The sequence below is a fragment of the Eschrichtius robustus genome, chromosome 14 (genome assembly GCF_028021215.1).
Source record: "Eschrichtius robustus isolate mEscRob2 chromosome 14, mEscRob2.pri, whole genome shotgun sequence".
NCBI classification, from domain to species: domain Eukaryota; kingdom Metazoa; phylum Chordata; class Mammalia; order Artiodactyla; family Eschrichtiidae; genus Eschrichtius; species Eschrichtius robustus.
The window spans coordinates 77,466,114-77,538,202 of record NC_090837.1 but is presented as its reverse complement, the minus strand read 5'-3'; the positions used below and the strand labels follow the sequence as shown (position 1 = coordinate 77,538,202).

The 72,089-nt window shown below is 39.6% G+C and overlaps 1 pseudogene; it reads left to right on the top strand.

Annotated features, from left to right (window-relative positions):
* The first annotated feature begins 12,007 nt into the window (after positions 1-12,007).
* LOC137776216 (uridine diphosphate glucose pyrophosphatase NUDT14 pseudogene) lies at positions 12,008-35,361 on the top strand (annotated as a pseudogene).
* The last annotated feature ends 36,728 nt before the right edge of the window (positions 35,362-72,089 follow it).

The window sequence follows — 72,089 nt, the reverse complement described above, 5'->3', positions numbered from 1 at the left end:
GGTAACTTCTTGATCTCAGCTCTCCTCTCTCTGTTCTAAAGCTGTAACAACTTGATTGGCTTCCAGATTGCTGATGCCCTCAGAGTTCAGGGAAATGTATGTGATCGGATCTAGCCATGAGGCAGATGACTTGAGCAAACTTTTCCCAAGTGAGAGAGGATTCATTGGCACTTCTGTCCGATCAGTACTGGGGCTGGGTGCACCGCAGCTACAGGAGCCGTCCTCATAAGCAGAGTGGTTTACTTGCTATAATTGGGTTTGTAACCAGCTCAGAGAATCACGAGGCAGGACTCCTCAGGGCCATCTGCTTCCTGCCTAACGTGCAAACCCTGATGCACACGTTTGCCTCCTGCTTTGCTAGTGCTGGGGCCAATGCCACACTCCTCCCCCTCTCACAAAGCACTTCCCCTGAAAGCCACTCAAACCCCACGCCTTCAATTGAAAGTTTCTAAACCCATTCTCAGAAAGGGTGGCTTGCCAAGACCCTGGGACTTTCATTCCTGTAACATGCCCTGTAACTAGATGAACTAGTTACAAGTAGTTTATCCATTGATTAAAGCAGATTCAAAGAGTCTCTTTGCAGGGGGCAACCTATTAGTCCTAAGATTTGAGTGTAACACACTGCATATTTCAAATGTGTTTCCTACAACTGATCCCTGCCCCAAATCAGAGTGACTTCACCCGACGTGTTGAGATGTGGATTCTCACTTGAGTGTCCACTGAACTACGTATGTGCTTCCCCCGCCCCCGGCCCCCGTGCTGTACTCTCTGTGAGACCAGGGACAAGAGGTATTGGTTTATTTACGCTGTACCCAGCACATCTTAAAACTCAAATATGTGATGGACAAAGAATAAATGCTTTGACGAATGAAGCAATAACCTGAAAACGCTAGGTTGAAATACCAAGTTAGGTTTTGGCGGCTGTTTGGTTTTTGTCTGTTTTGGTTTTGTTTAGAGGTTTGTTTTGGTTTGAATAGGTGATCCTCAGGCAGAACTGTACTGAAATGGAAGTTCAAGTTTAGGAGGGAAGACGGTTGCAGAACTGAGGCCCGCCTGACTGCAGCCAGTTTGCCTGCCAGAAGCAGAAGTCAAAGACGTTCTCCTTTGCTTCTTTCTGCCTGAGAACACACCTGAACATAGTTACTCTGCAAGGGTCCCGCAGAGCCTCGGATGCTCCCGCAGCTGTTCTTCATCAAAACACCATGACTAGCCGTCATGCCCCTCCCTGTGAAGGATTGTTTCTGTGTCCTGTATTCAACTGCCAGGGAGTATATTCCTCGAACTTCAACTTCAGCGGTTCTCTGCCACCACTTCTGTGGCCGGAGGCCTGGGGTTACTGGTCAAGTCCTCAAAATAGCCTTTTCAGCCTTTCACAGTTTTTGATTGTTTTGGTCAGAAGATGGGCTGTCCAGAAAAACCACGCGTGGGTCAAGCCCTCCATCGGAAAGGGAAGTTCAGGCATCCTTTCACAGTCGTAGCACCCAGGCAAGTGCAGGCTTGGGCCAGCTGTTCCTCCAAATGCATAGCTGGTTCATGGCCCCAATTCATGTGCTACAATCAGAGGAGCGCAGTGTGTGTGGGACACAGAGAGGAGATTGGACTCGTGAGCACGGGGCAGCAGGTCAGTCGCAGTCTGCCCCCTGCCCCGTGGTGCACAGCTCTTTCCTAGCACGTGTGCAGGGAGACAGAGGTACATCCATCTGAGGTTTACTTTGCAGCCCAGCTGGGCAACTTGATACGGGCAATGATCGATGTTGACAGAAAATACATAGGGAGGGAAGGAGAGGAAAAACATGAGAGGGGTCGGGATGAGTGAGTAGAGGAGGGGAGGTGGGAGAATGAGGAGTAGAGAGAAAACGAAAGGGAGTTCTAAATATCAATCAATCTTCCCATCTGGTTGCTTTCCCCACCCACACTGCAGGCTCTAGGGGCACGCCCCACCCGAAAATGGACCTGAGAAAAGTCACTACCGAGTTACAGTCAGGCTTATTTTGTGAACGTTCCCAATCAGCATCCGCAGTTTAACCCTGGGTGAGCCTTGTTCCCTTTCACCAACATTCATGATAACAGATACTTTAGATGTGTCATTCTTTTTCCTTTTTTAATGAAGGATAGTTGCTGTACATTATATGTTACAGGTGTACAATATCGTGATTCACAATATTTAAAGGTTATAGTCTGTAGTTACTATAAAATATTGGCTATATTCCCTATGTTTTACAACATATCCTGTGTATAGCTTATTTTATACCTAATAGTTTGTAGCTCTTAATCCCCTAATCCTATATTGCCCTTCCCCCTTCCCTCTCCCCACCGGTTGTTCTCTATATCTGTGAGTCTGCTTTTTTGTTATATTAACTAGCTTACTGTATTTTTTTTTAGAGTCCACATATAAGTGACATCATACAGTATTTGCCTTTCTCTGGCTTATTTAATTTAGCATAATGCCTTCCAAATCCATCCAGGTTGCTGTGAATGGCACATCTTCTTTATCCATTCATCTGTTGATGGACACTTAGGTTGCTTCCATATCTTGGCAATTGTAAATAATGCTGCTATGAACACTGGGGTCCATGTATCTTTTCAAATTAGTGTTTTTCTCTTTTTTCAGATATACACCCAGGAGTGCAACTGGTGGTCATATGGTAGTTCTTTTAGTTTCTTAGAAACCTCCATACTGTTTTCCATAGTGGCTGCACTAATTTACATTTCCACCACCAGTGCAGGAGGGTTCCTTTTCTCCCAGGTGTGATATTCTTTATAGTCAGTGCCTTCACATACATTATTTCATTACGCTCCCTTAACAACCTTATAGGTCACACAGAGAAGAAAAATTGTCTTCTGTTAAAGATGAAGAAACTGGGAATCAGAGAGAGAAGTTCTCACCAAGATCACACAGCTGTGGCAGAGGGAAGAATAAAATCCAGGTTTCCCGGCTCCATTCGACACCTGTCTGCATAATGTTTATATATAGACAAGGGGACTTACTGAATCAATGCAGGAATCCTTAAAGGATTGTCAGAGTTCTCAAGACATAGTCCTCGGTTACTATCATTTGTCTCATTTTTTGGCTTAGACCACAAAGGTACCCGCTAAATCACTTGTCACCTTGCAAAGGGGAGGACAAGGAAGATTAGCCACTTCATCTCTGACCCTCACCTTCTAACACCGATCACTCTGTAGACTAGTTATGTTGTCACCTTGTGTGCTTCAAAGAGTGAGAGATACACACTCCTTCACCAAGGTCTTGGGTAAAGGCAGTATGGGGGTCTATCACAAAGGAATACATTGGGGCTACATCAGAGGTAAGACCCCAAAGACGGATGGTCAGAGAAGGACCCTGTTTTGAGCGAGGGCCAGGAGAGGGTAAATGCCATAGTAGAACCTCAGCATTCTCTCTGATCTGTGAACAACCCTGTTGGGGAAAGTTCCAAAGTAAATTGTAGACCTTCTCTCCCCATCCCCAGGGCCATGAGCATAAGTTCTCTAAATATTAAATTTTTATATTTAATTCTATTAGTTATTACCTATATTTGTGTGTATGTAAATATTTAATATCTTCTTACAGAGGTAGCACCCAAGAAACAGAGAGGTTAAGTACCTTGTTCAGGTACATTCAGCATATTCGGTGGTATAGCAATAAGGACTTCTGTGCCTAGCAACATTATTTATTATAAGTTGTTTATATTATTATACTGTCTCCCCAGTGATCTTGCAGGTTCTTTAATGCCAGGGTCTGGATCGTATGCATCTGTCCCATACTGCCTTGCGAGTTATTAGACAAAGAAGAGATCTCAGTGGAGTTAGAATAACTAGGCTCCAATTGTGTCCATGGGCCAAGCAGGTCCCCCTGTGGACCTCCGCTTCATCATCTCCAAAATGATTAGACTCAGTTCATGGGACCTCTTCCAGCTCAACGATCCTATTATGCCCCATCCCTCCATTCCTACCCGACTGCAGAGCACAGCAAGAAATAAGCTTCCTTCCAAATAACGACTTGGGGCACCTCCACCCCTGTCAGCAGGCAGCCCCAGCACAGTGCTCCGGTAGACCAGGAGAAGGTTTAGGCCCCTGCCTCCCCCTCGCTGCTCCCTCTCCCCCCCCCCCCCGCCCCCCACTTTCCCCCTACACACCTGTCTCCAGACCTTGGCTTCCTGGGTCACAGTGGGAAACTCCCACCTACCAGCTGGGTTGATTTTATTCTTGAGAAAAGAGAACAGCTGGGTGATTTAAAGATGGAACTTACGACCCACTTAACTAGTCAACTCTAGTTGTCAAGCCCCGAAGCTGCATTTAAGGATTGGAGCTGTGGATGTGACATGAAAGCCAAGAGGCCCAGATGCTTTGTTCCCAATCCTCCCCCGCCAGCAGGAGGGACTGCATACTTTATGAGATTTTCTCCAAAGAGCTTCTGCTGGGTTGCTTTGGTCTTTTTCTTCTCTTTATAAAAGGTATTTACTAGTGTATGGTCTTTTGAGCCTTTTGGCTTAGGGAAGAAAGGGTCAGCACGTTAACAAATTAGACATGTTCCCCCTGGCCAGGCCATCGAAAGCTAATTTTTACTTGGTCTCAGCATAACCCATCTTCAGCTCCTGACAGTATCTAAATGATGGAAAGCTTTGTTTGAATTCATAAAATATTTTACAGAGGAGTAAAACAGATCTTACAGACCCGTTTCTCATTAAAAAGTCAATGCCGGGAACATCTGATGCTATAGAACTGTCTGATTCAACTTGGCAGGTCAAGCCTGACTAATCCTATCTTCTGACTGGGATGAATTTATTTCCCCTGAAAATGATTTTCTCACAAGCTGCCAGATTATGTACTCTAAACTTATATTTTTATAAGACATTACTAGAATGTTGTTCAAACCTAATTCATCCATTAAACAAAATGCAGGGAAAAAATCTACACTGCAAATTAATACTTAGAAGCCATAAGCAAGGAATTCTAAGTCTTATTAGAAATTGGATGGTGTCCTCAGCCAAAGAGCAGAGTCAGAAAGAACACTTGGAAGAAAACCTTTTTCAAGTTTACATAGTCTGAGTCCATAGCTGTTATAGTTGGAAAACATGAGAACCTACTTTTTCAAACTTTCCTTAGAATCAGTAAATTAAGACAAATACTACTATATGACATAAAGACCACTGGACCCAGAATCAGAACTGGGTTCTATGTTTAGTTCTGCCTCTTACTCATTTTGGGATACTAGGGGGAAAAAACACTTCCCCTTTCTGGGCCTCAATTACTTCATCTATTAGTGTAGGTTTCAAACTTGTCTTTTTATTGCATCCAGCAGTTTTATTCTTTGGCTCTCAATTGAAGTGTTAATTACATAGACAAACTTCTAATGTGGGCCCTAAATATTTAGGCCTCTTTCCCAAGGTCAAATCCACACTCACCTTGTTAACCCTCACTTCATCTTTAAGAATGCCTGATATGGTCTCTCATTTTAGAGTGCTGCTTTCAGAAATGTGTCTTTAGCTAATGTGTCTTTTTAGCTATTTTTATGTGTAATTCTTAGTGTTTTTTCTGGGTAAACTGTTATCCTAATACCCAAAACGCGATTTCCCATGTGTTCTCCAAATGTCCCCATTTTTCTTTCTGGGCAGAGCTAAGATTACATGTCTCTGCCACATTTTTTTTTTTTTTTTAACATCTTTATTGGAGTATAATTGTTTTACAATGGTGTGTTAGTTTCTGCTATATAACAGAGTGAGTCATCTATATATATATGTATATCCCCATTTCTCCTCCCTCTTGCGTCTCCTTCCCACACTCCCTATCCCAACCCTCTAGGTGGACACAAAGCACCGAGCTGATCTCCCTGTGCCATGCGGCTGCTTCCCACTAGCTATCTATTTTACATTTGGTAGTGTATATATGTCCATGCCACTCTCTCACTTTGTCCCAGCTTACATTTCCCCCTCCCTGTGTCGTGAAGTCCATTCTCTACATCTGCGTCTTTATTCCTGACCTGCCCCTAGGTTCGTCATAACCAATTTTTTTTTCTTTTAGATTCTATATATATGTGTTAGCATACGGTATTTCTTTTTCTCTTTCTGACTTACTTCACTCTATATGACAGACTCTATGTCCATCCACCTCACTACAAATAACTCAATTTTGTTTCTTTTTATGGCTAACATTCCATTGTATATATGTGCCACATCTTCTTCATCCATTCATCTGTTGTTGGACACTTGGGTTGCTTCCATGTCCTGGCTATTGTAAATAGAGCTGCAATGAATATTGTGGTACATGACTCTTTTTGAATTATGGTTTTCTCAGGGTATATGCCCAATAGTGGGATTGCTGGGTCATATGGTAGTTCTATTTTTAGAATTTTAAGGACCTCATACTGTTCTCCATAGTGGCTGTATCAAGTTACATTCCCACCAACAGTGCAAGAGGGTTCCCTTTTCTCCACACCCTCTCCAGCATTTATTGTTTGTACATATTTTGATGATGGCCATTCTGACTGTCGTGAGGTGATATCTCATCGTAGTTTTGATTTGCATTTCTCTAGTGATTAGTGATGTTAAGCATCCTTTCATGCGTTTGTTAGCAATCTGTATATCTTGTTTGGAGAAATGTCTATTTAGGTCTTCTGCCCATTTTTGGATTGGGTTGCTTGTTTCTTTGATATTGAGCTTCATGAGCTGATTGTATGTTTTGGAGATTAATCCTTTGTCAGTTTCTTCATTGGCAAATGTTTTCTCCCATTCTGAGGGTTCTCTTTCGTCCTGTTTATGGCTTCCTTTGCTGTGCAAAACTTTTAAGTTTCATTAGGTACCATTTGTTTATTTTTGTTCTTATTTCCATTTCTCTAGGAAATGGGTCATAAAGGATCTTGCTGTGATTTATGCCATAGAGTGTTCTGCCTACGTTTTCCTCTAAAAGTTTGATAGTGTCTGGCATTATATTTAGGTCTTTAATCCATTTTGAGTTTATTTTTGTGTACAGTATTAGGGAGTGTTCTAAGTTCATTCTTTTAAATGTACCTGTCCAGTTTTCCCAGCACCACTTAGTGAAGAGACTGTCTTTTCTCCATTGTATATTCTTGCCTCCTTTATCAAAGATAAGGTGACAATACGTGTGTGTGTTTATCCCTGGGCTTTCTATCCTGTTCTACTGATCTATATGTCTGTTTTTGTGCCAGTACCATACTGTTTTGATTACTCTAGGTTTGTAATATAGTCTGAAGTCCAGGAGCTTGATTCCTCCAGCTCCATTTTTCTTTCTCAAGATTGCTTTGGCTTTTTTCAGGGTCTTTTGTGTTTCCATACAAACTGTGAAATTTTTTGTTCTAGTTCTGTGAAAAAAGCCATTCGTAGTTTGATAGGGATTGCATTGAATCTGTAGATTGCTTTGGGTAGTATAGTCATTTTCACAATGTTGATTCTTCCAATCCAAGAACATGGTATATCTCTCCATCTATTTGTATCATCTTTAATTTATTTCATCAGTTTCTTATAATTTTCTGCATACAGGTCTTTTGTCTCCTTAGGTAGGTTTTTTCCTAGATATTCTTTTTGTGAAGTTGTAAATGGGAGTGTTTTCTTAATTTCACTTTCAGATTTTTCATCATTAGTGTATAGGAATGCAAGAGATTTCTGTGCATTAATTTTGTATCCTGCTACTCTACCAAATTCATTGATTAGCTCTAGTAGTTTTCTGGTAGCATCTTTAGGATTTTCTCTGTAAAGTATGTCATCTGCAAACAGTGACAGTTTTAATTCTTCTTTTCTGATTCGGATTCCTTTATTTCTTTTTCTTCTCTGATTGTTGTGGCTAAAACTTCCAAAACTATGTTGAATAATAGTGGTGAGAGTGGCCAACCTTGTCTTGTTGCAGATCTTAGTGGAAATGGTTTCAGTTTTTCACCATTGAGAACAATGCTCGCTGTGGTTTTGTCATATATGGCCTTTATTATGTTGAGGTAAGTTCCCTCTATGCCTACTTTCTGCAGGGTTTTTATCATAAATAAGTGTTGAATTTTATGAAAACATTTTTCTGCATCTACTGAGATGATCATAAAGTTTTTATCCATCAGTTTGTTAATATGATGTATCACATTGATTGATTGGCGTATATTGAAGAATCCTTGCATTCCTGGGATAAACCCCACTTGATCGTGGTGTATGATCCCTTTAATGTGCTGTTGGATTCTGTTTGCTAGTATTTTGTTGAGGATTTTTGCATCTATGTTCATCAGTGATGTTGGCCTGTAGTTTGCCTTTTTTGTGACATCTTTGTCTGGTTTTGGTATCAGGGTGATGGTGGCCTCATAGAATGAGTCTGGGAGTGTTCCTCACTCTGCTGTATTTTGGAAGTTTGAGAAGGATACGTATTAGCTCTTCTATAAATGTTTGATAGAATTAGCCTGTGAGGCCATCTGGTCCTTGGCTTTTGTTTGTTGGAAGATTTTTAATAACAGTTTCAATTTCAGTGCTTTCAAATTTCAGTGCTTGTGATTGCTCTGTTTATATTTTCTATTTCTTACTGGTTCAGTCTCAGAAGGTAGTGTTTTTCTAAGAATCTGTCCATTTCTTCCAGGTTGTCCATTTTATTGTCATATAGTTGCTTGTAGTAATCTCTCATGATCCTTTGTATTTCTGCAGTGTCAGTTGTTACTCCCCCTTTATCATTTCGAATTCTATTGGTTTGAGTCTTCTTCCTTTTTTTCTTGATGAGTCTGGCTAACGGTTTATCAATTTTGTTTATCTTCTCAGAGAACCGGCTTTTAGTTTTATTTATCTTTGCTTTCCATCATTTCTTTTTCATTTATTTCTGATCTGACCTTTATGATTTCTTTCCTCTGCTAACTTTGGGTTTTCTTGTTCATCTTTCTCTAATTGCTTTAGGTGTAAGATTAGGTTGTTTATTTGAGATGTTTCTTGTTTCTTAAGGTAGGATTGTATTGCTATAAACTTCCCTCTTACAACTGCTTTTGCTGCAACCCATAGGTTTTGGGTCATCGTGTTTTCATTGTCACTTTTTTCTAGGAACTTTTTGATTTCCTCTTTGATTTCTTCAGTGATCTCTTGGTTATTTAGTAGTGTATTGTTTAACTTCCATGTGTTTGTGTTTTTTCCTATAATTGATATCTAGTCTCATAGCATTGTGGTCGGAAAAGATACTTGATACAATTTCAATTTTCTTAAATTTACCAAGGCTTGATTTGTGACCCTAGATATAGTCTATCCTGGAGAATGTTACATGAGCACTTGAGAAGAAAATGTATTCTGTTGTTGTTGGATGGAATGCCCTATAAATATCAATTAAGTCCATCTTGTTTAATGTATCATTTAAAGCTTGTGTTTCCTTATTTATTTTCATTTTGGATGATCTGTACATTGGTGAAATGGGGTGTTAACGTCCCCTACTATGATTGTGTTACTGTCGATTTCCCCTTTTATGTCTGTTAGTATTTGCCTTATGTATTGAGGTGCTCCTATGTTGGGTGCATAAGTATCTACAATTGTTATACCTTCTTCTTGGATCGATCCCTTGATCATTATATAGTGTCCTTCTTTGTCTCTTGTAATAGTCTTTATTTTAAAGTCTATTTTGTCTGATATGAGAATTGCTACTCCAGCTTTCTTTTGATTTCCATTTGCATGGAATATCTTTTTCCATCCCCTCACTTTCAGTCTGTATGTGTCTCTAGGTCTGAAGTGGGTCTCTTGTACATAGCATACATACAGGTCTTGTTTTTGTATCCATTCAGCCAGTCTATGTATTTTGGTTGGAGCATTTAATCCATTTACATTTAAGGTAGTTATTGATGTGTATGTTCCTATTACCATGTTCTTAATTGTTTTTGGTTTGTTATTGTAGGTCTTTTCCTTCTCTTGTGTTTCCTGCCTAGAGAAGTTCCTTTAGCATTTGTTGTAAAGCTGGTTTGGTGGTGCTGAATTCTCTTAGCTTTTGCTTGTCTGTAAAGGTTTTAATATCTCTGTCAAATCTGAATGAGCTTCTTGCTATGTAGAGTAATCTTGGTTGTAGGTTTTTCCCTTTCATCACTTTAAATATGTCCTGCCACTCCCTTCTGGCTTACAGAGTTTCTGCTGAAAGATCAGCCATTAACATTATGAGGATTCCCTTGTATGTTATTTGTTTCCTTTCCCGTGCTGCTTTTAATATTTTTTCTTTGTATTTAATTTTTGATAGTTTGATTAATATGTGTCTTGGCATGTTTCTCCTTGGATTTATCCTGTATGGGACTCTCTGTGCTTCCTGGACTTGATTAACTATTTCCGTTCCCATATTAGGGAAGTTTGCAACTATAATCTCTTCAAATATTTTCTCAGTCCCTTTTTTATTTCTCTTCTTCTTCTGGGACCCCTGTAATTCGAATGTTGGTGCATTTAATGCTGTCCCAGAGGTCTCTGAGACTGTCCTCAATTCTTTTCATTCTTTTTTCTTTATTCTGCTCTGTGGTAGTTACTTCCACTATTTTATCTTCCAGGTCACGTATCCGTTCTTCTGCCTCAGTTATGCTGCTATTGATTCCTTCTAGAGAATTTTTAATTTCATTTATTATGTTGTTCATCATTGTTTGCTCTTTAGTTCTAGGTCCTTGTTAAACGTTTCTTGAATTTTTGCCATTCTATTTCCAACATTTTGGATCATCTTTCCTATCATTACTCTGAATTCTTTTTCAGATAGGTGGCCTATTTCTTCTTCATTTGTTTAGTGTGGTGCGTTTTTAACTTTGCTCCTTCATCTGCTGTGTATTTCTATGTCTTCGCAGTTTGCTTAACTTACTGTGTTTGGGATCTTTTCGCAGGCTGCAGGTTTGTAGGTCCTGTTGTTTTTGGTGTCTGCCTCCAGTGGGTAAGGTGGGTTCAGTGGGCTGTGCAGGCTTCCTGGTGCAGATGACTGGTGCCTGTGTTCTGGTGGATGAGGCTGGATCTTGTCTTTCTGGTGGCAGGACTGCATACGGTGGTGTGTTTTTGGGTGCCTGTGAACTTATTATGATTTTAGGCAGCCTCTCTGCTAATGGGTGGGGTTGTGTCCTGTCTTGCTAGTTGTTTGGCATAGGGTGTCCAGCGCTGAAGTTTGCTGGTCATTGAGTGGAGCTGGGTCTTAGCATGGAAATGGAGATCTCTGAGAGAGCTTTCACTGTTTGGTATTACATGGGGCCGGGAGGTCTCCCGTGGACCAATGTCCTGAACTCAGCTCTCGCACCTCAGAGGCTTAGGCCTGACACCTGGTCGGAGCACCAAGACCCTGTCAGCCACTCAGCTCAGAAGAATAGGGATAGAAAGAAAGAAAGAAAGAAACTAAAATAAAATAAAATAAAGTTATTAAAATAAAAGATAAAAAAATATTAAAAATAAAAAAGTTATAAAGTAATAAAAAGAAAAGAAAGAGGAGAGCAACCAAACCAAAAAACAAATCCACCAATGATAACAAGCGCTAAAAACTATACTAAATAAAAACAAAAAGGGACAGACAGAACCTTAGGTCAAATGGTAAAAGCAAAGCTATAGAGACAAAATCACACAAAGAAGCATACACATACACACTCACAAAAGAGAAAAAGGAAAAAATATATATATATTAAAAAAAAAAGGAAGAGAGCAACCAAATCAATAAACAAATCTACCAATGATAATAAGGTCTAAGTACTAAACTAAAATAAACATAAAACCAGAAACAAATTAGATGCAGAAAGCAAACCCCAAGTCTACAGTTGCTCCCAAAGTGCACTGCCTCAATATTGGGATTATTCGTTGTCTATTCAGGTATTCCACAGATGCAGACTACATCAAGTTGATTGTGGAGATTTAATCCACTGCTCCTGAGGCTGCTGGGAGAAATTTCCCTTTCTCTTCTCTGTTCGCACAGCTCCTGGTGTTCAGTTTTGTATTTGGCCCCGCCTCTGCGTGTAGATTGCCTGACGGCGTCTGTTCTTTGCCCAGACAGGATGGGGTTAAAGTAGCAGCTGATTAGGCGACTGTGGCTCACTCAAGCCAGGGGGAAGGAGGGGTATAGAATGCGGGACGAGCCTGCGGCGGCAGTGGCCAACGTGACATTGCACCAGCCTGAGGCTTGCCGTGTGTTCTCTCGGGGAAGTTGTTCCTGGATCGTGGGACCCTGGCAGTGGTGGGCTGCACAGGTTCCCGGGAGGGGAGGTGTGGATAGTGACCTGTGCTTGCACACAGGTTTCTTGGTGGCTGCAGTAGCAGCCTTAGTATTTTATGCCCATCTCTAGTGTCTGCGCTGATAGCCGCAGCTTGTGCCCATCTCTGGAGCTTGTTTAGGTGGTGCTCTGAATCCCTTCTCCTCATGCATCCTGAAACAATGGTCCTTTGCCTCTTAGGCATTTCCAGACTTTTTCTGGACTCTTTCCCAGCTGGCTGTGGTGCACTAGCCTCCTTCAGGCTGTGTTCACACAGCCAATCCCAGTCCTCTCCCTGGGATCCGACCTCCGAAGCCCGAGCCTCAGCTCCCAGCCACCCCCCGCCCCAGCGGGGGAGCAGACAAGCCTCTCGGGCTGGTGAGTGCTGGTCGGCACCGATCCTCTGTGCAGGAATCTCTCTGCTTTGCCCTCCGCACCCCTGTGGCTGCGCTCTCCTCCGTGGCTCCGAAGCTCCCCCCCTCTGCCACCTGCAGTCTCCGCCCGCAAAGGGCTTCCAAGTGTATGGAAACCTTTCCTCCTTCACAGCTCCCTCCCACTGGTGCAGGTCCCGTCCCTATTCTTTTGTCTCTGTTTTTTCTTTTGCCCTACCCAGGTACATGGGGAGTTTCTTGCCTTTGGGGAAGTCTGAGGACTTCTGCCAGCGTTCAGTAGGTGTTCTGTAGGAGTTGTTCCACATGTAGATGTATTACTGATGTATTCGTGGAGAGGAAGGTGATCTCCACGTCTTACTCCTCTGCCACCTTGAAGGTCCCTCTCTGTCTCCTTGAAATAGGCATGATCTTACAACATGCTTTAGCCAGTGAAATGTGACCAGTGATGACAGAGCTAGTCCATAACTTTCTACATTATTTTCCCCTCTGCCACAGATACTGACAATATTGTTGACAGTGGCTGCTCTAATGCCTTGAGTTTGGGAGTAGACAAAGCAGAACAGAACCTAGTCAACCAACAATCAACATGGTCCATGAGTATGAAGTAAACATTTGGCTGGTTAAACCACTGAGATGTGACTAACAGAACTCCACTATGATAAAGACTATCATTTTGGTGGGCTGGTTAGAAGGAGTAAAGGACTAGGCAAGAAATGTATATTCTAATCATCTGAAACAGAGTACTGTGTTATTAAGGGAGTATGTTATGATATTGCTTTGTAAGTGTTTGCCCAACAGCAACAAGGATGAAGGCTTTGGGTTTTGCAAAATCAAGTACCTGAGAGAGATCAGGCTTGAGTCCAGAAAGGATGACAATTAGGGAGACATCAAACAGTAAAACCATAGTAGCTGAGTAACAAGAAAAAATTTAGGTACAAAAAGAACTGATTCTAAGATGCTCAAAAGGCAAATTACAAAGGGAGGCCCAGAATGAATGCTGAGAACAAAGAAATCCCACCGTGGGTTTGTTTCACTGTTCCATTCCACCTGTGTGCAGCTTTGCCATGCCTCAGTAAAGTGATCATAATTTTTGGTTCCTTTCTGTCAGCTGTAACCCACTGGGCAGTCTTAGGAAGCAGCCATGCATAAAACTAGCTAAAAGGGGGCAAGTCAAACTCATCAGAAGATATGTTCTTGATTACTAACCTAAATATTTCTTATCCTTACTTTGTGTTTCATAACAATGCAATAGCATTAATTTTCCCTCACCAGTGTAAACACCATTAATTTCTGTAAGTTAAGCAAAGAAACACCATTAATTCCTAAAGTCAAAACAGAGAAATCAACAAGATGTAGAGGCACTGCTTTCCTTACCAGAGTCAGCACCAAGGACAGTGCAATGAAGAAGGATATGGGCTGCTTCTGTCAGCAGCTTCCAAGTTACCAGCCTTCAGCATCTGTGGTCTACTTTGTATTTACCAAGCTGTGGATCCTTGTGAACTATAACCAGGGTTATGATACAGTTTGTGAGAGGGAAAAACTTGGGGCAGGTGTGTAAGTGATATTCTTGCATCCGACAAATGAAATTAGTACCAAGTTCCCCGGCCTGCAAAACGAGGCCATATGATCTAAATTGCAGATTTCCCCACCTGCTTCCCATGCAACACTGAAGGTGTAACTTTCCATTACTGCCATGCATTTTCAGTTCCTAAAGAACTGTTCTATGAACCAGAGAATAAGGACACTGCTAGGACTGTGGGTCTCAAAGTTGGCTCCATATTAGAATTATCTGGGGAGCTTTGAAAACTCCTGCCTTCCAGTCACACCCAAGGTCAATTACTTCAGCATTTATGGGAGTGTGATCCAGGAATCAGTACTGCATTGCTTATATTATATAAGCCTCATCTGCCAAGTGATTACGGTTTTAAAAATCTAGTTCTGGGTCTTTTCCCCAGAGATTTTGCTTTAATCGGTGTAGGGAGCAGCCTAAGTATCAAGATTTTCTAAAAGCTCCACTGGATGATTCTAATATACAACCACTTTTGAGAACCACTGCTATGGAAGACAGAGACAAAGAAAAGTTGGAAGTGTTACCTCTCTAACCCTTGCTTCTGAAGGTGAGGGATAAAAGGCCCTTGAAGTGGTTACAAAAGCAGAGTGTTTGAATTAACTCGTTGGATAAATTTATTAATTCCAAGCATTTACCAGGATATAAGTATGGGCCGAACACTAGTCCCAGGAGATACAAAATACTTTTAAAGACCAAATTCCTGGAGCTCAGAATCTAGCTCAAGTATTATAATAATGTTTAATAAGTGTGATAGAAGGGGTAAATAATAGGTATCATAATGAAACACTGCCTCTACCTGAGAGGAGAGTCAGGATAAGTTTAACCCAAGCATAAGATGCCTAGATCTCTAGAAGAATCAGGAGCAAACCAGTTAGAGTATGGCATTCTAAGCTGTAGGAACAGAGCGTGCAAAGTCATTGAAGTATAATTTGGCCGAGGCAGTTTTGTTTCCAAGTAGAAAACCTGATTCAAAAGTAGCTTGAGAAATAAAGGAAATATATGGGGAAGGAGGAATATAGGATTGAATCATGAAACCCAAAGAAAAGAAGAACTTCAATAGTCTCCTGTCTCTGTCTAAACCAAACTATTTTCTCTATTATTCTTGCATTGGCTGAACTTGGCTATCCCAAAATGGTAGTTTGCTCCTGACTTGACATGTTCTCACTTCTAGCAATCAGCTCAAACCAGCTGGTATCTTTGAATCTCAGGTCCAAGTTCCTGGGAAAGAGGAAATGACTGGTCCAACTTAGGTCAGGTGCCTACTGTTGGTCCAATCAGCTATAGCCAGGGTCATATAGTACAAACATGGCTGTCAAGGCCTTAACCCTCTTGGGAGAAATGAGGATACAATTCTTAATGAGTTGGGCATTTGGTGGGCTAAGAAAACACCCCAAAATTTGTCTGACAAGATGTGAGGCAGTAAGTCCAGGTTAGGAAACTAAAAGCACTGCAGAAAGACCAGAGGATGGATTGCACAGTGGAAGACAAAATTGAAGAGGAGTTGACCTCAAGCAAGTATTACTAAATTAAAGCTGGGAACATCAAGGATAACACATCATGACCAAGTGGGTTTTATCCTGGTAATGTAAGACTGATTCAAGATTCTTTTAAAAAAAAAATCAGTAAATGTAATTCATCATATTATCACACTAAAGAAGAAAACCATGTGATCATTTCAAATGATCAAATGATCAGAGACAAATGTTCTGACAAAATTCAATAAACATTCATGATTAAAAAAAAAAATCTCTAACTAGGGATTAAAGGAAACAATCAACTTTATACAAGTAATATACAAAAAATCTACAGCTAACATCATATTTAATAGTGAAAGCCTGAATGCTTTTCCCCTGAAATGGGAAACAAAGCAAGGATGTCTTCCTTCCACTCCTATTCAGCATCACATTGGAGGTTGCAGTCAGTGCAATAAGAGGTAAGAAAAAGAAATTAAAAACATACATATTAGAAAAGAAATAAAACCATCTCTATTAATAGATAACACAATTATCAATACGGAAAAATCGCAAGAAATCTGCTAAAAACTATAAAACTGAATTTGCAAAGTTGCAGGATTTCAGTACATAAAATTCAATTGTATTTCTATCTGTTGGCAATAACTAATTAGAAATTGAAAATTTAAGAATACCATACCATTTACTAAAGCATAAAAAATATGCAATTCTTAGGGATAAATGTAATAGAAATATGTGTAATGTTTGTATTCTGAAAACTCCAAAACATTGTTGAGAGAAATCAAAGAAGATCTAAATACCATGTTCATAAATTAGAATACCTACTGTTGTTAACATGAGAATTCTTCTCAAATTGGTCTCTACATTAAAAGCAATATCAATCAAAATTCTAGTAGGCAGAGTTGTAGAAATTGACAGATTCCAAAATTTATATGAAGAAGAACTAGAATAGCCAAAACTATTTCCAAAAAAAAAAAAGGAAAGTTGAAAAACATCAACTGCCTGATTATGAAGACTTTTTTCAAACTACCATAATCAAGAGAGTGTAATATTGGTGAAAGGTCAAATACCCAAATGCATGGAACAGGATAAAGAGTCTAGAAATAGAACTGTGTGTGTGTGTGAAGCTGATTTTTGCAAAGGCGTAGTCTCTTCAATGAATTTTACTGAAATAATTGAAATTTGTAGACAAAAAGGAAAACTTGACACATGCATTGTACCTTGTACAAATGTTAACTCAAAATGGATCAGAGATCTAAAAGTAAACCTAAAACTATAAAACTGCTAGACTAAAATATAGAAGAAAGTATTTGTACCCTTGGATTGGGCAAAGACTTCCTAGATATAACATCAAAAGCATTATCCATAAAACAAAAATATTAAGTTTGATTTCATCAAAGCTAAAAATTACTGATATTTGAGAGACGCTGTTAGGAAAATGAAAAGTCAACCTACAGACTGGGAGACAATATTTGTAAAACACATATCTGTTAAAAGATTATATCCAATATACATAAAGAACTCTCACAACTCAATGACAAAACTTACTATTTTTTAAAATGGGTAAACAATTTGAATAGATACTTCAAAGAAGAGATGATGGATAGAAAAATAACGACATAAAAATGCTCAATATTAGAGCATTGCAAATGCTCTAGAGAAATGCAAATTAAAATCACAATGAAATACCATTATTTACCTATTAGAATGGCTAAAAGTTTAAATATCAGATAATTCCAACTGCTGATGTGGATATGGAGCAACTAGAACTTCATACACTGCTGGTGGGGATGTAAAATAGCACAGCCACTTTGGAACACAGTTTGTCAGTTACTTAAAAAGTTAAACTAACCATATGACTCAGCAATCCCACTCTTAGATATTTATCCAGAAGAAATAAAAATATAGGTCAATACCCACACTTTATTTGTAATCACCAAAAACTGGAAACAACCAGCCCATATTAGTTTTCTATTGCTGTTACAACAAATATGACAAGTTGACACAAATTTAATGGCTTTTAAAAATGCACATCTGTTATCTCAGTTTCTCCGGGTCTGGAGTCCATGTATGGCTTAGCTGCTTAGGTTCTTGCAAGGCTGCAATCTCACTTCAAGGCTTGACTGGGGAAAAATTTGCTTCCATGCTCACTTACACTGTTGCACCCCAGCTTTTTGCTGCCTGTTAGCTGGAGGCTGTCTGTAGCTCCTAGAGGCCACCCTCAGCTCTTTGTCATGTGGACTTCCTTACTTAGTATGACTGCTTACTTTCTCAAGCCAGCAAAGAGACTTTCTAAAGTGAGTTTTCTAAGACAATCTTATGTAAGGTAACATAATCAGTACAGTGACATTGCACTACCTTTGCCATATTCTATTGGTTAAAAAGAAGTCACGGGTCCCACCTGCACTTATGGGGAGGAGATTAATCAAAGGCATGAACACAGGAGGCAGGGACCGTGGGGACCACCTCAGAGTCTATCCACCACACCATGCGTCCATCAGCTAGAGAACAGATCAGCACACTGTGGCATATGCACACATGTACTCATGAAGTGTGAAATGCAAATAGAGAAATATACTACTCAGCAAGAAAAAGGAATAAAGTAACGTGTGCATGACGTGGGCAGCTCTAAAATGCATCACACCAAATGACAGTAGCCGAAGTCAAAAGACTACCCGCTGAATTATCCCATTTATGTGATGTTATAGAAAAGGCAGTATAAGAGCAGACAAAAAGATCAGGGGTTGCCAGGGCCTCGAGGTGTGGGGAGGGGATTGACTACAAAGAGGCATGGGGGAACTTTTCTGAGTAATGGGAATGTTCTCTACCTTGATTATGGTGAGTAGTTACACAAATGTACACATCCTTCAAAACACATGGAACTATGCAACTAAAGGGTGAATTTTACTGCATATAAATTATACCACAATAAACCTGACTTTAAAAAAATAAAGGGACAGAGTGACAGAGAAGCTGGTAACAGATAGAAAACGTCCCTTTGATCTGGTTCCCAGTGCATACTGCCCTGGGAGAAATTTCTGGAAGGCCAATAAAATAAATTATGTATTAGTACTATTCTAAAAAGTTTACTAGTAGGAGAATTGCTTATTTTAGGTAAGATTCAAATGCTTTCATTATTAAAAGCACATTATATACGGATGGTTTGACGTTGCCTAAAATGAAAGGGTTGATGTCTGATGAGCCCAACTATTAAAATGAAAGTCAATTAGACTACCAAGAAACAAAACTATTTATTGAGAATTAACTTCATCATACAAGTTACAACAGAGGCAGACACAAAAGAGCCTCAACTCAAGTCATCCGCATGGCATCCTATCCCTGTATGCAGGGTTAAAAACTCTAACCCTGACTAGCACATTTCTCTACCAGGAGGGACAGGAAAAAACTGGGGTGGAGGCCTTATGTTCCTGGACTCAGATCATCCCTCTGATCAAATGTCTGTTAATAAAGCCCTGAATTTGGAAACAATGTTGAGAATTTACCTATTCTATCAGCTACAAAACAAACTGAGACACATCAGAGAGAGGAATTTTGACTTACTCTGAAAAAACAATGATGGCCATCAAAGGCTTCTAAACATGGGGATGGCAGAAAAAGGTTTGTGTTTTAGGAAAGATGACACTTCAAACAGGATGGATGCTGGCCTTCAGGGGGCAACACCAGAAGCAAGGAGGGCAGTTACATGACTCCAGAAAAGAAAAGATAAACAAAGGTTGTTGCAACAGGAAGAGAAAGGAAGGGATTTTTGCAGCATTACTTGGGAAGTAGAGTTAGGAGGCGATAGTGAAAGAGAGATGATGAAAGCTTATGTGTATGGCTTGAGTAACTTCATAGATTCTAGAGGAATAAAAGGGAATGAGGGATTGAGAAATTCATGTTGGAGGCTCTGAGTGTGAGGTGCATTCGATGAAAGTTTCTGGTAGGCAGGCGGATATGGTCTGGAGTCCAGATAAAAAGACTGGGTTAAAGAAAGTCTTGGTGCTAATGTACAAGGGGAAGTGGAGACTACGGGAGACCACCTATCATAAAGGGCACAAGCTATACTGAATAGATTAGGTAGTGAATGTAGAATAAGGAAATGGAAGTAATTGTGAACAAAGGAGAAGGGCTCTGCTAAAAGCCTTCTTCATCATTTCACTGAATGTTGGCAGATTTTTTTTCCCTCTTGATTTTTTTGATTCAAGAAAACACAGAAGCACTGAGGAAAAGAGGAGAACATATGATAAGAAAGTGCTGTTCATATCCAAGTGGAGATAGAAATTACTCCAACTGGGAGAAGGTAGAAGAACGATCCAATAAGAAGAGACCAAAGGTCCTTACTCAGAGAACCACAGCACAGGGCCAAGAGGACCTCTGCTAACAGGTCAGAGTCACACCTTTGCCTGGTGGCTGTAAGAATGCTAACGTAACACTCAAGTTAACTAAAACCTGGAAGTCATCTAAATATCTCTAAGGTGATTAAAGTTTACTGTTGGTTCTCTTTCTTTTGTAACCCTGTGGTACTTGCTTGCAAGTGTGGGCACTGCTTATTTACTGGTGAGGAAAATGACAGGCTTTGCAGAAATTTTCCAGCTGGCCTCAGCCCCCTGTGCCAGAAGGGGACTTGATCAACCATCCCTTTGTCTCCAAGGGAAAACAGCACGGCTACCAAGGCACGTGCAACACAAGTCAAGGGTCAGAAAAACTGCTGGGAAATGCTGCGTGGTGGGTAAAGCACTGATCTGATAACCTTGAGGAGTCCTGTGTGGTCATCACAGGTCTGCCACTAGCTGGGTGAGCTTGAACAAGTCGCTAACCTTCTCTGGCCTCAGATTCCACATCCACTAGGAAGAGGCTTGGCTGGTTTTGATAATAACTAGTTTTTTTCTGGATCTAAAATTTAATTACTTGAATTATTTTTAGTTGCTTGCCTTCTTATGGGTTTTAATATCTCCACCCTTAAGATGACTGAAACAGAGGAGATCTAAATTCCCAGCCTCCCTCTCTCTCTCTCTCTCTCTCTCCCTCTCTCTCTCTCTCTCTCTCTCTCTATATATATATATATATATATATGCCAAAATAGCTTAAGGGTGTCGTTTGGGAAACTTTCATGATATCTAAGCTAATAAGCCAGGGTGGAATCAAAAAGTAGGAAGTAGTGACCCATGCATATTTTACAATGAGAACAGCCAAGAGAACTTTGCATTACCAGTGATTCATTAGGAAAAACTGGTTCTTAGCTGGCCCACTTTGCAGTATTCATATTTGTTAATTATGCATATTATATCATATCCACTTAACAATAATGTTGCAGGCATGGGACACTGTGATGGAGTATTTCTAGTAACTGAATAGTTGTGTATAACAGTTCCCTGTGGATTAGAATAAAATTAACACCAGACTAAACACAGAGATACTATGAGAATCCAGAAGATTAGGATTCTGACAAAAGCCTTCTGAAAAAAAGATTGATTTAGCAATAAATATTTATTGAGTGTTAAATACACATATATCTTTGTGGTAGGTATTACAGGGTTTCAAGTTTTTAGTTTGTTTGATCTCGAAAGGACAATTTTAATACATTTTGACTTTTCAAATTGGGACCATCCCTATGCCTACCATGGAAGGTAAATTCTGTTCCATTATCAAGAAGTACCATCAGCAGTAAGGATCCCCTTATACTTAGATTACTCTTTGATAATATGTTAGACATTCTTATCCAAAATACTAATTTTTTTTTTAAACTCAGCAATTCAATTTCTATTTATTCCTGTTTCCTTTTTTTTCTATAAGCATATATAAGTTTTAGATGACTGTAATAAAAATATAGAAAAAACCTGCATTCTTTCCAAAAGGACTTCATGTTTAAAAATGTTCTTTATCAGCAAAACAAAATAAAAACAAGCACTTCAAATTTCCCCTTGAATACTTTCTCCTTGAACCAACATTTTGCGCCTGTGCTTCCTTTTGGGGTGGCTTCACTCTTCAGGGCTGTGCTGACATTTGCTTTTCATGCAGTGGGCAAGCTTCACTTGCTAACTGTCTGGTTTTGCTGCCTCCCATCAAAGCCCTGCAGGCTGACGCCCATGAAAGTTATAACCGCAGTTAAGTAATTAGACAGATGCCACTGCCCAGGCTCCTGGCACCACCCCAGGGACAGGCTTCTTAGCAACTGCCTGAACTTTCTGAAATGTTTGAAAATTGCTCCTCGGCCTGGCCTCACTGGTGACTCCCCAAGTAGAAGGTATTGCTCTGAGCTTAGCGGTGACCCTTATCCCTAGGAGGCCTCCTCCTCCCCCAGTCAGGTTTAACCCCTTGTCAGCCCAGCCTCACTGCCCAAGGCTGCCCAGGGCTCTCAGCGGCCTCCATCAACCAAGGCTGCAACCTCCCCTCCCAAACAAGAAGGCAATTTCATGCATGGATAAATATTTGGGGAGTAGGACTTTCTCTAAAGAGCTGTACAAGATTCTAAACTGCTCTTTTTAATGTTTGAATCCTTAGCGCATACCTGAACAAACACCGGCATAACCGCTTTAAAGAAACCACAAAAACCAAAGACCTCTCCTTCAACAGAACATTGCTCATTCCTTATGCAACTATTTGAAACTCTGAATGAGTAAATAAAATCTTCTGGTCTTTAAACCCCCACTTCTTGGCATTTAGATGATTACAAGTCTACTTTGGGGAAAGCATAAGTGTTAACAAGTCTTTTCTAGAGTTAGTTCTAATAAATGGTGTCGTAGAAGGAGGATCAGACTTGGAATCTGAAATACCCAGGTGTGATTCCCATTCTTATTTCTTGCCAGTTGTACGTATGGGTGAGGCTCAATTCATCTCTCTGGGACTTGGTTTACCCAGCTCTAAAATGGGGACAGGGCTGCTGTAGAAATGAAGATAATGCCAGAAGCATAGTAAACCCTGATACATATGCCAAGTCAGAAAAAACATTTCCTGACCAGCCCAGTTGCAAGGGAGCTGCGTAGCCCTGGTGTCCTGCCACTCTTCCCCTCTCCCTCTCCTTTGGAACTCTCTCTGGGGCCTCACAGGTCGAGCGTCACTTTATGTGTGTGTGTGTTTCTCTTCTTCCACTACATTGTGATCAGTTTGATCTTCTTTGTTGTTGTTTATTTCCCATAGCACCAAGTGCAATCCTTGCACCCAGCAGGCATTCAATAAATAGTAATTGGCTGATTGATTAAACTTGAATTTTAACACCTTCTCAGCACCTTCCTCAACTAGAGAAACCCTTATGTAAACACTAAAGCCATTTACCCAGCAAACGAGTTTTTAGGAAAACTTTGCTTCTGTACAAAGAGCGTTGACTCTGGAAAGGAAAACACTTGGGTTGACATTCTGGTTTTGTCACATACTGAGTGACCTTTGCAAAGTTATTCAAACTGAGTCTTAGTTTCTTCATCTTAAATGGAGGCAATAACACCTATTTCACCAACTGTTGTAAGGATTAAATAGAATAACCTATTGGAAAGTGCCTGGTACATCACTGATGTTAAAAATTGTGAGAGTCTATGAAAAATATCATAAATAAATAATATGTAAATGCCAAAAAGAAATTGCTTCTAATCTCTCATGGGTAAAACAATTTTAATTAAAGTAAGACATATTACTGATATCCACACATCCATGTCAAAAGTGCCTACAGCTTGCAATAAATAGCAGATTGCAGGTGGGTAAGCAGACTTCATTGGATATGCCTACCCAACTACACAAGCCAGCAAGAACACTGACTACTGTCAACAAGTGTTTCCTTCGGGGGAAAAGCTTAGGAACCTGAATAGTAATGTGGTAATCAAGACTCAGTGTCTGCAGAGCAATCTTTAACCCTAACGAATTCCAAAGCATGGAATTTTTGAATTGAGAAGGAAAGAAAATGGAGGATTTATTGGATATCTGCTCTCTGATCATTGTTCTAGATACATAAAGCTCTCTTTCCTTAGTTGACTTCTTGTATTACAGGTAAAAGAACTGAGATCCAAATAGTTATTAAGACTTGTCTGATATCACAGTGAGAGTTAATATCAGGGCCAGGATTAGAAACCAGAAGCTGGTAATGAAGTCTTGGGCTCACATCGTTTTCACAGTCATTTCTTACTCATTAAGCAGGAAAAGCCCTGTTTGCGCGAACTCCTGCCAGACCATGTGGAAAGAAGATGGTTCCTCCCTTCATCAGCATCATGAAAGGGTCCTGAAAACCAGCCAACTCCCACTCATACCCCCACCTCCATGGTTCTGTAGAAGGTGCTACAGAGCACTTGATGAAATTTAAAAATACTGGGCGATGAAAAAAATGACAAGGAACAAAAAGATCTAATCACATGCTTTCATTTTACACTGGAAAAAAATTGAGACCCAATAAAGCTAAGTAATTAGCCCAAAGTCACACAAAAAGACAGGAGAAATATGATTCCTATTCTAGGGCCCATATTCCAGGGACTTTCAGGCAAGAGACCAAGAGTTCTATTTTTTCCGTTATCTTTTATGTTTTGGAAACTATAGGTCAGTGGTTCTCAAACCTAAGCAAACATCAAAACCATCTGCATAGCTTCTTAAAGGATAGAAGAAGGGATCTCATCCCAGAGTGGCTGATTCAGAGGTCTGAACTGGGGCCCAAGATTCTGCCTTTCTAACAAACTTCCAGTGATGCCAATTCTGCTGGTCCAAAGACCCCATTCTGAGGACCCCCTTTGTAGAACTGATGCTGGTTTCAATACTTTCATGCTTAGTACCAAAGTTCCTCCTTCCACTCTGGTGGCAAAAGGAGTATAAATTCTTATCTGACTTCCTCGGGATTGCAAATGTGGAAACAAATACTCCTGGACCAGTGGAGTAATGGTATGGACTCTTACTGGGAAACTTTTGGACATAACCTGTGCCATCAGTGGCACGGCCTCGGTGACCAAGGGATGCTTCATTTTGTCTATTCCATATTCTTTCAGAGCAGCCACTAGCAATCTGTCCATCTGAGCAGTGCTTCTCAACCTTTTCCATGTTAGGATGTACCTAAAAAAGGTTAATGTTTGTACAACACTGCAGTGAAAATATAGGCTCTATGTGGCCAGAAGCAGCCTGCCAATGTGTTCTGGACACCCCAGACTCTATGGCTAAAGGGATGAATATTTTCTTCTACCTGAACTGATTCATGGCACATGGTTGGGAAGCTCTGTTTTATAATCACAGCAAGCAGGACAGCTGAGACTTCAGTACTAAGATTACACATTTTAAACATAGAAGACCCACCAATATTACTAGTTCCCTTCTTATTAATGATAGCAGTGGAATCCCAATTAACAGAAGTAATTAAAATACAAGAATCTTAAGCAAGGAGAAAAGAAAGAGTCATTCAGAGGATGAACATCTTTGCTAAATAGTAACTAAGGATATTAGAAATTGGGATTCCTTCCCGGTTCTTAAATTCTATGCCCAAATCTTAAGGTATTGTGTCTTTTTTACTGTATGAGAATTTTGACTCATTTTTTCATGTCAATAAAACCCCCTTGATGCTAATTTCACTGAATCTAAGAAAGCACTGCATGTTAGATGTACCATTACAGGATGTATCACTAAGAAATAATTCTGCCAATAAAAAAACATGGTCCAATGATTTTGTATCATCTAAAAGCAGAATTTTATAGAAGGAGCTCTTTTAAGCTCACTTAAACTTAGCCAGTTTCCATACATCACTCTGGGCATCGAGCAAGAGGAAAAATAAGCCAATTCTATCACTACTTCACATTCTGCATCTGACTCTTAACAGTCACTTCATGCCTCCTCCATTATACGTGTTCGTTTCTACTCTGTGCCATGACTCAGTTCATCAAAATTGATTTTTAAATTGAAGAACTGTTATCTCTAGGATATTCTGCCAGGTCCCTAACATTCATTCATTCTGCAAGTTTTGATGTCCATGCATGCCACAAAATGACCGCTGTAGCCCAATATCACTGGCCTATTATGATTGCAAGATGTACCCTAATTCATACATGTAAAAATATTTCTCAAATGTGTCTCGGAGTTGATGAAATATGGAAATTTCATTTACTATTGCTGAGAGTTCACAGGAAAACAATGCCCCTGAGTTTAAGGACAATCACACTTTTGTTTATAGAAGGGTACCCTTTCTCAATGTACAAAGCCCTTTTATGAGATTAAAAACCTTGTTTTTTAAAAATTTTTTGGAGTATACTTTTGAAGGAGACTCTCCTTTTGAGAGAGAAGGAAACCACACCTCGAAATCCTGAGCTGCTCATCTTGATGCTGCCTCAGGAATAATCATGCCATAGATGATTCTAGTCAACTGCTTTGGTAGCACATAAGGCTCAGCAAACTCAGCCTTTTGAAGGTATGAGACTTATTTTTTGATATGCCGTGTAATATTTATGTGTCAAACTTTTTCACCTGAGCCTATCCCAGGTTGGAATAAAACCCTTCCATCTCAGCTTACTTCCAACAAGACTCCTGACTGAGAGTCATGCTAGACAGTCACCATGGGAAGTAGTCTTTTCTGAGTGAAATAAAAATCCAGGCTGCTACCCTACTAAGATAGTCTTCATTCAACAAGTACCTTGCCTGGGGAGTAACTTCCATGTGCTCAGCACTCTTTTTAAATCAGAGTTGCTTAGGAGTGAGGGTTACAGATTATTATAGTAAAGACAGGGAGTCTTTCCATCAAGGAGCTGATGCTTTGGCAGAGAAAACAAGGCTTGGACACAGGAAATAAAGAAAAATCTAAGATTTATATCCATCTCAAATCTCCAATCAAACGTGAAGAAGTTATCCAAATGCCAAGCAGTAAATAGTGTGAGTGCATTACTGACTGGAGTTATCAGGAAACATACTGCGGTGAGCACGGGCATAGCCAGCTCCTGAAGGATGCCCAGAATTCGGTTACACAGAAGGACAGCTCAAAGGAAACAAACAAATTTCAGAGATGGGGACACTGGACAGACATTTACAAATGGAGTTTGGTAGATATATGCAGAAAATCCAGTTTGCACATCTGTTATCCTAAGCAAAACAAGTATGGAAGTGTAAAAAATTGACATGGAGATTATTCCACAGCCAGAAGAATCTTTATCATCCTGGCCAGAGGAGTTGGCAAGGCTATGGAATAAAGTCTAAAAAACAAGTGTCATAAAAACACAATAGAAGAGCTTCAAGATGGCAGAAGAGTAAGACATGGAGATCACCTTCCTCCCCACAAATACATCAGAAATACATCTACATGTGGAACAACTCCTAAAGAACACCTACTGAACGCAGGCAGAAGACCTCAGACCTCCCAAAAGGCAAGAAACTCCACACGTACCTGGGTAGGGCAAAAGAACAAAGAAAAAACAGAGACAAAAGAATAGGGACAGGACCTGCACCAGTGGGAGGGAGCTGTGAAGGAGGAAAGGTTTCCACACACTAGGAAGCCCCTTCCTGGGCGGAGACTGCGGGTGGCGGAGGGGGGATCTTCAGAGCCACGGAGGAGAGCGCAGCAACAGGGGTGCGGAGGGCAAAGCAGAGAGATTCCCACACAGAGGATCGCTGCTGACCAGCACTCACCAGCCCGAGAGGCTCGTCTGCTCACCCACCGGGGCGGGCGGGGTCTGGGAGCTGAGGCGCGGGCTTCGGAGGTCGGATCCCAGGGAGAGGACTGAGGTTGGCGGCGTGAACACAGCCTGAAGGGGGCTAGTGTGCCACAGCTAGCTGGGAGGGAGTCCGGGAAAATGTCTGGAGCTGCCGAAGAGGCAAGAGACTCTTTCTTGCCTCTTTGTTTCCTGGTGCGCAAGGAGACCGGCTTAAGAGCGCCACTTAAAGGAGCTCCAGAGACAGGCGCGAGCCGTGGCTAACAGAGCAGACTGCAGAGACAGGCATGAGACGCTAAGGCTGCTGCTGCCGCCACCAAGGAGCATGTGTGCGAGCACAGGTCACTCTCCACACCGCCCCTCCCGGAAGCCTGTGCAGCCCGCCACCGCCAGGGTCCTGTGATCCAGGGACAACTTCCCCGGGAGAACACATGGTGCGCCTCAGGCTGCTGCAACATCACGCTGGCTTCTGCCGCCGCAGGCTCGCCCTGCGTCCGTACCCCTCCTTCCCCCCGGCCTAAGTGAGCCAGAGCCCCCGAAGCAGCTGCTCCTTTAACCCTGTCCTGTCTGAGCGAAGAACAGACACCCTCAGGCGACCTACACACAGAGGTGGATCCAAATCGAAAGCTGAACCCCAGGAGCTGTGGGAACAAAGTAGAGAAAGGGAAATTTCTCCCAGCAGCCTCAGCAGAAGTGGATTAAAGCTCCACAATCAACTTGATGTACCCTGCATCTGTGGAATACCTGAATAGACAATGAATCACACCAAATTGAGGAGGTGGACTTTGGGAGCAACGATATATATATATATATATTTTTTTTTTTCCCTTTTTCTCTTTTTGTGAGTGTGTACGTGTATGCTCTGAGTGTGATTTTGTCTGTATAGCTTTGCTTTTACCATTTGTCCTAGGGTTCTGTCTGTCCGTTTTTGTTTATTTTTTTAGGATAGTTTTAGTGCTTGTTATCATTCGTGGATTTGTTTTTTGGTTTGGTTGCTCTCTTCTTTCTTCTTTCTTTTTTTTTTTATTACTTAAAAAAATTTTTTTTAATAATTATTTTTTATTTTAATAACTTTTTATTTTATTTTATCTTCTTTCTTTCTTTCTTTCTTTTCTCCCTTTTATTCTGAGCCATGTGGATGACAGGCTCTTGGTGCTCCAGCCAGGTGTCAGGGCTGTGCCTCTGAGGTGGGAGAGCCAAGTTCAGGACATTGGTCCACAAGAGACCTCCCAGCTCCACGTAATATCAAATGGCAAAAATCTCCCAGAGATCTCCATCTCAACGCCAAGACCCAGCTCCACTCAACGACCAGCAAGCTACAGTGCAGGACACCCTATGCCAAACAACTAGCAAGACAGGAACACAACCTCACCCATTAGCAGAGTGGCTGCCTAAAATCATAATAAGGTCACATACACCCGAAAACACACCACCAGACGTGGACCTGCCCACCAGAAAGACAAGATCCATCCTCATCCACCAGAACACAGGCATTAGTCCCCTCCACCAGGAAGCCTACACAACGCACTGAACCAACCTTAGCCACTGGGCGCAGACACCAAAAACAATGGGAAATGCGAACCTGCAGCCTCTGAAAAGGAGACCCCAAGCACAGTAAGTTAAGCAAAATTAGAAGACAGAGAAACACACAGCAGATGAAGGAGCAAGGCAAAAACCCACCAGACCTAACAAATGAAGAGGAAATAGGCAGGCTACCTGAAAAAGAATTCAGAATATTGATAGTAAAGATGATCCAAAATCTTGGAAATAGAATGGAGAAAATACAAGAAACGTTTAACAAGGACCTAGAAGAACTAAAGAGCAAACAAACAGTGATGAAAAACACAATAAATGAAATTAAAAATTCTCTGGAAGGGATCAATAGCAGACTAACTGAGGCAGAAGAACGGATACGTGACCTGGAAGATAAAATAGCGAAAATAACTACTGCAGAGCAGAATAAAGAAAAAAGAATGAAAAGAACTGAGGACAGTCTCAGAGACCTCTGGGACAACATTAAATGCACCAATATTCGAATTATAGATGTCCCAGAAGAAGAAGAGAAAAAGAAAGGGACTGAGAAAAATAGTTGAAGAGATTATAGTTGAAAACTTCCCTAATAGGGAACGGAAATAGTTAATCAAGTCCAGGAAGCACAGAGAGTCCCATACAGGATAAATCCAAGGAGAAACATGCCAAGACACATATTAATCAAACTATCAAAAATTAAATACAAAGAAAAAATATTAAAAGCAGCAAGGGAAAAACAACAAATAACATACAAGGGAATCCCCATAAGGTTAATGGCTGATCTTTCAGCAGAAACTCTGTAAGCCAGAAGGGAGTGGCAGGACATATTTAAAGTGATGAAGGGGAAAAACCTACAACCAAGATTACTCTACCCCACAAGGATCTCACTCAGATTCGAAGGATAAATTAAAACCTTTATGACAAGCAAAAGCTAAGAGAATTTAGCACCACCAAACCAGCTTTACAACAAATGCTAATGGAACTTCTCTAGGCAGGAAACACAAGAGAAGGAAAAGACCTATAATAACAAACCCAAAACAATTAAGAAAATGGTAATAAGAACATACATATCAATAATTACCTTAAATGTAAATGGATTAAATGCTCCAACTAAAAGAAACAGACTGGCTGAATGGATACAAAAACACCAGTATATATGCTGTCTACAAGGGACCCACTTCAGACCTAGGGATACATACAGACTGAAAGTGAGGGGATGGAAAAAGATATTCTAGGCAAATGGAAATCAAAAGAAAGCTGGAGTAGAAATTCTCATATCAGACAAAATAGACTTTAAAACAAAGACTATTATAAGAGACAACGAAGGACACTACATAATGATCCAGGGATCCATCCAAGAAGAAGATATAACAATTGTAAATATTTATGCACCCCACATAGGAGCACCTCAATACATAAGGCAAATACTAACAGCCATAAAAGGGGAAATCAACAGTAACACAATCATAGTAGGAGACTTTAACAGCTGACTTTCACCAATGGACAGATCATCCAAAATGAAAATAAATAAGGAAACACAAGCTTTAAATGATACATTAAACAAGATAGACGTAATTGATATTTATATGACATTCCATACAAAAACAACAGAAGACACTTTCTCATGAAGTACTCATGGAACATTCTCCAGGATAGATCACATCTTGGGTCACAAATTAAGCCTTGGTAAATTAAAGAAAATTGAAATTGCATCAAGTATCTTTTCCGACCACCACGCTATGAGACTAGATATCAATTACAGGAAAAAAATCTGTAAAAAATACAAACGCATGGAGGCTAAACAATTCACTGCTAAATAACCAGGATATCACTGAGGAAATCAAAAAATACCTAGAAACAAATGAAAATGAAATCATCATGACCCAAAACCTATGGGATGCAGCAAAAGCAGTTGTAAGAGGGAAGTTTATAGCAATGCAATCCTACCTTGAGAAACAAGAAACATCTCAAATAAACAACCTAACCTTACACCTAAAGCAATTAGAGAAAGAAGAACAAAAAAACCCCAAAGTTGCAGAAGGAAAGAAATCATAAAGAACAGATCAGAAATAAATGAAAAAGAAATGAAGGAAGTGATAGCAAAGATCAATAAAACTAAAAGCTGGTTCTTTGAGAAGATAAACAAAATTGATAAACCATTAGCCAGAGTCATCCAGAAAAAAATGGAGAAGACTCAAATCAACAGAATTAGAAAAGAGAAAGGAGAAGTTAACAACTGACACTGCAGAAATACAAAGGATCATGAGAGATTACTACAAGCAACTATATGGCAATAAAATGGACAACCTGGAAGAAATGGACAAATTCTTAGAAATGCACAGCCTTCCCAGACTGAAGCAGGAAGAAATAGAAAATATGAACAGACCAATCACAAGCACTGAAATTGAAACTGTGATTAAAAATCTTCCAACAAACAAAAGCCCAGGACCAGATGACTTCAGAGATGAATTCTCTCAAACATTTAGAGAAAAGCTAACACCTATCCTTCTCAAACTCTTCCCCAATATAGCAGAGGGAAGAACACTCCCAAACTCATTCTATGAGGCCACCATCACCCTGATACCAAAACCAGACAAAGATGTCACAAAGAAAAAAACTACAGGCCAATATCACTGATGAACATAATATAAAAATCCTCAACAAAATACTAGCAAACAGAATCCAACAGCACATTAAAAGGATCATACACCATGATCAAGTGAGGTTTATCCTAGGAATGCAAGAATTCTTCAATATATGCAAATCAATCAATGTGATACACCATATCCAACAAATTGAAGGAGAAAAACCATATGATCATCTCAATAGAAGCAGAGAAAGCTTGCGACAAAATCCAACACCCATTTATGAAAAAAACCCTCCAGAAAGTAGGCATAGAGGGAACTTTCCTCAACATAATAAAGGCCATATATGACAAACCCACAGCCAACATCGTCCTCAATGGTGAAAAACTGAAACCATTTCTACTAAGATCAGGAGCAAGACAAGGTTGCCCACTCTCACCACTATTATTCAACATAGTTTTGGAAGCTTTAGCAACAACAATCAGAGAAGAAAAAGAAATAAAAGGAAACCAAATCAGAAAAGAAGAAGTAAAGCTGTCACTGTTTGCAGATGACATGATACTCTACATTCAGAAACCTAAAGATGCTACCAGAAAACTACTAGAGCTAATCAATGAATTTGGTAAAGTTGCAGCATTCAAAATTAATGCACAGAAATCTCTTGCATTCCTATACACTAATGATGAAAAATCGGAAAGTGAAATTAAGAAAACACTCCCATTTACAACTGCAACAAAAAGAATAAAATATCTAGGAATAAATCTACCTAAGGAGACAAAAGACATGTATGCAGAAAATTATAAGACACTGATGAAAGAAATTAAAGATGATACAAATAGATGGAGAGATATACCATGTTCTTGGATTGGAAGAATCAACATCGTGAAAATGACTATACTACCCAAAGCAATCTACAGATTCAATGCAATCCCTATCAAACTACCAATGGCATTTTTCACAGAACTAGAACAAAAAATTTCAGAGTTTGTGTGGAAACACAAAAGACCCCAAAGAGCCAAAGCAATCTTGAGAAAGAAAAACGGAGCTGGAGGAATCAGGCTCCCTGACTTCAGACTATACTACAAAGCTACAGTAATCAAGACAGTATGGTACTGGCACAAAAACAGAAATATAGATGAATGGAACAGGATAGAAAGCCCAGAGATAAACCCACGCACATATGGTCACCTTATCTTTGATAAAGGAGACAAGAATATACAGCGGAGAAAAGGCAGCCTCTTCAATAAGTGGTGCTAGGAAAACTGGACAGCTACATGTAAAAGAATGAAATGAGAACACTCCCTAACACCATACACAAAAATAAACTCAAAATGGATTAAAGACCTAAGTGTAAGGCCAGACACTATCAAACTCTTAGAGGAAAACATAGGCAGAACACTCTATGACATAAATCACAGCAAGATCCTTTTTGACCCACCTCCTAGAGAAATGGAAGTAAAAACAAAAATAAACAAATGGGACCTAATGAAACTTAAAAGCTTTTGCACAGCAAAGGAAATCATAAACAAGACGAAAAGATAACCCTCAGAATGGGAGGAAATATTTGCAAATGAAGCAACTGACAAAGGATTAATCTCCAGAATTTACAAGCAGCTCATGCAGCTCAATATCAAAAAAACAAACAACCCAATCCAAAAATGGGCAGAAGACCTAAACCGACATTTCTCCGAAGAAGATATACAGATTGCCAACAAACATATGAAAGGATGCTCAACATCACTAATCATTAGAGAAATGCAAATCAAAACTGCAATGAGATATCATCTCACAGCAGTCAGAATGCCCATCATCAAAAAATCTACAAACAATAAATGCTGGAGAAGTTGTGGAGAAAAGGGAACCCTCTTGCACTGTGGGTGGGAATGTAAATGGATACAGCCACTATGGAGAACAGTATGCAGGTTCCTTAAAAAACTAAAAGTAGGACTACCATACAACCCAGCAATCCCACTCCTGGGCATATACCCTGAGAAAACTATTATTCAAAAAGAGTCATGTACCACAATGTTCATTGCAGTACTATTTACAATAGCCAGGACATGGAAACAACCGAAGTGTCCATCGACAGATGAAAGGATAAAGAAGACGTGGCACATATATACAATGGAATATTATTCAGCCATAGAAAGAAGCGAAATTGAGTTATTTGTAGTGAGGTGGATGGATCTACAGTCTGTCATACAGAGTGAAGTAAGCCAGAAAGAGAAAAACAAATACCGTATGCTAACACATATATATGGAATCTAAATAAATAAATAAATAAAAATGGATATGAAGAACCTAGGGGCAAGACATGAATAAATATGCAGACCTACTAGAGAATGGACTTGAGGATATGGGGAGGGGTAAGGGTAAGCTGGGACAAAGTGAGAGAGTGGCATGGACATATATACACTACCAAATGTAAAATAGATAGCTAGTGGGAAGCAGCCGCATAGCACAGGGAGATCAGCTCGGTGCTTTGTGACCTCCTAGAGAGGTGTGATAGGGAGGGTGGGAGGGAGGGAAACGCAAGAGGGAAGAGATATGGGGTTATATGTATATGTATAACTGATTCACTTTGTTATAAAGCAGGAACTAACACACCATTGTAAAGCAATTATACTCCAATAAAGATGTTAAAAAAACAAAACAAAACACACAATAGTCCTCGGATAGTTTTCCCATCTTCCAGGGATGCATGAGGCATAACAACAGCTCGGGTGAAAACACACTGAATGAATATGTTCTATACAACCAAATGTAATTAGTTTTAGTTGTGTATACCTAAACACAATCAACTAACTTATACCCATATTACCACAAGTAATCTTGTGGCATTCATACCTCAGGCACGTTTTCCACGTAAGTCGACTTTAGTCCCTCAACAAGAAGTTGTATTCTCCAAATGTTATCTCAAAGTTTTGATGTCAGGCATCTCTTATTACAAAATATATACATATTTCAGTTAAGAATCTCCAATATTATCGCATTACCCTGGTGGTTCTCAACCGGGAAGAATCCTGCCCCTCTCTGCTCCTTCCACAAGACATTTGGGAAGGTCTGGAGACATTTTTGGTTGTCCCAACTGGGGAAAGAGATGTTACTGGCTAGGGATGTTGATAAACATCTTACAACACACAGGACGGCCCCTCACAACAAAGAATCATCTGGTTAAAGATATCAACAGTGCCAGCTTTGAGAAACTCTGCTCAACTCTTAACAGTTTATATGCTAAAAAAATCAACCAGCTTCAAAAATGTAACTTCCTCCCCTTGCTCTCCCCTGGATATTTTAAGAAATTGCCAAGAAGTTATCTCAAATGTTTTTTTTTTCCCCCAAGCCAAGTATTTTCAAGTTCAAGTAGCAAGATATCTCATAAACCATGGCTTTAAAAATGAGAGTAAATTATCGTATATAAAAAGAAGGCTGCGAGGGGCTGGAGTCCAGGGCAGATCCTGCCCATGTCCGCCCCAGGCCGTGCTGCACCCCATACCGTGCAGCCCCTACCTGTGGCTTCTCACATTGCACTGCGGCCCAAGTGACACCCTGAGGCCATGGGACTTCATCAAAACATGACAGCATGACCACTCTCGTGTCCAACTCTCCTCAGAGGAGCGTGGTATTGGTAAAGCGGGTCTGGCCAGCTGCTAAGCAGGCGAGGACCCTGACAGGCTCTGGAGCTGCGGACGGCATTGCCCGGCCCAGGTGACATCCAAGCTGTGAGGCTCGTGGACCAGCCCGGGCTCTCGCTGGAGAAAAAGGGCCATCACGGAGGCGTGGGAGGAGCGCGGCTACCACCTGGCCCCCTTTGATCTGATCAACAACCGGGTAGCCACATCCAAGTCTGGCGTGGGACTGACTGCTCCAGCCAGAATATGTTCTCCACAGAGGTGACACACGCCCAGGATGGCAGCATGGGGGGATAGGGTGGGGTGCCTGGCAGAGGAGGCTGAGCTCACTGAGGTGTGCACCTGCCCCTGGATGATGCCCAGGGCTGTACAGATAACCTGGATGTCCCCAAGACCCTTGGGGTCATCTTTGATGTTGGATGGTTCCTCAACCGTGTGGCCCCTGAAGTCCAGTGGTAGCTATATCCAAGGCTGCTTAACTCAAAAACTCAGCGGCATTAGGTTTCCAGAGAGGCTTCTAAGTGATTTTGTTTTTTTTTTTTTTGGCTCTATCCTCCTAGTCACTGCAGCAAACTGAAAAATGCCCCCTCCCCCAAAAAATTCACATCCTAATCCTTGAAACCTGGGACTATTACTCTATATAGTACAAGATGGTCTTTATAGATATGACTCAGTTAACTATCTTGACATGGGGAGATTATCCTGGACTATCCAGGTGGACCCTATATGGACTCACATGTACCCTTATAAGAGGGAGGCAAAGGGAGATTTGGCAACACATAGAAGAGAAGAAGATGTGAAGACGGAGCAGAGAAAGATTTTCAGATAACGACCGTGGAACTTGGAGTGATAGAGCCGTTAGCTCGGAAATGCTGACGGCCACCAGAACCTGGAAGAGGCAAGAATTCTCCCCTGGAGCCTCCAGGGGCTTGACTTTAGTCCAGTGATACTGATTTTGGACTTCTGGTCTCCTTAATTGTGAGAGAATCAATTTCTGTTGCTGTAAGCCTCCAAGTTTGTGGTAATTTGTTACAGCAGCTATAGGAAACTAATACAGTCACAAAATGACAGTCTCAGACCCAGGTATCACCTTCTCATACAACAGATTCTGAGAGAGAAAACCTCTTCTCCTCCATTGATAATCCCCTTCCTTAAAAAGATAAAACTAGGTAGGAAAATCTTTCCCAGGAGTCTCCAGTGAATTTCTCCTTAGGTCTCTAGGGCCAGAATAATGTCATGTGCCTGCAGCTAAATCAATCACAGGAAGAGGAAAACAAGGTAACCACAATTAGCTTAAATCAATCATAGTGCATCGGCTATAGCCCAGGGGGGCCACTGTTTGCTGAGTGCATTGTTATCTGGTCCAGACAAGACTTTGAGGACAAGGAAGACAGGTCAGACAGTGGTTGGTAGGCAGCCAACAGTGTCTTCCCCTTGGGGCTCAAGCACCTGCCCCAGCCCTTTAGCCCTGCCCCATATGGTCACGTCTATTGTGGGACCATGACTGCTCATGGAAGTGTAGCTGTTCTCACAGAGACCCCCACCACTGCCACCACATGGGGCTCTGCAAGACGTCACTGCCCTGCCCTCAGCTCCTCCATTTCAATCACTGAAATGCCCGGCCCCTTCACACAAGGGATGAGACCACTGTGTTAGTCTTCGTGGTCAAGAAATAAAGTTCTCCTCATCATAGGGGAGCTGCAATTTGAGATGAGGGTGATTTATCACCAGAAGAGAGGTGAGTGGGAAGTAAAATCAATACCTTATTTGGATTCACTTTTACTTATATCTTTTCTATAGCTCTGGATTTTCACCGAAATTATTTTAGCAGCAGTGGTGACCCAATCTACACCAAGCTGACTTGGACTCTTTCCAAAGTTCTCTGTGTCTGGCAGAGCTTAAGATTGCATCTCTCTTTCCCCTTTAAGCCTCTTCATCATTCTCCTTCACATTCTCACCCACAGCAGTAGCACAGCATCAAGAAAAGCCTAATATAGTGTGTTCTTATGTCCTGGCTTTGGTCCTAGACTGGGGGCGGCCAGGTCTAAGCTAGAGGCTGGTGCAATGTAACTCTCCCCCTACCCCTGCCACTGTCTTCCCCCTGCTGCACTATGAGGGCATCTGGGCTGGAGGGCATGGGCAGAAGACAGTACTGTCAAAGGGAGATACCCCTCAAATGGCAAAAGCAACCTGCATTTCTAAGGTTACTGTGACCTGGCCACAGTGAAGCAGTAGAGGGGAAAAAAAGACTTGTTTACAAGGTGATGGTTTATAGGCAAGAGACTAAGATGCTGTCAACATCTGTAGCATACCCATTTATTAACATCCATCATAATAGTATAGGACATTCCGTGTGTTAAAAATAGTCTTGAAAATAGACTCCTGTGCTTAGGAATCTCTTTCTAGCATCACTATAATAATTAATGTCTCTTGACAGATTTATCATTCTCTGAACATATTCTGAGCACCTTCTGTGTTCAAGGCACTGCGGCATGCACTGGGATATGGAGAATCCTCTAGGAGTTCACAATTCACTGAGATGCTTCTTCGATTTTTATTCTGAAATTCATACTTGCTATGTGCTATCATTGTAGACTATTTGTATATCCTCAAGAGCATTATGTCAAGGGATAATTTCAGCAATTTATTTTAGAAAAACAATAGGAATACTGACTTTTTAAAAAGTGTTTTGCCAAGCTTCACTCTCCCCAGAAGTCTCCCTGGGTGAAATGGGTTTGTTCCAGGAGCACCTGTGGTCCACATGAGTTCATTCAAGCTATGATGCAATGAAGTAATTTTCCCCAGGTTACCACATGCTTGGGTGTCACTGCAGCACAGAGAATCTAGTAGGGCACCTCCCCCCGTTTCCCACCCTGCCTGAGGTTATTAGAACGCATTGTACTCCAGAGGACCCACATCCTTATTGCTAGACACTTGGCTTTCTGATCACCTCATATTCAGTCAGAGATCCACGAAGCCCAGACCCGGCTAGACAAATGCAGGACAGTTCAGCAGAAGCAGTTTTAACAGGTGTCATTGCTAAGGTCTTGAAGAACCTTCCATTTGTCCCATCTTGGAAAAGCATGTGCTATAAGAGAGCACTACCTCTGTCAACAGAGAGTCAGGGGGCATATCCTGCTTCTGTCATTTGATTGGCTGGGTTTGCTTGGATAAATTAATGTCTAAGCTTCATTTACATCTTATGATTTCTTTATATAATGGGAATCATCATCATATCTACAGCTGAAACCACTGCTCAAAGAACATTTGCAGATTACTATTAATCTCAAGTAGAAAGGCTGAAAGATCCTGAAGGACAGTTTATGCAGAGGAATCTTCTTTGCTTGAACCATTTCCCCAGTGATGAAATTTACCTTTTTATTTCTCTCTCCAGATGCAATCTAGACCCCAGGAACCTTGTTCTAAGTGTTCATCACTACGGCATGTTCGACATCACTTTTTAGCTACTTCAATACCAGAAGAGAACAAGAATTCTACCTCAATAGAAAGAATAGAAAGAATTCTTCTTTCTGTATCATCAAGTCTGGTTCAACATGTAACAGAATGTGCAATGTTTTACTTATCTAACTCCTTAAAGTTTGCAAAACCCTTTTACGTACATCTGTGGTTCTCAAATGTTAGCATCCTTCAGAACCACCTAGAGGACTTATTAAAGCACACATTATTGGCCTCACCCCCAGAGTTTGATTTGTTGGTCTGGGGTGGGGCCTGAGATTCTGCATTTCCAACAGGATTCCAGGAGAAGCTGATGATCTGGAGACCACACTTTGAGAACCCTGATGTATATCATAGAGAAGTGGCCAACTCGCTACCAACAATTACAAGAGGCCATGAATAGCACGACCACTCCCCCCCTATTATTTGTGTTCTTTGGCTGAATCACTCCTTTGGGTTTAAACAGCAAGAGTCCCACTAAAGTGACAACGGGCTGTCTGTGGTGAACTGTTCCACTAGTCAGCATCACCACTGACATTTTATCTCAGATGTTTTTCCTTTACATTAGCTCAGGGATCAGGAAACTTTTTCTTAAAGGGCCAGAGAGTAAATATTTTTGGCTCCATGGGACATACACAGTCTCTGTTGCAACTACTGCAGAACAAAAACGGCCATAGACATTGGGCAAAGGAATGGATTCAGCTGTATTCCAATAAAGCTTGAGGCTGCCAGGTGACAGTTTGCCAAACCCTAGATTAACTTCACACTTAGGGGCCTTAAGGAAGATAAAGAAGGGCCTGAATCCTTTTTTAGATAGGAGAGACTTAAATGGGACCCTAAAAATGGAAGTGATCCTTGGACCACCGATAAGCTTCTAAGGATGAGAACAGAGTCCCGCAGGGAGGGGGTTGTAGAGAAGGATGGGAGGGTCTAAAAGAAAGAATTCTTCCCTCACTGACTTTAATTCCAGTGACCCTTGAGCTCACACCTACAACAGGAAGCTAGGAAGCTGTGAAGTTCTGCTTCAGGTCCATGCAGGTACCAGTCAAAAGGGAGAAGCCACCATTAACCCAAGCACAGTATGCAGCCCCAGGTGATGGGAAGGAGGGGTCACTGTGGATAAGAGGACTCAATCATGTGGCCACCAGGGCAGCAGGAGAAAGATGAGTCTGAAGCAAAACAATTAGCAGTGCTCTGGCAGCACTTCACTCTAACACAGGCACTTACAAGCAAACAGCAGATGAGAAAAAAAGCAGAATAAACACCTCTTTCAAATACTAAAGAGCCCTAAAGGATGTCTTACTGGGATAGATAAACAAACAAAAGAATTATTTGAGAACAGACAACTGCTCAGAGAATCATTTCAGCCTTTTTTGGAGAAAGTATTCCAGCCCCCAACGCGGTCCAGAGCAATGGAGCCCATTAAGGACCACAGAGGGGCTGAGCCTCCAGCATCACCAGTGAGCATCCTATCCAGAGGTTCTCCGTCAATGGGGGAGGTTTACCACCCCTGAGGAAATCATGCTGGTCCAGGGCCCATTAGATTTAGATCTGGACTTGCAAATGTCTCATCAGAGCCTTCACTTGGTGGAGGGTCCAGAGACCTGATGGATTCAGGTGAAAAACACTGACTCACAAAGAATGTCATCTAAGGCCATTCAGCTGTGTGTGTCAGAGGCCAGATTTTCCCTTGAGTCTGTTCTGCCTCCAAAGCCTTCAGCCCTTCCACCATCCTGCCGAGGGATGGAGGCACACATTGTAATACTTAATACGATGTTTTAGCTTCATTTTAGATTTCCATTTTTTACTCAGTTAACTGACCTGAAAAGAATTACAGTATTTCTAATATAATCTAAACTGTCATTTGTTGAGTGTGCCGCAGAGAGAATTTCAATTTTCTTTCAGATTAGTATTTGCCCACTGAATATTTAATGGAAAAGAGAAATTATTTTCTCCTTTTTTGATTAGAAAAAGTTCAGAATGGTGCTGTGAGGAATTAAGAAAGGCATTCGTATTGTCAAAATGCCTTGTCCCTGCCAAAAGACTTAGATGAATATTAACCCAAAACTGAAAATGAATTCTTGACACCCTAATGGTTGTATTCTTAGAATGGAAAAATATATATTTGAGGTACATGGCATTCTAAATAGGGGTTTGAGAGTGAGTCTCTTAAAGATATTCAGGGACCTGGATGGCAAGTTTGAGGAAAAGACATTTGGTCACTCTGTCTCATATTTTAGAGGAGCCTCAATCTGTTACACAACTTTTAGATATTTGATTTAGAATGAATTACCTCGCTCTAAGCACAGCTGAAATTAACACAATGATCTCACTAAACTAAAGCCGGTATAACTGACACAAGCCAAATTTTTATGCATACATACCTATACATGAGAGAGAGAGAGAGGGAGAAAAGGATAGAGAGACAAAAATAGATATACACATATAAGCTTTATGTTACATATAAAAGCTACATATATGATATACAATGTATATAGAGATACAAATAGGGGAACATGGTATAACCTCCAGATATGTTACACAGACATTAAAATAATCGTGACATAATTTGAAACAAGTATGTTGAGTAGGGTAAACAGGGAAATGCATATAAATTTTTATGTTAATTGTATTCTCATATTTTACTGCAACTTACCTGCAACTGTGTGGAATAATCACATTAATCAAATGGCATTTGCGCCCCACACTGTATACATAGCAAGGCCCTTGGGACTTAGGGATGAGGAGGAAAACACAAGTTTTGTTTGAGCTACCATAAAATAAAAATATAAAAAGCTCTGTGATGATCAGTCTTAGGAAAGTTGGGTGTTGGAGGAAGAAGGACCTAAGGTGTTCCCTAGCTTGTCAGGATTCAAAAAATTTAGAAAATTAAGAAAAAGAATTTCCATATACCAGAAGATCAATTCCATTTTATCTTTTTGAAAACAAAAATAATTCTTTTTTTTTTTTTTCTTCGATGAGGTGGCCTATGAGATGTGTTGTACCTTAGCAGTCAAAAGTCGGGCCCTCTGCATGCTGGTGTGGATTTAATCGTCTTCTCTGATGTCTGTTTCTGTAGAGTGACTGGTACTCTCGGTCCCACTTCTGAACAGATTTACTCTGTCATGGGAAGAAAGACCTTTACGTAGCCGGCATGATTCAGCTGGTCTGTGGGGCTGCTTATCTGAAACCACATTCAAAGCAAGCTAGCTCTCAGCCCTCAGAATTTTGGATTTTTTTCCAGCTTTAATGAGGTAAAATTGACAAATAAATTCTATAAATTTGAGGTGTACAATGTGATTTTATATATATTTATATACACACATATATATAATGTTGTGAAATAATCATCACAATCAAGTTAATACATCCATCATCTCACATAGTTACCATTAGTGGAGGTGGGGGGCAAAAGATAAACTTTAAAGGAGCCCTATCTTACATGTTAGAAATTTTCAAAATATTATATGGACTCACAGTTATTCTATGTCTAGGTCACACCAAGAAAGTTGTTGTTGGGGATGGGATGAATGGTCTAAAGAATGCCTTACTGACCAAAATAAATCCATTCTTTCATTTACATGACTTCATGTAAGTTCAGAAAAAACAAGTACTCAAGCAGATGGAGGAAAACCTGCTTGACAGAAGTTCCTAGAAAGAAAAACAATCTGAGTTTTGTTTATCAGGGACTCTATATGGGCCAAAAAAATTTTTTTTTTACTTTTTTCCTTAAGGCAAATGCCATTTTTTAGAGAGTCAGAAGTATGGCCTCCCAACAGGAATAAAGATGCAGATGTAGAGAATGGACTTGAGGACATGGGGAGGGGAAGGGGAAGCTGGGACGAAGTGAGAGAGTGGCATGGACATATATACACTACCAAACGTAAAATAGATAGCTAGTGGGAAGCAGCCGCATAGCACAAGGAGATCAGCTCGGTGCTTTGTGACCACCTAGAGGGGTGGGATAGGGAGGGTCGGAGGGAGATGCAAGAGGGAGGGGATATGGGGATATACGTGTGCATAGAGCTGATTCACTTTGTTATACAGCAGAAACTAACACAACATTGTAAAGCAATTATACTCCAATAAAGATGTTAAAAAAAAAAAAAGAAGTATGGTCTCCCAGTTTGAGGTGGCAATGGCCGAAATCTGTCCGCATTCTCTCCTCCACCATCCCATTCCTCAAAACCCAGACCCTAGTTTTCCCCAGTAGTTAAGCTCTACCTAGATCACTGTGTTGAGTTACACGCATGTTTGAATGATTAGAACAAGTCTGGAAGATTAATCTGGGGGATCAAAACCTGGAAACCATGTCGTAGAATGATGAAAACAATTAGCAGAGTTCATCTTGGAAGAGAAAACCCTTAGTGGGGTGTGATGAATATGATGAATGTCTTTAAATACCTGAAAAGCTGCATTGCAGACAAAGCAGGAGCTGTGCTCTGTTAGCATAGAGAGTAGAACGGGGGTCAGTGTGATGATGACTTTCATTTAATCACGTATGATTAACTAGATTCATCTAGTAATAAAATAAGACAATTTTGTAATGTAATGGGCATCATCTCACCAGAAATATTACAAGAGAGTGTGAGTAACGATCAATCATTGATGTTACAAAAAAGATCAAAACGTAGGTTTTAGGACTTAAAACTGTTCATTGTGGTTCAGCTTTACTTCTTATGCTGGAATCCTCTCCATAAATCCCCTGCCAGGTGGTTACTCAGCTGATGAAGATACAAGTCCACTGACAGAAAAGGGAACCCTTTGGGAGGAAGATGGAGCCAGACTTAGATTTGTCACAGCGTGGTTGCAGGCTGTCTGTCTCAGATTATTTGAACTGATTGTCCAAAACCATACAGATTCCTTGCTGTCCTCCGTTACCAATCTCTTGCACGAGAATGTCTGGGATGGTGCCAGGAATCTACATTTTCAGCGAACTCCTCAAATTATTCTGATGCACATTAGAGTTTGAGAAACACTGATCTAGATGAATATAAAGGTCTTTCTGATGCCAAGAGGCTAGGAGAAAGAACAGTAGGATAGGATTCTCAGTTTCCCCGCGAGGATTAATTCAATTCAGGGGAATAAAGATATTTTGTGTGAATAGACATCTGCAAGATTTGGGGGCATGATAGTCTAACATGTAATGAAGGAGTTGCTTCTTTCCATGGAACAGTCCACTTTTCTCCAATGCCAGTTCCCTTGACACGATTTCCAGGGATTGTGACAAACTAGGACAGCTTACATAGACACATTCTTGGCCTCGTTCCGAAACAAAAAACATCGAGTATCACAAAATACTCGAGTATCATCGAGTATTGGCAAACGCTAATTTGCTTTCTTGGACCTTGAAATGCAAGTTTAAAACTGGGAAATACCAAATTTTATAGACCTTTAGAGAAGCACCTGGTTAAATACACAGGGAAGATCAGGCCCATCTTAACCAAGTCATGGCGTCTTTTCAGTCAGGACATTTAAGGTCTTGGAGACTCTGAGCCGGACGTCCCCTTCATCCTTACCTCCCGTTTCCTCCTGTCACAAATCTTATACACAGAATGACTTGACAGACATGAGAAACCACAATCATGCCCTGTGAATATTGAAGTCCCCCCTTGGGTAATGATGTGTGGGACAGTGGAGTTCAGACACTAAGTGCTCTAAGTCAAGTTTACAAGGGTTTACTGAGAACACACTTTATACCTGGGATTATAATTTGAGAGTTTAAAGGAAGAAAGATAGTTGAATCAAACTTCAGGAAAAAAATGAGATTACTTGCTGCTCATTCCTAGAATTTTCACCTTCAGGAGACCTCCTCACAAAGAAGCAGGAAGTAATTTTCATCCCTTACAAATGCTTCCTCATAAAGCTTCTTTCCTCAAAATTCTGCCCCTTATCCTTCATTAAAAAAAAAAAAAAAAGACTAATATTTAGTCTACACCGAATAGCAGCTCCAATTTTCTGGGAACAGTCCCACTCCTATGTTAAACGTGGGGTTTGAATATTTGGGTATCACTGTAGATTTACTGACAGTGTCCTGGGGTGACCACTGATAGCTCTGGGCCTTATTCCTCATCCAAGATGAGTCAATTTACAGTATTGCTCAATGCTTTTCAAATTTGGATAGAGATTGACTTTCAGTCTCTCTGTAGAAGCAAGGTGATGACTTTCAGTCTCTCTGTAGAAGCAAGGTGAGAGATACAGGGCTTCAGAGCAGCTGGTGGCCAGGATTCCAGCCCTGTGGCAGAATGTAATTTGCATCAGTGAAGCCAACATACAGAAGAAGCAGAGAAGAAAGAAGAGCTGTTGGTACCCACCCTATATTCAGTTGCACTGAAGCATGACTATACATTTGTCCTTCTAACACTGTGGTTAGGTACAGAAAATCTAGCAGTTTCCTTTCTGCATCCTAGTTTGAGCTGATTGTTCTTCCTTTCAACCAAGAAGAGTTTTACTAACCAACAGAGAGTATAGAATTTCTAGTAACTGAAGTCCTGTTGTACACAGACTCACAATTCCCTCAAGTCTTATGCATTTGGTCATCTTTACTGAAGAATGATGGAGAAAACCCTGTCAACATGTAGATTCAATCATAATGTTAGCTCAGTAACCTGTAGCTAAGGGAATATTCTTGGAAATCATTAGAACTTGCAAAACACTTTTTATTTGTTTTTAAATGTAGATCAAAATAAAGGATTTTTAGAAATAGTTTGAAAATAAGAAAGGGTTAAAGATTAATACTCCAGTCAATGTTTTCTGTTGTAACTCAGAGATGCATATTCAAAGCCCTGTGATATAGTGGAATCTTATAAAATCCCAATTCTCTCCTAGCTTCTGTGCCCACGTTAAAAATCCATATCCTATTAAGTTGTTTTCCTTACTGGGGGAAGAGTATCTTTAATCTTAACAACAACAAAAAACCTAAAGAAATTCACCACAGAAATGGAACACAATATCAGTATTAGTCCATAAACAAAATAACAGAGTATTTTGGTATATGGTATATTTGTATATGGAGGTAGGTAAGAGGGGATGGCCAAGGGTAGTAAAGACAATGCAAGGATAGGAAGGGTAAGAGGAAGTGAAAAGAAAGAAAAATTGGAAAACTTTTGGAAAGCAAATTAATGGTTAAAAGATACCTTATAGCTACCTGATGTTTACTGACACCCTGGAGGCTTATTTAATGCAAGATCTTTCTGATCTGGGTTTCCAAACTAAATTAGAAGAAAAACCATGGATGGCTGGAAGGCATATAGCAATAGAATGGAATATAGACCTAAAACTAACATTAACCAGATAGATGAAGGAAATTTATCCCAGGGGGAAAAAATCAAATAGGAAGATTCAAGTTTCTTTCTTTTAGTCATCCATCCATCCACCTGTCTGCCAGTATTAAACACCTATTATGCTTCAGACACTGGGCTAAAGACTAAGGAGAATACAGCCATGGATCAGACAACCCCTGCCTGTAACAACTACCCCCGAGAAGGAAAAAGAAGATGTGAACAAAAATAGCTCAAGACCTAAGACAGCGTGAGTGTCATGAGTGACCTAATGTGTTCTCAGGATTTGGAGCAGCAAGAAACCATTTCCTGCTAAGAACTTCATGGTGAAGGTAACATTGGAATGGAACTTTACAGGATGAGTTCACTTTCACAGCCACTGATCCAAAAATAGGGGTCCCCAGAGCATGGAGTAAAATCTCTCTGTGCATTCTTGATGGCTCCTAACATTTTGAGAGCATTGTAATGGACTTGTTTCCCTTCCATTTCCAGCTGTGAGGTCACGGATGTTTCATCTACTTACCACTCCCTCTGGTTTCTTCAGAAGATGGGATTGCTATAAAATGTGCTTTTTGAAAAACTGCTTTGATAGAAAGCAAGAGAGCTCAGCTCAGAGAGGAGGGATCTTTCCTGCATTTCATGTGTATACATCAACAAGTTTCAGACACCAGTCCCAGAATGTGAATTTCCTGAATAATTCTTTGAGTTGTCATGTTCTCTTGCAAACATGATCCAGATGGCATTCTGACTCACAAGAGGTTCTAGACCACAAGCAGAGCTCCTCACGCTCTTCATAACCGTCAGAATCTGGGTGACAGGAAGACGCCCTCCTCCTCTCCTACACCCCACTCATGCCTATTTCCTCTGGGAGGGCCTCTAGGGCAGTAGAAATGCAGAGCAGAGGATGAGAGCTCCCAGATAAATGCCAAATGGATTTTTTTTCATGAACAAATAGATAATTCCTTAAAACCAAACAAAATATGTATTGAAAAATAGATACTTGCCCTTAAGTTAAAGAAGGTGAGGGACTTCCCTGGTGGTGCAGTGGTTAAGAATCCACCTGCCAATGCAGGGAACATGGGTTTGAGCCCTGGTCCGGGAAGATCCCACATGCCGCGGAGCAACTTAAACCCGTGTGCCACAACTACTGAGCCTGCACTCTAGAGCCTGTGAACCACAACTACTGAGCCCGAGCACCACAACTACTGAAGCCCATGTGCCTAGAGCCTGTGCTCCACAACAAGAGAGGCCACAGCGATGAGAAGTCCGTGCACCGCAAAGAAGAGCAGCCCCCGCTCGCCACAACTAGCTAAAGCCTGCACGCAGCAATGAAGACCCAACAGAGCCAAAAATAAATAAATTAATCAATTAATTTAAAAATAAATAAAGAAGGTGAGAGACAGTTCTTTTCCTCCCCTGACACTCTCTCTACCATCACAAGATCCAAACTGTTAGCAGCAGTAAGGAGATAGACACAAGAGAGTAATGTGTGCTTATTATCTTTAAAAAATAAACCAAGGACAACAGAAAAATCATATAAGCACAAATTTAGGGAATTCCCTGGCGGTACAGTGGTTAGGACTCAGCACTTTCACGCCGTGGCCCTGGGTTCAATCCCTGGTTGGGGAACTAAGATCCCACAAGCTGTGTGGTACGGTCAAAAACAGAGGAAAAAAAAAGCACAAATCTAAAGGAATCAAACCGGCATCACTCTGTTCATATGCAATCCTAGAAGCTTGAAGACCACGTGAAAAAAAAGAACTCAAGAGAGAAAAGAACAAGAACTCAAGAATTCTATACCTAACAGAGTTACCATTCACCTATCAGAGTAAAATTAAGTTATTCAAGGATAAACAAGAACTCAGAAAGTATTTTACCCAAGTATTCTGAGGAAAATACTTGGGGGATGGTGGGAGGAATATTAATGAAACAACAAATGATCCAGAAGGGCTTTCAAAATGAGGAAAACTTAAGAGTAGAGAAAACTACAGTAAAGAATAAATAATATAATATACAGATATGATTATATCTAAAAGGGTACAGGATAGGCCTTATATCTGTGTAGAAGCATGTTAGTATGACTCTCAGAGACAAATGTCTAAGGATTTTTAATACAGTTTCACAACTCTGAGCTCAGAATGTACTTAGACCAGGATGCGTCAACTGGGGAAACAGTGAAAGATGAGAACTGGGTTAGTGGCTGAATGGACCTTACTGTGCTGTTCTCGTTGGTCAAGTCTATACTGTATAAGAACAGGACTGAAGGGGTACATCCAAGGTGACCAACTCACTCTGGTTTTCCCAAGACTTTCCTGATTTTAGCATTGAAAGTACCATGTCTGGGGAATCTGCTCAATCCAGACAAAGGAGATGGCTGGTCACCCTAGGTACATGTAACCCAGATGAAGTTGCCCTCAACAAATAACCTATATGTGGAGCTTCTAGGCCTGGAATAAGACAACTGTGGTTTTTAAAATGTATAAAGCAGATGTTAATTGGGGTTGGGGAAGTGTGGGGATTTTTCCCCACCACAGGACATTTGGCAACATCTGGAGTTATTTTCGGTTGTCACAACTGGAGGGGGATGTGAAAGCCATCTAGTGGGTAGAAGCCATGTGAGACTGGTAAACAGTCTACAATGCATAGGATAGTCTTCACAACAAAGAATTATCTGGCCCAAAATATCAGTAGTGCCTAAGTTGAAAAACTTTGATACAAAAAGCAAAATCAAGCATAAAAGTTCTAACATTAAACGAAAATATACTCAATTGTCCTATTGAAAGACAAACTGTCAGATTGGATTAAAAGCAGATCCTGACTATAGGCTATCTGGAGGAAAGAGCTATACAATAAACTGATAAAGAAGTGTGATGTGAAGAAACGAACAAAGGGATACCAGTCCAGTGCAAACAATATGAAAGCAAAGGAGATAAAATTAATAGCAAACAACTTGTTTCTAAAGATTAAAAACAATGAGCAAGATAAAAACCGTAAATTTAAATAGTAAACAATCAACTTTAAAAAAAAAAGACACAGGGGCTTCCTTGATGGCGCAGTGGTTGAGAATCTGCCTGCCGATGCAGGGGACACGGGTTGGAGCCCTGGTCTGGGAAGATTCCACATGCCGCGGAGCAACTAGGCCCGTGAGCCACAATTACTGAGCCTGCGTGTCTGAAGCCTCTGCTCCGCAACAAGAGAGGCCGCGATAACGAGAGGCCCGTGCACCGCGATGAAGAGTGGCCCCCACTTGCCGCAACTAGAGAAAGCCCTCGCACAGAAACGAAGACCCAACACAGCCATAAATAAAAAAAAAAAAAAAAAAAAAAAAGACACAAATAGTCCTAAACTTAAGCTGTGTAAACCAAATAATGTATTAGTTAAATATGTAAACCAAAAAGTATTTAAAAAGCAGGAATAATTTGATAACTGTAAAATTCTACTGGGAAACAGAACTCTCTCCAGATTAGTCAATTCCACTAGATCAAAGCTAAAAAATATAAATGAAAGTAAAAATACAGTGGAATTAAGTGTTACAAAAGAACCTTAAATCTTTCAGAGAACATACTTTTTTATATATTCTTATAATATATAAAAAAATTAAATATTTGAACACAAAGAAAACCTTAAAACTTACAGCAGACATTTGTAGGCCATATTCTCTGATAAGGCAATAAAATTAGAGAAAAAAAATTGTGACAAAAATATGTTAGCTGCTTCAAAAAAATTTTTTTAAACTACTCACATAGTTCTGGCCAAAATTAAAATGGAAATTATAATTTATCTATAAAGCAATTAATTAAAAAGAAAATATATTATACCAAAACTTACAGTATACAAGGAAAAGAGTATTTAGGAGAAAATGGATAGCCTTAAAAAAAACCTTCATAATTAAAGAAGGAAAACAAAACTAGAACTAAGAACTTATTTTAAGAAATTTGGGGAGAGAGGGGAACATTGATTTCAGAAAGAGGGAAATAAAGTAAAAGCTGAAATTTCTGAAATGTGAAATAAAAAAGTAATAGAAAAAATAGAAATATCCAAACCTAGATCTTTGAAGGATTAATACATTATAAAAAGCCATTTGTAATCCTGATTGTGTAAAAAGAGCAAAAATAAAAATGTCTGGACCTGAGACTGCAGTTAAAAGCAGAGATAGCCACTGGACCACCAGAGAAGTCCCTAAGACTCCCAATGCAGGGGGCCTGGGTTTGATCCCTGGTCAGGGAACTAGATCCCGCATGCTGCAACTAAGAGTTCACATGCCACAACTAAAAAGATCCCGCACTCAGCAGCAAAGATCCCTAGTGCCGCAACTAAGACCCGATTCAGGCAAACAAACAAACAAACAAATAAATAAATAAATAAATATTTTTAAAAATTTAAAAAGCAGAGGAGATAGGAGAGGAATCCTACTTGCAACTATGGGGCAGCAAATTTTGGGGTCCTAGAGAAAATGGATTGCTTCTTGGTCAAACATAAACTATTAACATTTATTAAGAACCATCAAAAGTGAGATTATATCAATAATTATGGAAAGAATTAGGAAAGTCATCAGATATCTGTCTAACCTTTAGAAAATTAAGAAAAAAAAACTGTTCTAAGCAAAAGATGGGAGTCTCTAATTCAGTTTTGAAATCAGCATGACTTTATTACCAAAAGTCAAAAAGATAGTATAAAAAAAAATTATGGACCAATCTCATTCATGAATATAGTGAAAATTCTAAGTACAAATTTATGAAACAGAGTCTGACAATACATGAAACACAGTACACTATGAAGAAGCTGAATTTACTCCAGGGAAGCAACAGTGCTTTAATACCAGAAAACATATTAGCATAATCCAAAACATAAAAATAGAGAAATAATTATACCTTCGGGTTCTGAAAAAGTATTTCACAAAATTCATCAGATATGCCGAACAAACGATTATAAATAAATGACATATTTAATTAAGTTTGTTTATCAAAAACCACAAGAAGCATGTGTAACAAAAATATTTCAATTAAAAATCAAGACTAGAGCAGAAATCCATGATCATTACTACTGTTTAAAATTGACTTGGCAGTTTCAGTAAATTCAATAAAGTGAGAAAATTAAATAACACATAAATATTAAAAGAAAATGTGTATAATTTTATAGATAGAAATTCATGAGATGCTAGTAAAAAAAAAAATTAAAACCTTATCATGCTAAGGAGAGTTTTGTAAGATGAAGAGATGCAGGACAAATATATAAACAGAAAATAGAGCAATGAAACAGAATCGAGCACCCAGAAATAAACTCACACATATGTGGTCAATAAATGTATGACAAAAGAGACAAGAATATACAACAGGGAAAAAAATTTTCTTCAAAAACTGCTAAGAAAACTGGACAGCCACAGGCAAAATAATCAAACTGGACCCCTATCTTACACCATACACAAAAGTTAACTCAAAATGGATTAAAGACTTGAATGAGAGACCTGAAACCAGAAGACTCCTGGAAGAAAACATAGGAGTTAAGCTCCTTGACACGAGTCTTAATGATGATATTCTTTTGGCGGGGGGTGGAGGGGGGAGAATTTGCCACCAAAAGCAAAGGCAACAAAAACAAACAAGCAGACAAGTGGGACTACATCAAATTAAAATGTTCTGCACAGCAAAGGAAACCGTCAACAAAATGAAAAAGTAACCTACTGAGTGGGAGAAAATATTTGAAAATCGTATCAGATAAGGGGTTAATATCCCAAATATATAAAAAATTCCAACAACTCAATAGCAAACAAACAAACAAAACGGAACTATCCAATTAAGAAATGGGTGGAAGATCTGAACTGACATTTTTCCAAAGATGACAACCAGGTGGCGAACAGGTACATGAAAAGAGGCTCCGCCTCACTAATCATCAGGGAAATGCAAATCAAAACTACAATGAGATATCACCTCATACATGTTAGCATAGTTATTATCAAAATGACAAGAAATAACAAATGCGCAAAGATGTAGAGAAAAAAGGACCATTGTGCCCCGTTGGTGGGAATGTAAACTGGTACAGCCACTATGGAAAACAGTATGAAAGTTCTTCAAAAGTTAGTGAGAAAAGGATCAACTATTTCATAAATAAGCTGGCACAGCTGGTTATCCAGAAAACAAAAATGAGCCCCCATTTTACATTAAAAATTTTATATGGATTTAAGGCTTAAATTTTAAAACTAAGTATTTAATAAACACCGTGAAGGAAATAAATCAGGAAGTCTATTATTGTACAATGTGGGGTTCAGAGAAACTTTGGACTAAAAATTCAGAAGCTAAGAATTTAAAACATTTTTGGAAAATTAAAAGTTAAAGAAGGGTGTATGTAGAAAGATACCACAAACAAACTCAGTATCATCTATGTGGAGGTAAACTTAACAGATGTAAGAAGAAAATTTTCCTTAATATATCCAGAACTCTTATAAATTACCAAGAAAGACTATTCAGGAGGAAAAAAATTATGGATAAATGACATAAATGAAAATTTATGAACAAAAAACTGAATTGGACAAATATGTGAAAAGATTCTCATATTGATGAAAATTGAGGTAAGTGCAAAATAAATAATAGATTGTCATTTTATTGACATCAGGCTGATACATACTAAAAGGGACTATAGTACCTAATGTTGGTAGGGTTATGGGGAAAGGGGGTTCTTAAATTAGTAGTAGAACTTAAAATGCTGTGGCCCTTTTGGAAAACAATCCAATAATAGCTGTTAAATTGTAATAGTCTTTACTCCAACACTTTCGAATTCTTCCTAGAAACCTTCTGCAGAATTGTTAGGAACGGACAGAAAGTGGAAATAAATTATTTGCCTACTGCTAGAGAAGAGGCTGAACAATGTTTTGCACTGTCACGCTAGTGAATGTTAGGTAGTCATTTTAAAAAATTAAAGCCACCAGATGAGAGATGTTGATGAAGTAGAGTACAAAAAGCTGTAGGAAAACATTCCTTATATCATTTAATTCCAAACAAAGACTCAAGGAAAAACCCAGTATGTACATATGTGAGTATAGGCTCCTTAGATGAGTAAAGGGAAGACATGAGAGGACACAGCAGATTGTGTTGTGAGTTACTGGAAAAGGAAGGAGATATTGATACTGATGTGCAGGCTGAAGGGAGAAAATCAAAGGAACAAAGTTTAAAAATAAATGTAACAATTTGAAAAACACGATATGATGAATAAATGTATAAGTTTAATTTTATGTGAATAAAAGTAACATGAAATCTAAGGTTAAATGGTAAAGTGAGAAAAAATAAACTTCTGCTATTAGTCCTGCTACCTTTCCCCAGTAAGGGGACACAGTAATCACAGAAACAGAGAGAATGGCTCTACTTAGTAAATGAGGAAGGTTACCTGACATCAGACAAAAATCCACTTTGACATTAGAAAAATCAAATCATGATTCACTTTGTTATAAAGCAGAAACTAACACACCATTATAAAGCAATTATACTCCAATAAAGATGTTAAAAAAAAAAAAAAGTAAGAACATATAGGGAATGTTCCTTGACTTGTGTTTCTCACATCTCAGCAACCGCTTAATCTTCTATCTAAGATGTTTTCAATGTTCGTATAAGAGCACCGGCACTTTTAAGAATTTTGGGGTCTGTCTGAAGCTGAGTTGCAGTATCTGGGTGAAATGGCTATTTTGTCTTGCAGATGAAGAAAGTGAGTTTTAATCCACCTGAGACTACAGGCAACATAGAACCTGGATACTGTTTGGGAACATCAGGCTCCCAAACCAGCTCCTTGTAGAAACCTACTAGTCTTCCCAGTTTATTCTAACCTGGGATGTATGGCCCGCTCCTCGCCTCACTCTTGTCCCGATCTACCCCCTTAGCCACCTCCAGATGCCCTTTTACTTGAAACGCTTGAATCCACTTCTTTTTTCTTATCATAATGATGATTTCTACCTAAATAATCAATCAGTCAGCCAAGCATTTGATCCCATTAACTGGCCAGGGCTGCCCCGACTACGAAATTTTGCTAAGATCTATCTGACACATTCCTCTATAGAAGCAAATATATTTTTCCCAAAGCAATTATTAGACACTTTATTTTAGTTCGTGATTTAATCTTCTTTTTTTTTTTTAGTAACAGAATCTAAGCAGCCTGATTGGAATTTCAAATGACTGTCACACTGAATCTGAAAGTCTGCCTTACACAGAATGTAACATTTTTCTTATATTTTAACCAAGTAGAGGCAAAGGGAAGGTCTTTTTATCTTTTTTCTAGCTGAACATAAGTTCAATATTATTAACTCAGACAGAAAAAAGAATATCCCACATCTTTGACTCTTTCATAAGATTTTTCAGTCTTTCGTTAGGTTCTCACTTGCTCCCTCTCTCAAAATTAAGCATACCGATTTTCCTCGCTTTTGGATCTGGTTTATTCTTAAGGGGTATGAAGTCTGTGTTAGCACCTGCCAGAGCACACAAAAACTAGTTTGTTAGAAAGCAAGCAATTGTACCCTTTTATTTATTTGTTTATTTATAAATTTATTTCTAAACAAGAAAATGAGTTTGAGTTAAAAAAAAAAAGAAAAAGCAAATCTAAGACTCTGTCACTATCAAGATCCATCGTGACAATTTCAAGAATGGGGTCTATCCCTTGTAACACATAACCTAGTCCTAGACAGTATCTGGTCCAGTCTTCTCATTTGACAGTTGAGGAAATTAAGGTCCAAGGAGGTTTTAAGTAATATTTCCTAGTGACAGAACTTAACAGAGCAGAAATGGACCTAGAAGCTACTCCCCTCTCCAGGGTTTCCTCCAACACTCAGCCCTGTCCCTTATCATTCTACGAGGTCCCTGCCATCCAGGATTTGGGAGAGTTCTTTCAGGGTGGGACCAGCATGAAGGAAAGAATTGGAAATCAAGGGAATGCAAAGACCTTGCCCTCATAGATGGAGGCATTTTCTTCTTAAGAGAGAACTGTGTCATCTTATTAAGAATTCTTGCACCAGACACAGTGGATCACAGGGTCTCCAGGAGCTCTGCCCATTGACATGTGCAAGTCATGTCCCTACCAAACCTTTACACACCTACCAGTTAACCCTTACTTTTGTTCAAATGCTCAGGCCCCAATCCCAAAGCCAATTACTTCTTTAACTCAGAGTCGATACTTTTCACACATCCAACAATTGTCTACTATTTCTACATGAGTAATGAAATGCTCAACTCAAAATATGTAAAATTCCTATATGGGAAAATAATCTGAAAAATAATAGAGATATGTATATGTATCACTGAATCCCTTTGCTGTACACCTAAAACTAACGTAACATTGCAAATCAACTATACACCAATAGAAAATAAAAAATTTTTAAAGTATATGTAAAGTTACTCTCTCATCCCTTCATAAAGAAACAGACCCAGCTGACATGAGTTAGCTGGTTTACATAATGAATACAGGTCACAGATTCAAGGCCTGTAAGTTTTCCTGCAAGAGACTAAAATTTCAAACTTGGTTATCTATGTGCCTTCTTTACCAAAAATATCAGGAAAGGGACTATGGATCTCTTGTTGCCAATACAGTATCTCTCCCAGAGAAACAAAGTAGGTGGAAAGTGTAACTATTGCATGCCAAAGATGACATGTTTCCATTATGAGTTACATAGTAGAGATGTGAGGCTAACACACATGTCATCCAAGCTGAACAGTTCCCCGATAACTCCATCAACAATTATCAACTCGTTATTCCAAAGAGTGGTACTGGATAGGGTCTACGTGAAGACTACAAATCTTAAAAGTTACTTAACTCCTTTGTGACTTTTTTCCTCATCTTCTTCATCATAAAATAGGTTGTTTTTGGCTCCAATAGAACATAGTTCATAAAGTGGTTAGCCTAGTACCTGGCATATGCAAGCACTTTATTACTGAGGTAACATTGGTTTATAATATTACATGTTTCATGTATACAACATTATATCTCTACTTCTGTATAAACTACAGTGTGCTCACCAACAAAAATTTAGTTTCCATTTGTCACCATTCAGTTGACCCCCTTTACCCATTTTTGTTCCCCCAATTCCTTCCCCTCTGCTAACCACTAAGCTGTTTTCTGTATCTCTGTGTTTGTTTTTGTTTGGTTTATTCATTTATTTTGAGAATGTTTGGTTTGTTTTTTAAATTCTACATTTGAGTGAAATCGTATGGTATTTGTCTTTCTCTGACTTATTTCACTTAGTATAACACCCTCAAGCTCCAACCATGTTGCAGCAAATGACAAGAGTCCATCTTTTTATGACTGAGTAGTATTCTTGTGAGTGTGTGTGTGTGTGTGTGTGTGTGCATGCACCACATCTTTATCCATTCATCCATTGATGGGCACTTAGGTTGTTTCCATACCTTGGCTATTATAAATAATGCTGCAATGAACATAGAGGTGCATGTATCTTTTTGAATTAATGCTTTTGTTTTCTTTGGCTAAATACCAGAGTAGAATAGCTGGATTATCTGATAATTCTATTCTCAATTTCTAATCTCCATCCTGTTTTCCATAGTGGCTGCACCAATTCACATTCCCACCAACAGTGCATGAGGAATTTCCTTTTCTCCACATCCTTGACAACATGTTGTTTCTTGCCTTTTTGATAATAGCAGTTCTAACAAGTGTGAGGTGATATAGTTGTGGGTTTGGTTTGCATTCCCCTAATAATTAGTGATGTTAAACATATTTTCATGTGCCTGTTGGCCATCTGCATGTCATCTTTGGAAAAATGTCAGATCCTCTGCCCATTTTTCAATCAGGTTGTTTGTTTTTTTTGTTGTTGAGTTGTATGAGTTCTTTATATGTTTTGGGTATTAGCCCTTTATTGAATATATGATTTTCAAATATCTCCTCCCATTTAGTAGGTTGGCTTTTTGTTTTGATTATTTTCCTTTATGTCCAGAAGCTTTTTGGTTTGACGTAGTCCCATTTGTTTATTTCTGCTTTTGTTTCCCTTGTCTGAGGAGACGTATCCAGAAGTGAGAGCCCAGAAATAAACCCACACATCTGTAGACAAGAAATTTATGACAAAGGAGCAATGAACATATTCAATATAATAGAGAAAGGATAGTCTCTTCAATAAATGGTGTTGGGAAAACTGGGCAGCCACATGTAAAAAAGTGGAATGAGACCTCTATCTTATGCCATACATAAAAATCAACCCAAAATGGATTAAAGACTTGAATGTAAGACTTGAAACCATAAAACTGCTGGAAGGAAACGTAAACAGTAAGCTCTTTGACATAGGTCTTAGCAATTCAAGCACTTTAATATAACTATTATCATTTATATGAAAAGTCTTTATGTTGTATGTTCAACCCTATTGGTAAGCACTGTTCAAATAAAAATAGAGATAAGTATTACACACACACCTGGAAACAGAGACAATTGCTGAACTTACGTTATGTGGTATGCATTCTGAGGGTTTTTTGTTTTGTTTTGTTTTGAACATTAGAAGGCAGGGAGGTAAATGCAAGAACTGGAGTGATATATACATGTGTTACAAATCCGTGGGTGAGAATGTCAGTTTCTTGGAGAGATCCTATAAGAAGACGCTGTCCTGTGGTCATCTGAATCTTTTATGTGTGTGTCATGTTTAGAAAAAGAAAGAACCATGGAAACTTTTTCCTCAGGAATTAAGAAAATAATTTTCACAGCTGAGTTGTCCAGAGCAGTGGTTCTCAAACTAAATCAGAATCACCTAGGTAGCTCATTAAAGCTCAGATCGCCTGGCCCTTCTCCAAGATTCAGAGTCAGTAGATCTGAAACGGATCCCACGGACTCAAATTTCTAACAAGTTCTCAGGTGCTGCGGCTGCAACTGGTCTGGAAACCACATTTTGAGGACCACTGCTCTGGCTTATTTGCCTCAGTTTCCCAATTTGCTTTGCTGATGAAGGTCTGAATAGGGAGAACTGGTCCTGAGTAGAGACAGTCCTAAGCACAGCATTCTCACAAGCCTATTCAAACCTTTCCTTGGTCATTTACCAGGCTCTATGGCCTTCAAACGTTAAGTCAACAAACAGCTTTTTAAAAAAGGCTCCTTTGAAAAGGTAGTGAGGGAGACAAATAGGGTTAAGCTCTTAATTTGGGGAATCTGGAGAAAAATGACTCCTGTGTTTTGCTATAGATTTTGACATGTAGCCAGAGTTTGGCTCTGAAAATAAGAGAGACATCTCTACTCCAGGAGCCATCAGAAGCCACAATTAACATTCAGACAGGCCCACTCAGACTCCACCAGCAGCCCAGATTCTTGTGCCCCCGGGAATATTGATCCAAAGAATCAATTTTGCTTATAAATTAAAGGGGGTGAAAAGATCTAATCATTAAAGCATATGAGATTTGGTTTAAGTGCAGAACAATTATGCTATATGATATGATAGCTTGCAAATCAATCATTTGGAAATTTTTTTTTTATTTGAACTTGGAGAAACTTTAGTAACCAAAGAAGAGGTGACACATTCTAAGGGATTATGCACGCGTTTCCAAAAATGGGCTGCAGGTTCAAGAAGTATATTAAAGAAATGATGCAATATGGATTCTTTGTAATATTTGTGTGACCCAAAATGTCCATTATTTTAAGAACTTATTAAGAGTAGAACATCACTCCGCATAAAGGGCTGCCAGATATTTCCAGAGTCCCCCCAAGGTGTGGACCTCTTTACTAGTCTTCTGTCCCATTTTCCCACTCCATCTGTAGCTCTCACTTGTCCATCTTGGCTGCTTCCTGCAAAGCTCCTTTTAGATGATGAGTAATGGTCACTGGCCATAATAAAAAGAATTCCATTGTCCAGTTAAGTACTGTTGCCTTGGGAAGCCCCCAAATCCCAGACTTTGGGGCCCCAAGTGCTGTGGACATCAGGAATAAGGGCTTTCTCCTTTCTCTACTCTGTGCCCCACTCTGCATCTAGTTTGCTAAGCCAAGAGCATCTGCTGAGCATAGCAGCTCTTGAACAACAGCTAATTTATTAGTTTGCTCCAGCTGCCTTAACAAGATGCCAGAGACTGGGGGGCTTAAACAACAGACATTTTTTTTTTTCCCCTAGCAGTTCTGGAGGCTACAAGTCCAAGATCAAGGTGTCCACAGATTTGTTTTCTTCTGAGGCTTCTCTACTTGGCTTGCAGCTGGTGCTCACAGGTCTTTTCTCCATGTACATATACCCCTGCTATCTCTTCCTCTTCTGATAAGGACACCAGTCATACTGGATTAGGGCCTCACACTAATGGCCTCATTTTAACCTAATTATTCCTTTCAAGGCCTTATCTCCAAATACAATTACATTCTGAGATACTAGGGATTAGAACATTAACGTATGAATTGGGGGACAGGGGCTGGGGACGCAATTCAGCCTACAACAAATAGTATCAGCTTCCTTCTTTAATGCTTCATTCCATAGGAGTCCAAAGCCCATTTGAGGGACCTGGTCTGAGGGACAAAATCCTTACGCCTTTCTCTTCCCTTTTTCCATCGAAACACAACTCTCACTCTACTATAAAGTGAAATTCCCATAAAAGTGAATGTAGAAAAATAGATTTTGGTGGAGGTGTGTGCTGGAGAGAGGGATATTGTCTGTATCATCCAAGAATGAAGTGTTATGTTGACTTAAGGCTAGATATCAGCCTTTGAAGATGAAGTCTCCCTGCCAGACTACCTAAACCCGACCTCTTCTTTTATGGACAAGGGAAAGCCCAGATTGATTAGGTGACTTTCTCAAGATCACACCGCTAAACAGTGATAAATATGACTCTCCCAATTCCTAATACTCTGCTTTTTCCCCACCACACACAGTTTCTTTCTAGAAGATGCTGGGAGCACTTGCTCATGGAAGAACACCAGGGTCCCCTCTGCTCTCCTTGCAGTCCTCAGAGCCCTCTGAGGGAGAATTCAGGGTGTGATGTTTCTGAGGAGACCTTCCATCAACATCACCCTCCCACAAGATACCTCAAAGAGGCCAGGGTTTCAGGGAAATGAAAGGAGCCCCTAACCACGCGCCCATAGGTTCCAGGTACCTGGATGATATAGATAAGAATCGTGGCTTACATACCTGAGAAAAACAACAGTGGCTCAGGTTTCCCATCGGAACCCAGTTAATCCATCATCATGTAGGCAACAACCTTTGCCTATCAATTAGCTGTATCCAGTCACACACAAAAAATATTGCTTTAATGTGAAATGTCTAGAAATTTGAGGCCGGGAAGTTATTTTTAACCTCAAGCTTTAGATAACTGCCTCAATTGTCCAATTCTAGCAATCTCTTTTAAAAGACAAAGTCCGCAGCAACCCCCAACAGGCCGCGCATTAGCAATGACTGGGTCACACAGCCTTTTCACATCTGCAGCCCCCAGCCCCTATCCCCCATTCCTGTGAATCAGATTGACACTCTGTATCGAACGACCAAGGGGTTCAGGCTGCTCAGCCAAGAACTGGAAGACCTGGGTAATGACAGTGAAATGGTTAGATTAGCATTATTATTGCTAACACTATAATCCTCAGATATAGCGCCTATCTAAAACAAAGCATATATACATTGTAAGCCACATAGGTATTGAGAAAAGTTTTCTAAATTAATGGCATCAGAGAGGACAAAAATTATACAGTCTTCTGTCCAGAAGCTATCAAAATGCTCTATCAACTAATCAAAATCATTTCAAAGATGTCTACTAGCACAGGGCTAGTAAAATCAGTAACTTTGAAATCCTTCTGAATAATGGCCTTAGACGAGTAGTTTGGCTTATGTTTGCTCCCTCTCCCCACCAGTTAGCAATGCCTTCTCCTCTTTCTCCCCTTCACCCAAGTCCTATTATTCTTCAGCATTCATTCATTCATTCATCTGATATTTAACATACATCATGTACCAGGCATATTTCTCATCAGCTGGGACACGGTACTCTTACTTAGCTCAAAACACCCCCTTCTGATGTGTCTTAGGGTTTTGGTCATGCCCACAGCCTCCTGCTGAAGGATCTCTTATGTACAAATGATTGTGGTTAATACCACAGGACCTCACCCACCACCCTGCCTACAGCTGATGGAAACAGAGATCTCTGCGACTGTCTGGTAAGAGCCAGGGATGTTCAGTATTGGAGAGTAATGTGCCAACTCAATAAAAGGGGCTTTTAATGTTAGAGACATAGGTATGTATGCAAAAAATAGAAATGAAATTGGGGAGACACGTCAAGAGAAGATAGTAATCAGAAGCCACAAGACATTAGAAGTCACCATCTAACAGAAGCCTTGACTAAGCAGAAGCCATGACATCGAGTTTCTAGCAGAGACAAGAAAAAGAGGCAGGTGAGAAAGAGAAGCAAAGATGGGGCTGCTGCTGAGTCACAAAAAGAATGGTCTAGAAAAGTATTATTAATTCACAAGCGCTGCTACTGAACATCCAAAGTTATTGTAACCTAAATGATAAACAACGTTCAAGTCCTCCAGTAGGACTGCATCCACAACCACGGAGTATTTTCTTTGTCTTCTGTTATTCTTATAACCCTAAGGAAATCTGAGTGTGCCTCTTCTGCTCTTAAGGAGAACATAGAACCTATCTTAGCAGGTAATGGAGGGAAACACAAATATACCAAATATTACAATACAGGTTGTAAGTGGGTGTTTCAGGAGCATAGATAGGGCCTTAAACCAGGGAGGTATTCTTTCTTGGGCTGAGTCTTGAAGGTCTGATAGGAACCGGAGACATGGAGAGAGGACACTTGAGGCAAAGATCATTGGGTACAGAGGAGCTGCAGCAGGAAATAGTCTGTTGGTTCAGGAAACGCCAAGTGTTTTGATCTGGCTGGAGTGAATGCTAACTTGTGGGTGTGTCCAGAGATGAGGTTGGGGGCAGTCAGGGGCTGAAAGACAGCCTGGTGATAAGGGGCTTGTTATTAACAAAGGCTATAATTAAGCCTTATTGACTGTTGGATTAAATTTTGCCTGACAGCTAATAGCCATCAGGAAAGGCACAGGGTACAAGACAAGGCCTAAGTTATTAAGATATCTCAGTTGGAGCCTCCCTATCCCCATTTCTTTCTCACCAAGAAAATCTGTTTCCATGACCCCTGACCTCATCCCAGCCATTCTCTCCTTGTTCACACCTTTACCGCTGCTAAAAATGGCCTATTTCTTTCACTCTGTTGAAGGTTTCCTTTCTTCACTGCCTTATTAATACTCACCTAAAACTTTCCAGCCTGGATCTGAGTGATAGGTTCCAATTAAGTACTTTAATTCTATGAGACACCCACCATATTTGTTGACAACACTGGCATTGCTCTGGAAGCCTTCCAATGACCCATAGCAACTTATGAGGAATGAGACCCTTGAATTATCTACCTAGCAGCGTTTTGAAACTATCACTCCTGAGACTATTACTTCTTGGATACTTTGGGTGCCCTTACATTGAGTTGTTCTCTATTCCAGAATGTGTTTTATTCTCATACACTTATTTCAAGATCCAGCTTAAAAGTCCCTTCCTCTGTGGAGCCTTCCCTGACAACTTCAAAAGGAAAGCTCTTATTCCTACGAGCTTCTTAATTACTTGTTGGTTCACTTGTAAATCATATACCAATTACCATACTCTGCAATATTTTTTACATCATCACCTTATATTATTTAACATGCATCTTTTTTTTCATGTTTCTTTTGTCTCGATGGGATCAATGGGAAACTCCAAAAGTCATGCTGTATGTCTTCCATATTCCCTACAGCCATGTAGAATGCTTCATACCTAACAGGTGCTAAGTAAATGTTTGCAAAGTTGACTTATTGCTTAATAAGATCATAAGCTAGGACTGCCTTGTGTGCAATGTCAGACTTTTAATTATAGTAACAGTGATTTCCAAAAGTTGTTGAATATTAAAATCACCTAGGAACTTTAAAAAATTAGGCTGAGAAGGTTGCACCCAACACCAATTAAATCTGAAAGTCTGAGAGTGGGAGCCAGACATAAGAATTTTTTAAAGATCCTAGGTGATTTCAATGCACAGTAATGTCTAGAAACAAGTATATTAACCTCAATGAATGGAGCTAGTCCTCCATTTAACTGTGCCCCAACTTTCATTTCAATGAAGAGCTACAGAGCCCCAGCCAAATACTAGACGTTGCATTTGGTGGTGGGTATATAGCGGTACACAAAGCAGACATAGCCTCTGCATTCATGGAACAGACAATCTGGTGAATCTAATAAATCTGTAGCCCTGTCTTTCACTAGCACTCCTTTAGTGTGTCAGTGTCGTAGATGACCTATTTTAGGATGTGTGTCATTTGCATGTACTGACAGTTTTATCAGAATGATAATATACTTTCCCCTTTTGTTATAAACACTCTCTGGGCAAGCATGGGCTTCAATTTTCTTTGCAACTTCCTTCAAAGAACACAGAACAGCGTTACTCACACAGCAGAAAATGGTGATCATAAAGAAGATGATGATGATGATGATGATGACGATAATGATGATGCTGATTATGGTTGTGGTGTTGATAGAAGTGGTGATTTAAAAAAATAAGAGCCACTAAATAGAAAAATTCTTTAAATTTCAGTGTTTAATGATGTCTGGGTAAAAGAGAGAAAAGACCTAGCCAAAGGTTATGAATTCCTTTTGAATTCCCCATAGAAGGAGATTCTTTCTTTACATTAAACCTTGAATTAAAGTAATGAGTATAATTTTATAAGCCTTATTTACTACCCTTAAGGGGAAATTAATTAGATGGATCAATGCTGAAATGATACATCCAAATGTTTTGTGCCATATTGATGCTGTGACGCAAGCATACTAATTGGAAGACTGCTCTAAATGAATCTTCTGGAAAGACAAAAACTAAATTATATTAGCCTAAATTAGCAGATTTTTTCTGATTTGGAGCCTTTCATCCCTCCTGATCCTTTGATTAATTCACCCACCTCCAGCTCATTTTTATACTTCTGATTATTCTCCACTGCAAGTGTTCTTGAAGCCCATTTGAGATGCTCTTTGCTCCAGAAGGGAGGCTGTGAGAACTGGAAGAAGAATCTGGTGCCAGATCATTTTGCTAATGGAAGATAATTATTGTGATTATCTCATCCTTGCTTAAAAGCTCTAATGGTAGCAGAGCAGCCTCCCTGACAGGGTGAAGTTTCAACCAAAATATGTTGACTCTCTTTGTGGAAAAACTTGTCATATTCTTCTGAGTGAGGAAAGACTACAGCTAATTCTTAGGGAAAGACTATTCAAGTCACAGAAAGGATGCACCTGGGTCATTATTAACCCAGGTGCCATGTAACCTTTAGTTTCCTCCTTGTATTAGAAGGGGTACTGGGGAAAAAAACAGTGTAATGGGCACAAGCATTATTTGAAAAACATCATGTGATCTTATAAATTGATTGTACTCATTTATATACAAGTTATACATGAGGCAATTTTATAAATTGAAGGGATGTTATTAATATCTAGTGTCTTATTTTGGAGCAAATGCTCCAGTCTCTATAAGTATTTCCTAATTCAGTGGACAAAAATCATAGCTCTGTTCTTTAACAGATGTATAACCTTGGGCAAGTTACTACTTGCAGCTTCAGTTTTGCCATTTTTACGATGGGAATTAGTTATTCCTACCATGGGAAAAAGGTTCAAATTCTTCTTGTAAAGGTAGAGTAAGATTGATACCAAAACTGGACAAATACAACTGCCCACACTTTCAGTAAAAACAAACAAACAAAAACCCCGTTACCATTTTTACATATGATATTGATTCAAATGAACAAGAAATTAAAAATATTAAATCTATAGTACATCAGAAGCATAAAACACAATGACCATATTCATTTGGTAAAGTAAATGTGATACAAGCCAGAAAAATGATAAGAAAAAAAAAGTTGGACTCTTTTCTCCAAAAATAAAACCTTTTTAAAGTTAAAATAATTTTAAAAATTTTAGTGCTGACTCAGGAAACCAGCTAAATTGAACAGAATTGTAATGAATAGTCCAGAAATTATCCAAAATGTAGAGAGCAACTTATAATACTGTAAAGATGATTTTTAAATAAGGCAGTGAGAAAACGACTCAAGAAATTATGTTCGAACACTTGTCCAGCTATCAATGGGAGAATTAGAACTTCAGTTGGATCTCAACCTCATTTCTTATATAGAAACATCTGAATGCTTTTTCAAATAAATCAGAGATGCAAACATAAAAACAAATATACAAAAGCTTGATTGAAATTTTTTGTCGTTTTGGTAAGGGGAAAACCTTTTAGCATTTAAACAGATGCCATGAAATGTGTTTAAACTACTGGGGAAGAAATGAATGAAAAGTATATATAACAAGTTTGAGAAACATTTCTAAGGCATAAGACAGAAAAGGGCCTAAGGTTTCAATGTATAAAGAGATTTCATAAATCAAGAAAATAAAGAAGAATAACTCAGTAGGAAGAAAAAAACAAAACAAGTATACAAGGAGGTATTTCACAAAAGGAAATGCAATTGGCCAATGAATAAGAAACTTGTTCACCATCAAAAATCTTAAAAACTGAGGTCCATTTTTCTATTCACTTGCTGTAGATTGTAAAGGTTTAATGATATTCTGTGTTGACTATATCGTGAGTCATAAACCACAGAAGGAGATAGAATTGACAGAAAATATTTTTCCCACGTGGGTAGAAATGTAAATTAGTACAACATTTTAGGTGAATAATCTGGCCTTGTTATGACGTGACTTCTTTCTCGTTACGATTCCTACTCATCTTGTGTGAAACTTAAGATTTAAGCTATGTTAAGACATGGTAAGTAGTTCAAAATGGAGTCACACTGGCCAACATGAACTTTCGTATTCGTTGTTTTGAAACGTCAGCTGTAGGACTGCAAGTGTCTTAGAGGGATAAGCTGTTACTTTAGATAACACTCCAGACCAGACCAGAGACCACAGATCCTGCTGAAAGGCCTCCTTCCTGAACTTCTCCTTGGAGTGGTGCATTACCCACCTTTCCCTACTTTGACTAACCTGTGTTGTGTTGTCAATTGTGTGCAATTTACCAAATGATTTGTGAATTGAGCATATGAGCTACTGTTTCATATTTCTCCAATCCCATGATTCTTAACCTGCCCTTCCTGCTGGGCCCTGACAAATAGGCCCTATTTATCAACATCAAAATATGGATGTTCTTCATCCCAGCAATTCTACTTCTAGCCATTTACTCTCTCAGTATTGGAAAGGACACTTAGGAAACCACTGTAGCTCTTATGAGTTGGTTTGGGGATGGATAGTAGTTGGGACTTTTCAGTTTACTCTTCAATCGCCTTTGCAAACTTAGAATTCTCTGTATCATTTGATTATTTGTGTGTGTTTCTTATGTACAAAATGTGACTCTTCTGATATTTTAAAAAGTGGTTAATGAAGACAATAGCACCTACTCTAAAGAGATGTTGTGAACATTACTGATAGTATGTACTGTGCCCCGAACATTTCTGGGCACATGGTAAATGTTCAAAAAAAAGATGGCTTTCATTAATATATAATTTTGTGAACAAGAAACATTCCAGCTCTTTTCCCCGACTCTGCCTTCTTTACTACCATCCTTCTTAGGTGACCATTTACCAAAACCATAAAATATCCTCATTTCTCTTGTCTAAGCAATGTAACCCCATTAAATCTGGGAAATGAATAGAATTACGGAATAGAGCATACTAGCACTAGAGGAATCTTAGAGAATGTTTGTTTCAACTCTTTTGTCCTATTGAAAGATAGATAAATAAGATGGTTAACACAATTCCCAGGGAGGAGAAGTGACTTGAAGGACCCAGCTTTTGAAGGCTGGGTAGAACCAGAACATGTACCAACGAAATATACTGTTAGTGTTTGGGAGGAATGTTTAAGAGTTTTGAAGAATATTCTGGAAAACAGAGAAGACTATTTATTGGAAAGCAGGGACAAATGAAAAGAAATGCATATCTCCTACAAGTACCATGCATTAGTTCTGAAATGATAATTGTCACCACGTAAGAAGAAACCAACCTCAGGAGCCCAAAGGAAGTGCTCACTGTAAAGTGGGAATAAAGATGATGACCTGCCAGGCATCGCCACTTCTGCTTTTCTTCTTTAGAATCCATATGATAAAGGGCAAAGAGCACTGGAATAAGAATTCAGAGTCCAAGGGCCCAGCTCTTTCTCAACTCCCAATTAGCTTTGGAGTTTTCTTAGTCACTTAACTGGAAAAAGAGCCGACATTTCTACTTCACAGTCCTGTTTTGAGTGTCAGATAAAAATAGTTTGTTCAAGGGACTTCCCTGGTGGTACAGTAGTTAAGAATATGCCTGCCAATGCAGGGGACACAGGTTTGATCCCTGGCCTGGGAAGATCCCACATACCTCAGAGCAACTAAGCCCGTGTGCCACAACTACTGAGCCTGCGCTCTAGAGCACGTGAGCCATGACTACTGAGCCCCTATGCCACAATGACTGAAGCCCACATGCCTAGAGCCTGTGCTCTGCAACAAGAGAAGCCACTGCAATGAGAAGCCTGCACACCACAACGAAGACCCAATGCAGCCAAAAATAAATAAATTAATTTAAAAAAATAGTTTGTTCAAGTGCTTTACGAAATCCAAGGATTGTTCCAATATAAGATACAGTTGACCCTTGAACAAAAGGGTAGGGATTAGGGGCACCACCCTGTCATGCAGTTGAAAATCCATGTATAACTTACAGTGTGCTCTCCATATCCTGGGTTCCTTCGTATCTGCGGATTCAGCCAACTGCAGATGGTGTAGTATTGTAGTGCATATTTATTGAAAAAGTCCACATATAAGTGGACCTGTGCAGTTCAAACCCGTGTTATTCAAGAGTCAACTGTACTGTCATTGGTTAGCTTTCTTTTCTGGTTATGTGTTGCTTTTACTGAACAACCTCATTTAAATGGCACAGAGAGATGCATTATAAGTGTTTTCATAAAAAGTGGATACACAGAACACACAAACCAAGGGAAGACTGCTTGCCTATGGTGCTGAGGATAACACCCCAAAGGAAGCAGGCTGTGAGCCCAGTAAAGGCTCTGATGTTGCAGATTAACCCTGGGCGCTCTCAGCTGGCTGGCTGGCCATGCAGCTTCCCAGATTTGAACAGCTTATGGTCTTCAGTCCTCAGGGGTTGGTGTCCAAGAAGGGTGTGCAGTGATGCTCCCCAACATACAACACAGATTCTACTGAAGCCCCAGAAGTGAATCTGAGGGTTAGAGTCAAAAATCTTATTGCAATGAACTCAACAGCAACTTCCACAAGTCTTTGGTTGCACCTGAGGCAACAGCCTAAATTCATTGGCCTAGAATTAAAGATATACCTTGGGTTTCATTCATTTATTGTGCATTTATTCTATTTCACATTATATTTTATTTTGTGCTTACTTTGTATATCACTGAGACTGATCATCCTAGTAGCTTCCTAATTAAGACAGCATGGTAGACAATGTTTTAAGACCTTGCATGTTTGAGAAATATCTATTTCTACTCACTTGAGGATCTGGGAGTATAGAAATCTAGGTCTTCGGCCTGAATTGTTATGATGGGTAAGCTCAGTTTGATTCTAATTTCTGACCTTTTGCAGACAATTGCTTTTGTTGAGTTTCCAAATTTGTACTTGTTTTTCATCTCTTGAAAACTTTAGGATTTTAGCATAATCTTTCATGCTCTGAAATCATACTAGGATGTGCCTTGTTATCTGTTTTCATATAATTTTTCTGGGTACTTGGTGAGCTCTTTAAATATGGAAACTCGTATTCCTTACTCCTGGAAAATTTAATTATTTCTGATAATTTGCTCCCATCAGTTCCCTCTTCTCCCTGTCTGAGTCCCATTAGCCAGATGGTGGGCCCGTTTGAATGATCCTACTTTTCCCACCATTTCTCTCATTCTAAGGACCTTTGTTAGTGTCATTGTTAATGCTCTGCTTCCTAAGAGATTCTCAACTTTATCTTTTTTTTTTTTTTCCTGCTACTTTTAATTTTCAAAACCTTTTTACCCTCTGAAAGAATTGTTTTAATGGAATCTTATTTGGGGTCATATATGATGTATCTTCTGGCTCTTTGAGAATGCTAATAAAATTGTGTTTCTCTATGTGCTTGCTTATGTGTGTGTCTGCCATCTGCCATGTGATGTTGGCTTTGCTAGAAACATGACTGATGACTCTTGGCTAGCCTTTCATATGAAAGAGTGGGTCACTCAGAAACTAAATAATTAGATTATTTTCTCTTGTATTAATCAGATCCAAGAACATTTCAACCTCTGCATGAAGGCAATTAACCTAGCTGCAGTGAGGGAGCCTAGTGAGGGAAGGGATTCAGGAATTTCAAGGTTCCTAACAATACTTCTACATTATCTGGTAGTTATCAACTTGCTACCCCTACCCTTTATGTGATGGGTTCCCAGCAGAGTCTAGGTATCCACTTTCCTGAGGATAATCCTCCACCCTTTTACCTGGGGTTGAGGAGGGAAGTCTTCCAGATGGAAAGAGTAATGATGTGGGATCTAAACTGCTTCTTCAGACTTTCAGCCAATCCTATTTTCAATCTCACCTTTGGGAGTACCTGATGGTGCTAATTGCTGTATCTTTTAGGGTTTCCAATACAAATCAAACTCTGCTCAGTTTGCCCCATTGCTGTCTTACATCCTGCCAAGACTGCTAAGTCATTTACCCCCTGTCCATAGATCACTCTCCTTCTGATACTTTGATGCTTTTGTCATTCTTCATCTCTTTGTCCTTCAGGGTTGCAATTGTTTTTATTTTTTATCCTTCTTGTTTTTTAGTAAGATTCAAAGAAGGCATAAAGATATATCTTTGTGCTTGATCATATTTATGTTTGAGCATATTTAACTAGAACTGGAAGAGAGGTTTTGAGGACACAAAAAGGGTGAGGGGAAGATCAAGCCTCCAGTGATTCATGAAATCTAAACATCTTATAGGACACTCATTAAGCAGTCACTTTCTCTTTTAAATACCTCAATATGTTGCCCAGTTATCTATTTTACCATGCCCATGCAACACAGCCAAATTCTAGGTTTAAAGTACCAGAACCTTAAAGGAGATCATATTCAAATGAAGGTCATAAATAATGGCTTGTTGGGTTTTCCAGATACTCTGAGAGGAAGTTAAAGAAAATAGTGCCTCTGAGCCAATAAATATTTAAAGGTACTGTTAAAATGACTAAGTTCAAAATGCCATAAAAAATTACATCAAGATATAAATAATTCCTCCCTAATGGTTGGACAGTGTGCTTCGAATAGTCTTTGGGTTTTAAATTAAGGGACAACGAAAATTTAAATATGCAGCTAGTTATTCGAAAATGGGTCTTTCACGATTTTACCTTTTCACATTTAACAACAAACAGGCAGCGCTGGAACTTTTCATTTTTGTGGAGGAGCTGAACTTTCTTATTCATACTGAGATTGAAATATTAGAAACATAAGGCTGTACAAAAAAGCCATTCTCATAGGCGACCCCAAATTTATGAAATATCCCATCCAATATGGTGCTCTCTGAGTCCTCAGGGATATTTCCAAGAATTAAATTAAAACCACTGACTTCAGGAAATTAAATTTAAGTAAACAACATTAAACAGTCTTGACAGACACGGGGGAATTATTAGTTTGTTGTTGATTTCTCCCTAGCTTTTCCCTGTCAAAAGCCTGGCATACACCTTCTACATTAATAAGAGATGAGAAAACATGGTGTATACAGAGAGCCTCTGATTTTATTAAATTGCAAGAGTATTATTCATTTTGCCAAGGATGCAGGCCCTAAATCCTGTGGCTATCCAAAGACCTAAGAATAGCTCCCAACCAAACGATGTCCACACACAATCCGTCTTTCAGCTCCCACGCAACATGTTACAACATAAACGACGCCACCTCCTCCAGCACTGCATCCAGAACTCCAATAAACAACATCTGTCAACCAAAGTAGCTCTTAAAGGGCCCCCACAGCCTCTGGCTACCCATCATCAAGGCTGGAAAGAGCAGGGCCTCATCCTGTCAGGCTCCAGAACATTGCTCTATGAAATATTCTTCATGCTCTTGTTCTGTGATTGCTCAACATCCACATGAGGAAGTTGTGAGGAGAAATCTGTTTTGACTTGATGGTGCTAATTGTCCCCAAAGTAAAATATTTTTACTATGACAGCTAATTTGAAGAACTGCTGAATGTGTCCTAGAATAGATAGCTAAAAACTCATATTAGAATGAACATTTTTATCCTATTTCTCCTTATGGAGGAAGTCATACGTAAGAGGCAACATCTTAGACTCCTCCAAAAGTCAACATTATCTCTCAATGGAAGAATTGCTTAACAGGTAAAGAGCTCAGAAATGGCTGTTACCTGCTCACAAGCCTACTGGAAACCACCCCCCCCCCTTCCCATCTCTCTGTCTCACACACACATTGTAACATTAGCAGCGATGTTTATGAAAATAGTGAATACTACAAATGCTTACTTTTTTAACATGATTGATTATTTCTGGTGTACAGAGCAATGATATTCAAAAATATCTATAGCTACCATTTTCTCTTTTAGCTTTATTGAGGTATAGCCGACAACTAAAAATTAAATATACTTAAGGTGTACAACTTGATAGTTGGATATATGTATCCATTGTGTAATCACCACAATCAAGCTGATTTACATATCCATCAGCTCCAATAGTCATCATCTTTTCCTGAGTGTGGTGAGAACACTTAAGATGGACTCTCTTAGCAAATTTCAAGTATAAAATACAATATTGTTAACTATGGTCACAGTGTTTTCCTTTAGATCTACAGAACTTATTCATTTTGCATAACTAAAACTTTGTACCTTTTGTATCCCAATTTCCCCCTCCCCTCAGCTCCTGGCATCCACCATTCTACTCTCTACTTCTGTGAGTTTGACTATTTTAGGTTCCACGTGTAAGTGAGATCATACTAAATTTGTCTTTCTGTGTCTGACTTATTCCACTTAGAATAATGTCTTCCAAGTTCAGCCATATCATCAAAAAGACCAGATTTCCTTCTTTTTAAGACTGAATAGTATTCCACTCTGTGAGTGTGTGTATATAGTATTCTACATAGTATACTATTCTGATAATAGTATTCTAACAGGTGTAAGGTGATATCTCATTTCAGTTTTGATTTGTATTTCCCTGATTATTGAAGTTCAGCACCTTTTAATATGCCTGTGAGCCATTTGCATGTCTTCTTTTGAGAAATGTCTATTAGCTCCTTTACCCATTTTTTAAATTGAATTATTTGTTTTTTTTGCTGTTGAGTTGCATAAGTTCCTCATGTATTTTGGATATTAACTGCTTACCAGATATATGATTTGCAAATATTTTCTCCCATTCCATAGGTTATCTTTCTACTCTATTGATGGTTTTCTTTGCTGTGCAGAAGACTTTTAGTTTAATGCAATCCCACTTGTCTATTTTTTGTTTTTGTTGCCTATAGTTTTGGTGTCATATCCC